This window comes from Labrus mixtus, chromosome 19, assembly GCF_963584025.1.
Source record: "Labrus mixtus chromosome 19, fLabMix1.1, whole genome shotgun sequence".
In the NCBI taxonomy this organism is placed as follows: domain Eukaryota; kingdom Metazoa; phylum Chordata; class Actinopteri; order Labriformes; family Labridae; genus Labrus; species Labrus mixtus.
Window position 1 is genome coordinate 5976712 of NC_083630.1, and position 72089 is coordinate 6048800.

Consider the following 72089-nt stretch of genomic DNA (forward strand, 5'->3'; position numbering starts at 1 on the left):
GTTGGCAGAGCTGGAAAAAGAGTCCGGGAGAAATATGACAACTCGACTAGCTTCACTGGAAAAGCAACAAATCACTTCTCAACCATCACTACCGGTAGCACGGCTCAAACGATTACCGATCTGCAAGACACACTACAAGGGCCACTCAGAGTAACACTCCACACACACACACACACACACACACACACTCACACACACACACTCACTCACTCACTCACTCACACACACACAACGCAGCAGTGCACTTGATCCTCGCGCAGGTCACAGCGAGAACACCGTCCCCACCTTTCCCATTCGCTAAGCACTCACTTCCTTTCATGCCAAAGTCTGTCAAGTTGTTGAGAGGGGAAGAGGCAAGAAAAAGAGGAGATATAGCGTGGAAAAAGCGAGAGAGAGAGAGAGAGAGAGAGAGAGAGAGAGGGGAGTCTTTGTCCTCCTCCACTCAGCTCCAGCACGTTTCCTCCTCGGGTCCGGCCGTCATTAGCATATGAAAGGCGAGGGAAGGCGTGCAAAAGGTCAAAGAAAGAGGATCCTGTCCAATGAGAGACAACAAAAACAGGCCACACCGGCCTTTGTGGCGTTCATGTTCTCCACTACCAGAACCTCGCCACCCCCCCCCCCTCCCTCCCTCGATCGCCCCCGGATCATTTCCATACGCCAGATGCAATAGCAATGATGACGGTTGATCATAAATTACTCACAAAGTCGAATCGGGTCAGATGGAAGTCACGGTGGCAATTTTAAGCTGCGTCATCACCCGGGTGCTCCCCCTGCTACTGCTACACACACACACACACACTTGCAGGCGTTCACACACCTGCCTTGAAACACCACAGCTCCCTCTACTCAGACAATATCCAACCAAATCCTGAGCAAACATCTCAATAAAGAAGAATGTAAGAAGAGTGTAGTTTGATTTGATCCATGAAAGCCGCTCCCTTCCTCCCATGTAAATGCTACCTGAGCCACATCACATCCACTACATAATTGCACACTCCAGTGCTTTAGGGATGCAGTTTAGTGTATACATGGAGGCTTAAGGAGTCTACACACTTACTCTATTATCATACATATCGCCTCACATGACAGCTTCCATCTGCTGGCATCTGAAGAAACTGCCAAAAAAAAAAAAAAAAAAAAAAAAACACCAGCCTGGTGTTTCCGGGGTCCTCACACAGCAAACACACTCCTCCACGGGCTAACAACAGCCACAGACAGAGGGGACTGTAGGGAAGAGAGGGAGGGAGAGAAAGAGAGAGAGAGAGAAGAGGGGTAGAGCATTTCATCTCTCTTTCATCTCTGTCACCCAGTCAAGCGTTCAATGCCCCATTCAGCGCCTGCCCAGCATTATGCAAAATAATGCTAATCCCCTTTCCCGTGCTTTCACACTTGTATAAACCGCCGTTCCTGCCTCTGAAAAGCAATTATATCAGTTTACGTTCCTGTCAAAAAACAGGATTAGCATGCAAGTACTAGTAGCACCAACTAGGCCCAATCTCTATCCACCTTTGGCTAGCAGGGAAGCACAGAAAATTAAATGTTTGTCCACCCTCCCCCTGAAAAAAAAAAAGAAAGTCCTGCTGCTCGGTCGGGGGTAGCTATAAAGATGTGTTGTAATTAGATATTTGGATGGAGTGAAAAGAGGGCCTGCGAGTTTCAAAGGCAGAGCTCCTTGTGCCTGTTATTTAGGCCCGAGTCTTTCTTTGCCAGATTCTCCGTCTTGTACAATAATCAAAAACAAATTCTGCTGTGTCGCTACACACGGCCGTATAGCCGTCACACAGTCCCAGTCTCCCTCTCTCTCTCTCCTCCACAGACAGCAGTGTGTTACACATGTGACGCACGCAAAAAACTGAACTGTTGTCGTCCCCCTCAGACACACTGCCACCACATGCGCACACAACCCTGCCAATGCATGAGTGCACATGCAAACACACACACTGAGCAGACAAGGAAACATGGCAGAGTGTTTTTGAATATGCAAATGCTCGCACAAGCGGAACGTGTGTAAATAGGAGTCATTGTGTGCCGGTTTAATCTGGACAGTCAGGCCTCTCTTTCTACCCCTCTCATGTTTCTGTGGGGTAAAGGTGGGGTGGGGTGGGGGGGGGGGGGGGGGGGGGGGGGAGTGGAGGGATGCACACCCTTCCTGACTGACGACAGATCAGGGGACATTAGTCAGCACAATTAGCCAGGTCGTCATGGCGACTAATGAAATTTGGCAAAGCGGCCGGGCAGAGACTTAAATGAGCTAGCTGGTTATGTGCTAGCACAGGGGGCTGCCGGCCTGGCTGCCTGGCTGCCTGGCTGCTGGCTGGTTGCCTTACACACACCCATTATTCTCTTTTCTACCGTGGTGGTACAAAAGAGTCACTTGTATCTCAGCCGATACCCACCGGCGGTACAAGCTCTCCGCCTGACAATTTGCATATGTTAATATAATTAAGTGCTAATTACACTAAAACTCGCATATTCACAAGCACCCACCCCGGGAGCTACGGAGGGGCTTGATCTCGTTCCAAGTCTTTAACCCTCCTCCGCCTCTCGCTCAGTGTGTGTTATAGAGAGAAAGTGTGTGTTAGCGGTGGTGCCCCAGGGCTGACAAAGGATGCCCCCCCCCACCCCTCCCTCTCCTCTCTCTCTGGGACATAACGCTGAGCTGCTGCGGACTTCTTAGCTTCTCCCCCTACAGGCCTCGCCGAGCCAGAGGACCCTGACACCGCTGCTGCAGACCGTCACCTCTTAACACAGGCACTACAGAGCCAAGAGAATATCACACCTTGATCTAAAACACTCTGCTGTTAGATAGCTCTTTTGCATCAAAAGCTACATCATTCGAACAGTTGCATAATACATGTTGCATAAAACCCGACGAGAAAGTGTGAAAAAAAAAAAAAAGAATCTGAGAACGACAACTTGGCCTATCTAAGCGTAATTCGACAAGTTGTGTTTATTTGTTTCTCGCTGCTTGGAAACCTGAAAAAAAAAAGGGAGAAATTAAATCGTACTTTTGAACATCCAACCGCTCATGCTCTGTGGGAGAGTTGGGATACGTTCAATCTCCTCAGAGCGGGTGACCAGAGTGAGAGTAGCTATTTGAGCCATAGATAAGAGACAAAAAAAAATCTACATGATTCCCCCCAGTGAGTATGTGTGTATGGACGTGAGAGTGTGTGTAGGCCTGCCGTTTTGATAATGGAGGACAGGCGGTTGTGCTTTTCACTTGGTAATGGCCGTGAATCAGGGAGGAAGCCAAGCGGTCGTGCTACAATTAGAGCTCTTTTGTGCCTCTTCCTCTGTCTCTTTCTCCCCTCTTCTTTTTCCCGTGTTTTCACTCGCTGACACTCTCCCTATCGAGGGGATGTTAAAACAGTCTCCTCTGCTCTGCTGCTAAAGCTGAATGGGGGGGTGGAGGTGGGGTGGGGGGGGGGGGGTCACACTGTGCTGCTGCTGCTGGACATGCACGTACACACACACCAGATGGTACAGGAAGGAGGATTAAATAAACACACATGCAGACACACACCTATTGGCAGACAGACGCCGCTGCTGTGTTGCGCGGTGTCCCCTAATGAATGTCTATGGGGAGTCAGAGGGTCCAAGCTCATTTAGCCGACTCTCAATGAGATGCAGCATTATGACTATGGTAATACGCTCCTCCCTTCACCAATAATCATACACAGGTCATTGTGTCAGAGTGATTCATTTCTATCACACACGTACGCCAGATGTTATTACGCAGGAGAGTAAATCTCCACAATGCATGTCGATGGGCTTCCATGCAAAAAAAAAAAAAAGGAGAACGAGAGGAAGAAAAAAATATATTGTTATAGCAGTGTGGCGTGTAGTAAGCTACACTGTTCACCCAAGCATGACGGCAAGTAATGCAGGTTTGAATGTAGCTGAGTGTGTGTGTGTGTGTGTGTGTGTGTGTGTGTGTGTGTGTGTGTGTGTGCTTGTGTGTGTGTGTGTGTGTCTTTGAAAAAAAGGGGGGGAGCTCCCCTTTCGCTAATACCTGCTACTCGGATTACCACAGCGTCTTAAGTATTCAACCGGACTCATATTTTCTCTTTCAGCCTTTTTTAGCCAAATTGGCTGTCTTTACAGTGTAAAGCAGCGATATAGCCCTCCTTACTGAAGGCCTATGGGGGCTCCACGCAGAAGAAGAACATTAAAATGCAGCGATAGCCTTGTTGCAAAGCTCCTCTCTATTTCTCTCTCTCTCTTTCTGCAGCAAAGGCTTCTAAATCATCCAGCCTCCTCTATTAGACGGGAGACTTATTGAGGTAGAAACCATAAAAAATGAAGAAGGGAAATTTAATCCCTGAAATATTGATTTGCACATTAATATCAGATAGGCAGAGGGCAATCTAGCCGGGTGGAAATGACACATTGTCGACCCCTAGGAGAGGCCCGAGCCAATCTTCTAGCTGCATGTGTCTTGGGCCTAGGAGTTATAGGACAGGCTCAGCCCCCTGTCTCCTTCTCTCCCATCCTCTCCTCCTCCCAGCACCCTCTCATCCCTCTCGCCCCCCCCTCCATCCGCAACCTTAATGAAGGCTGCAATGCTGAAAATGCATTAGCTTTTAATAATCAAGAAGCATTTTCAAGCCAACAGCTATTGTCCTCTCAGGGCTGTCTGCCTATCTCTCACACTATATGTTTTTTTTTTTTTTTATCCCTCCCTGACTGCTGCGGCTGAAATGAACGTTACAAGCTGCTTAACTAACATGCAGATACACACACTCACACACACACAACCTTTGATAGTGCTAAGACAAGCCCGCACAGAAAAACAAAAAAAAAACACGAGGGCCTGGGTTTCTGCAAACATCAACCTCGAGAAAAAAATCTCTCATTCAGACGAGAAAAATAAAAACAGAGATTGTGTTATTATGGAGTGAGACAATAGCATCATTAACTGATGAAATTCACTGCAATTAGACAGGATCATCTCCTCTCATAATTTCACTTTTTGGATTTTTAGCATCAAGGCCTATTTGTGTAATGAAACGTATGATTTTATGCAGATGCAATTAAATTGTGTGATTGGAGGAAAAACCTAATTCAGTATTCATCATTTATGAATCTATAAAATTGATTGAACATTAAACTGATAGTTAAAAAAAATGAAATGTATTTATTGGATTTAGTTTTTAAATTCAAATAATGGTAAAGCATATTCAAAAACAATAATAGAAATAAAATAAAATTATGATAATAGTAAAATAGATTGTGAAAACGCGTCTTTCAGGTTCCACAGAAAATCCATAATTTTGTTTCAAAAAAGGTTTACAATCTGTGTCTAAAAACCATTTCACGTTCAAAAATCCGGACTAATTCTCAAGTGTAGTGTATTTGGAAACACCGCTGTAGAAGCCTGTATTTACTGGCGTAAATACCCTCTCAAAATCCATACGCAAAAGGCTTAAATCCGAGTATAAATAGAGACAGTAAAAAAACAAGGTCGCCTACCCTATACACCGTGTCTCTACAAACACACACACTGACTGCTACATACCCGGGTTGGAGACTGACTGGCCCCTTGGCCCTGATGTTTTGTTTTTTTTTCCTCCCGTGCGATCGATGTCCCCCCTGTCACTGTCGCGTCCCAATCCGAGCCAAGTCTATCTACCTAGCTGAAAAAAAAAACTGCCATGAGGGCGCAAAATACCTGAGAAGCCCTGCTCCTGTGTTCTGTCTGCTCCAAATTAATTCACAACATCTTTTATCGACAACTTAAAGAGGATGTTATAAACCGAATTGGTGGAAATAAAGAGGGACAATTTTTTACAAGAAATGATAAACCCACGGACGCAGATTTGGGACCGATAAATGGAATTTAAAGATGGGATTTAAAATGTGTTACCAAACAAGAAAGTATGACTTGTGGATAGGTTATATCTTTGATCTTTGAAATACCGGTGCTATAGACAAACAGGAGACCCAGGAGTTTGCTGGCTCTAGAGGGACTCGCCGTGCTATCAGTAGCCCAGCGATCGCTCTCCCTCCTGGGCGACGCAGCCACCCACGCCTCGGTAAAGTGGGACGACTTTTTTAAGCGCAGCAGGTAAAGACCCGTGGACCACGACGGGGGAAATGCACCTTGCTTTTGTAATGATAGTTGAATAAAGGTGATAACTCGGACTATTTGCCAGATTTTCACTTATGAACAGGAAAGAGGGGATCGTGCCAGGAGTCTGATCGTGTCACTTCGGCCGTGAAAGGTGCAGGAAACCCGGAGTAAAAACTGGCTTGAAGCGCAGCGGTGCATCCAAAATGTATCACTAAATGAAATATGTGATGTTTGGGGACTGTAATAACGAGTGAGGAAGTGGGTGAAAACACCGAGTCGGACCCCTCGACTGGAAACATGCTCAGAGCGGACATGTCCGAGGGATCGGACTCCTAGAAAGGCAACACCATATCCGCACTGCAAAGCCACAAAAGGAGCGAAACGCTCCTCTCGTAATATCTACCGTAGAGTACTACTCTGCTATGTGTCCACCACATTTTCTTGGTAACAGACGCATAACTTTGCAAACGGCAGGTCTGGACGTGATATCCCTCTGTAATAGCACGGACACATGCGTAAGAACGCCTCCGACCCTGTCAGCCGCTCACTTCATCGGAGCCAAAGCGCCGGAGTTGCACTAACATCCCGATATCCGCCTTTATTCTGGACTTAAAACAACCCAGCACCTGTTATCCAAACAGCCCCGATGTCAAAGATCCACCAGCGAGATAGATAATCGATATCCGACCCCTAAATTTAACACACACCCCAAACTACTCAATAAAAGTTAAAGGGAGAGGTGGAAAGGAAAAAAAAAACTTACTTTCTTCCCCCTCCAAAGCCGTCACCTCCGCTTCTCTCTTTGCTCTTGGCTTTTAAAACAGTCACATCCAGCGGCTTGCGTTAGTGGACACTCAAAACGTGGAAAAACAGGGAAAATTACAATAATCCTCCAACTTTATATTGGGAAAAGGGGGTAAAACCACAAATGTCAAGCGCTTTGAGAGCTATCCCTTATTTTGGTTCCGGTGGCGGTGAAACGACGTGTCGACGGGCTGCCTCGCAGTTTCTCTTGTGGACGGGGTCGGGAAACGGAGGAAAGGAAATTAAAATCCGATATGTCTTTATTCTGCTAATTATTATCGTTTTAGCCCTGTTTAAAAAAATGGCTGATTAAGTTGAGTGCGCATGTCTTTGTGTGTCTATTTCCCGATATGCACTCTGGGAATGGGTAGAGAGACAGAGAGAGAGAGAGGGCGAATGAGAGAGAGAGGGAGGGAGGGAGCAAAAGAGAGACGGAGAGGGAGGGAGAGAGAGGAGAGAAGTGTAATTAGTGAGTTGATCAACAGTCTCCACATTGCAAATGACGCGCACACGGAGCCCTGGCGGCCACAGAGGTCTATGCGCGCAGAAAAATCCTTTTGTACGGTTTCTCTCTGAGGGCCAAATCACATGTAGAACAATGGACAAGCGCTTCCTGCACAGCAAACAGGCTACACTCGAAGTACTTGGAAAAATTAATACTTATAAATGATCCTTTTCCATGAAAGAATCATCTTTGTAGATTGTCTTTCCTGTTCTGAGTCGCAGGATTCTCCAACACACGTTTCTTTATTTGTCAGTAAACAAAAGTGTTTATTTTGTCCTGGACATGATGCTCATTTGTATTTTATACCATCTTGATTTGGTTGATAATGAATCTTCAGGTGAAGATGCGCACAGAGACAAAGTCTGCGTATTCAGAGAACTAGAAATACGTGTGTGAGTTTCTTTTAATGTAGGGAACAATTTGAAAAAAAGACGTTAAGGAGTACAACTTGATGAGTAACATATTTGATCACTAATGTGCACAAAAACAAAAAGAAAAAAAAACACCTGAGGGCGAGAATCAAACCACAAAGTAGTCTGGTGTCGTGCATGAAAACAGGCCTGCACAAACTGTAGAGAACATTTTATAGGTAACATCTTTTAAGTAAAAAAAAGAAAAGCCATTCATACACATGTTGGTTGTTTACGCCACTCGTGGATGCACAGTTTTGTCTTTTTATCGTATTTTCTAATAACGTCGTCGTCAGAGTGAAGCCTGTTTGTGATCTCTTGCAAATATGAAACATATAAACACTCAAGCTTAAAAGTCAAAGCCATGATGCATCCCAGTAATCCAGCACATGTTGGAAAGTCATCACTGCCCTTTCGGGACCGCTGAGGCCCCGCGTGGGTTCAATAGAGCCAAACTGCAAAATCCAATACAGGGTCAGACTAAAAATCCCCCTCTCTATTCAAAGCTCTATTCACTTGCGTTTACATTTAGTGTCCTTACAAAGTGCATCGCTCTGTTGGCCCCTATAGCCTTTCAATGCAAACCGTTTTTTGTGTGTTTCCCCCCGGTTGCTTTAATAGTGGCTTTTGGGCAACAGGAAGACTTTACACAGTCTCAATCGGGGAGAAAATCAAGAGATCTTGTTCGCCTTCATGGAAAAAATCGAAGCTGGGGGTGAATTGAACTGCATGAGCCGGGGCTTGGGATGTGATGATAAGGCTGCTGCTGGCAAGTGAACTACTAGGTCTACTTTGCAGCCACATTGACTGGACTGCACCCCGTACCAACTGGATCCTTAAGAAGCCAAGAGATCCGAGCCCGACCCGACCCGAGGCTGTTTATTCTGGGTTTAGAGAGGTCTCCGACAAAAGAGGGGGGGTGGGTGGGTCGAGGTGAGGAACAGAGGCGTCACTTTTCACCCGGATCCAAGGCTCCTGCTGCTGCTGCCGCTACTGCTGCTGCAGCTGCCTGCCTGTCCTCCAGGGGGGCTTTCTAGCCTGTCAAGCCTTTGGAGGCGTCGCTCACAGACGGCTTGGGGAATCGAGTCTACCCGCTGCTGCAGCGGACGCGCAAAAAAAAAGTCCACGACTCAGGGGCCGTGGGTCGAGGTACACAAAGATGTATAGAGTGGACCTATTTTTCATTTTGCGACTTTGTACACCTAAACGGAGGACTTATATAGACGTAAACCACCATGTTTGTCTTTTTTTTTTATTCAAGCATCTCAATTTCTGTGAAAGGATCTACTTTGTCCACTTCTTCCGCGCGCATATGTCATTTTTAGCCTGGTTTCGCTTTACATTTTTATTTGTTTTAAAGGAAAAAAGAAAGAAAGTACAAAGCGGATTCAAAGAGCTGATACAGACTACCGCTTATCTTAACCTCCTGCGTTTTGTAAATCCCCCCGGTCTCCACCCTCCCTCTCTCCCTGCAGACGATGCTCTTTCTCCGGAGGACCGCTCCACAATAGACCGCGTTAACTAATATTTCGCCCCATTTCCATATCAGCAGCATCCTCGATTAATTATAGATTTTTATCTGCAAACTCCGCTCCGGTGATGTTTCTATGTGTGTGTGTGTATGTGTGTGTGCGTGTGTTTGTGTGTGTGCCTGCTTGTGTTGGTCTGTGTGCGTGCGAGAGTGCCAGTATTTTTGCGTTCAAAAGGAAATAAATTCACAATAAATGTATTTGTGACATCAGCGGAAACATTATCCAGAGGGTCCGAAATTAAACTCTTTAAATTCTGGTGTAATTATTAAATGCTAAAGGTGGAGTATTTGTTGTATTTAGAAATGCATCTGACGTGAAAGGAAGCTTTGAGAGCTCATAGTGATCTTGTGCCACTTCAGGAGATCAATAACTTTGAATCGTGCGGATATATCCATAAAGGCTTGACACGCAGTAAGAAGTCACATTGTTGGTTAATCAATACATTCTCTGAGGTAAAAAAAAAAAAAAAAAGCAGGATTGATGTAATTTGTTCCAATATTTAAAAACCTTTTTTTTTTGCTCTCCGTCCTGACGTTTGCTTTCATCAGACACCTGGTCAGTTTTTTGTGGATGTGCAGGCACACTTCCACCTTGTTTGTCCTATGCGTCGGCGCCCTCGTGGGGTTGCATGGCTGACCCCTTTGCCTCCGCAGGACAAACACACACACACACAGGCACACACACGAACACACATAAAAGACGCAAAAAAAAGCCCACAGCTCTGACCCGCAACCTGCCACAGTGACCCACTGGCCAAGTCTCGTCCAGCAAACACGCGCACAAACAAGCTGCACAAAGGCCCATAAAACACACAATAACAAGACAAGTGTAACTGTTCCAACGCATGACAACAGTCAAACAATTAGCCAAACAATCCAGAATAATTAAGATTCAATACAAAATCGTAAAAACCTTTTCCTCATAATGTGTACAATAATTAACTGTACTGTGACCGATGCAAAATCAAAAAGGTGACTCACAGAAATCGTCACAATTTAAAGTCACTTGTATTGAATAAAGGTGCCGAGCTGCAAAAACAACTAATTGCAAATACATCAAAAAGGTAGAATTATTTCTGTGATTCTAGCTAAATAAATCCGTCAACTTCTATGTTTCTTCAGCTTGTTTGAAGAGAAAATATTCCAGATAAGTGGTTAAAACAATGTCCTCTGAAGACAAATAAACAAGGAAAAACGAGTGAAAACAGACAAACAGATGAAAGTTTTCGCCCATAAATGCTCAACATAAACTCTCTCGACGTTTTCATACTTAAGTCTAAAGCCATCCAACACCGATCCATAAATATGCAATCGTTATAAAAAAAACTTCAAATTTACCTCCTCTTACCTCCTTTAAATCCCACAAAAAGCATAAAGTACAATAAGCCATTGAAGGAGAAAAGAAATAAAAATGTAGAATCTCGGTACCTTTGGTATAAAACATTCCGATTTTCTTCGTTTCTGTCTTTCTCTTGCTCAGTAGCGATCCGATAATAGCATATGGAAAGTGTTTTCAAAATGCCCAGATTTGGCACATTGTCATTGAAAAGAGAGGAGCGCAGTGATGCGGTGCTACAACAGGGGAAATGAGTTGCGGATTGGACGCAGCCCGCCTCGGTGCGGACTTATCCCACTTTAATTTAATATTCCGCAATCACACACACTAGTGATGGCATATAATTCAAGGAGAAATTCAGAGGGAAGGAAATGCTTTTGTGTGTGTGTGCGTGTGTTTTTTTTTTTACACCACTTTATTTGATTAAGGAGAGATGCAGCCCAATATTATGTCTTTTTCACCCTTTTTCTTTTCTTCTTTGCCTCGCTCCAATCAGAATTAGTTTGACATGTTTTTTTTTGTTATTATATGAAACAATAGATGGTGATTTGTTTTATTTACATCATTTATTTAAAAATCAACAACTCCGACTTCTTTGCGCGCCTGTGTCACACTGGAATCATCCCTAACATAAAATCGAGACCCATAAACGCTTGTTTGTAAAACACTGAACCCAAAATCAATGTATTGGGACATTTCAATCGATTATATAAACGAAAATCCATACGCAACATGAGACCGGTATCAGCCCACTCTTCCGCTCCCTTTTAAAGAGAGAGAAAGAGAGACAGACAGCGAGAGAGGGAGAGAGAGAGGGGGGGAGACAAAGACTGTCAATGCAGCCCTTTGCCTCAGTCACTTAGATCAGGGGCTTCTCCAACATTTTCATGTCAAGGACCCCCAAATGGACACACCTTATGCCAAGGGTCCCCATTTAATTGGATGTGGTCCCTGAGACTCCAAATGTGCGTGTTTTCTGTTGTTGTTATTGTTGTTATTGATTAAGAGTTGCATTGTGGACCTGATTGATTTAGGTGTGTAGTAATGATGATACAAAATCTATCGATAATAAAACCTCTGCTCTTACATTTGTTCTCTACTCTGAATAATTTTGCATTAATAAAATAACTGAAATATATTTTAAAAAATCTACATTTTGCCCGAGGATGGGGGTGAGATGAGGGTGGGGGGGACAACGGCCTTGCGGACATTTGAGGTTCCTTGAAGCCGACTTCTGGAGAACCACAGACTTAGATGTCAAAGTGCTTCCAGATGCACAATGATAGTGCAAGTCCTGATGACAACAATTAGACAGAAAAATGCCCCCTAATCAAACAGGGCCACACGGGATTACGTTGCATTTCAAGGGTCAAGGGGAACCATTTCAGCACCCCCAGCCCTACACAAGCACCCCCCCCCCCCTCCCCTCCCCCTCCTTGTCTCAACTACAAATATCACATTTCAGCATCAAATAAACGTACCCATGCAACAATCAAGCACTTCAGGCAATATAATCAACTATGCAAATTCCCAGGGAAAGGCCTGGACATGATAGCTATTGCATAAACTCTGCATTAATATGCAATATGATATGAAGGAGGAGGAGGGCTGCTGGGGGGGGGGTCTGTAAAATAAGGAGGTGCCAATCATGTAAAATTTACATGGGACCACAGCTGCTAGGGCTCTCGAGCAAGAGAAGAGGTGGGGTGGAATTAGGGGATAGGAGAGAGAGAGGGGGGGGGGGATTAGGAGACAGGGGTGGAGGTGTAGGGGTGGTGGTGGTGGTGGGGTCTGTGCAGCCGCTGGTGCCACTCTGTTTATTTGATAAGAGCAATCGATGGCCCCTGACTGTAAAGTCTTTACCCACGATGCAGGCGGGGCAGAGCAGAGGGGCTGCCGGGATATTGCTCCCGAGGAAGAACAAGTGTTGTGGCGAGCAGGAAGGAGGAAGAGGAGGAGGAGAAGAGGAGAACACAAGAGAGGAGGAGGAGGAGGAGGAGAAGGGTGACTTGGCAGGCGTCGTCGCCCGCATTTTGGAGGAAATCAACACACACACGCACGCTCTAAAAACACACGCACACACGCACACGCTCCACATGTGCATCTCTCTCTCACACACCAGCACCAACACCACCACTGCTGTTTCCATTCACTCCACCTCGCCCTGCTGCCCTCCTCCCACTTGGCCCTTTGCTCCTCCGATCTTTTTCATTGTTGATCCCTCTTTAATAGACACGCGTCCAGTGAGTGTCCTCCATATATGGACAGAAGAATAAAAAAGAACCCCCCCCCCCACACACACACACACACCACCCTTTAACACGGTCTCCGCTTGATGCCCCCAACACACAACACACACATCCGCCTCCAGCCCCGTTTCTATTCCGAATTCTATTGATTCTCACTCAGGTCCACATACACTTATAGATCAGTAAATGTGTCGTGCATGGGAACAGAGGCACCTGTGTGCTCCATGTTATCTGTTATTCATTTATAAAAGGCTCATTAAAATAATCCAATGGACCCTTGATTTAAAGTTTTACTGTTAAATTGCATATTTAATTTCTAAAACAACAGGAAAAAAATAAATCAAATGTAATATTTAAATTCACTTTCCCATTGTTGTTACAAATGTGAAGAAGTGGGGAATAAATTAATAATAACAATAATAATTATAATAATAATTACAATAATAACAATATATTCATTTAATGTGATATATAATATCACATTAAAGGAATATCATATTTTCAAGTCAAAATGAATGCAATAAAAATGTGATATGAGTCAAACAGAAGGCCTGCTTTTTAATGGCCTCATGAAAGTAAGACTGCTGTATTGCGTGTTGTCACACGGCTTATTAAAGTGCTTTCTTCTTGACAACCCAGGAGCTTGAACATGTCAATTTAGTGGTCTGAGAGGTCCTCTCCAGTCCCCCCGACCCTCCCACTCCTCCTCTCTCTAGGGGACGGTCACCCCTCCACCTTTCCAGCCCATCATCCATCCATCCATACCCCCCACTACATATACACCCCCCTTTTCTCTGACACTCAGTGGGCCATCCCAACACGGCAAATGACCCGGTGAGTACCGAGAAGTCGCTTCAATGGCAACAGATTGACATCTTGACATCAAGGGGAAAAATGTCAGGAGGATTTTATAGCCTGTACTGGTCAAAAAGTCATTTTACTTATGACTTTACAATTATACGTCTGCAGATCTCTACTAACGACAGGCCTAGATTAGTGGCCATGCTGTTGAATAATTATTTTCTCACAGGTCAACATTTTTCCTGATAAAACTTTTAACCTGTCAGCTAATTTTGATCCATATTTCCAAAGAGGGTCCCCCTAATGCCAGGCTATGACATCACCTCCCTAAGTCCTTTAATTACAACAATATAATTTAAAGTAAATGAGTAACAATTGTTGTAATTATTCGTTTTGATTAGTTTACATAAAAATCATGGATAAGTGGGTATTCTTGTCTCAACTCTCTTTTGTATAATAGCCCCCACAAAGCCCAGATTTACCAGCCAACACTGTTGTCAGCTGTGAGCGTGTACAGTCAGTCTCCTGCCTGGACGGCATCATCCATCAAGCCAACCAAGTCAACCGGAGGGGCAATGACCAATGCGTAAATGCGCACGGATTAGCGGATGCGGCTCAGACAAATTGGCAACGCTTGAAGCGAAAGAGAGTATAAAGAAAGGAAGAGAAAGAGAGGGAGAGGGAGAGAGAGAGGCGTCATTTTTTGAGGTGTGCAGTGACCCTGAAAGATGCTTGTTGGCTCCCTCGCAGCGTTAGAAGAGTCCTTATGAGGGCTCCTTTCCTAGTGACCATCATTAGACCGGATGACCTGAGTTCAAGCAGCCGTTTCTGCAAGCATCCACCGCGCCGAAGTGTCATTGAGCAAAACGCAGAGTCCCTGTCTGCTCCAGACGAATGTTTTTACGGCTGAGTCTGACCTCTGACCTTTCTGTGTTTGGGGGGCAAAAGACAGATTATTTACCCCAAGGAAATCAACATGGGTTAAAAATTAAATACATTTTTTGAAGAGAAATCAGCAGAGGCCAAAAATGTATTTCAAACCTTTTGTTAATGTGTAAAAGACGGTTTAATTTTCTGTTCTTGCATACTAAAAAAGTAATTGATTAATCAATAATTTTAATTGTTACGAGCTCGTTATTTTTTTTTAATTATTCACATTAAAATAAAATACAAATTATATGGCAAAGGTAAATTTTAGAGCTTTGCACTTCCTCATTAAACATGTAAACTTAACTCTAGATAGATAGATAGATAGATAGATGGATAACATTGTACTTGAATGCTAAGTCAATATTGTTATTGTAGAATAAACTCCAGAACTTGAACTAATTCACAACTAAACACGAAGGCAAACAGAGGACAACAATGAAATGGTGCAAGCAACCCCTTAGTACACACACACATATACACACAAAGACACACACAAACACAAACTCTGTTATGTTTTCAATTTGGGTTGAAATGTAGACATTTTCCCTTGGTTGCATAACTGCCATCCGTATCGCCCCTCCCTTCAATTAAATGCTATTTCTCCCAAACAAAATGTCAGAATCATTCCACACAGGCTAGTTCAACAGTGATTTGTTCTGAAAGCTATGTGTCTTTCCCTGAGATGGTGTGTGCATTTATGTGTGTGTGAGTGTGTGTGTGTATATATGTGTGTCTGTCTGTCTGTTTGTGTGTCCTGACCTCAATTCTAACTGGGTTCACAAAGGGACGAGAGAAAAAAAAAGGTGCCTAAAAATACATTTAATTCACAATCAGCCCAACTGAGCTGAGAATGACAAATCCTTTTAGAACGCCCCACAGTGAGATGTGAGATTAGGAAACAAACACACACGCACACAGAAACACACTCATACATGCATGCATGAAGTGCAGACTACACACCTGCATGGACACACAATGGAAGAGGTAAAACATAATCATCTGTGGATATTCAAAAAATGATTCAATGGCAAAATGATGTGATATGAGGAAAATGTATTTAAAGGCCTGAAAACACTCGAAACATTTTCATGGTGAAGTTTAACATTTGAATAACTAATTGAAATGAAACTTAAAAATTCTCACGAGTTCTTTTCTGATGAATATTTAGTTGTAGTTCTCTTCCAAAGGTATTCCTTGAATTTCTAGGATTTAACTGAATATTGCAGGTACATTTTTTGTATTGTTTTTATCTTAGAAGTTTCACTGACAAAGTCTAATAAATCAAAACAGCAAAGATTATTATGTGATAATGAATAAAACATACAGTGCAAAAAGGATTGATTTGATCCTTCTTTCTGACCATTTGACAGTTTATTTAAAGCAATAAAGCTGCAGCGACGAGGCGTTCATCTTTTCCATATCGCTCAGGCTCTCTCTGCTCAAGTCCACTGGCTGAGAGAGATTCCAAGATGGCGGCACACCTGTCATGGAGGTGGATTGTCGTGATTATGTATGGAGATCACCTCAAGGCCTCTGTGAGCCACGGAGAGCATGCACACCTCCAGTTGCGAGTTCAATGCCGGTCAAAAGCCTGTCGTTTTAAAACCACTGACTGCCCCCTCCGAAAAGAAAGGGTAAACCTTAGCAGTGTCTCCATTCTCTCTCTCTCTCTCTCGCTTCCTTTCTCTTTCTCTCCATTGCCCTCTCTCTCTGTCTCACTCTCTCTCGCCCCCTCTCTCACATCAGAGGCGCTGAAATGCACCCCAGGGCCAAATCGCACAGAACAACCCCTCTGAGCCAGAGAAAAAAGCTGGAATCCGTTTGCCCTGATATTTCACCAGCACCAGCCAGGAGCGAGTAGAGAGGGGAAAGACAGAGAGAGAGAGAGAGAGAGAGAGAGAGAGAGTGAGACTGGGGCTAGAGAAAAAGGGATAGATGGGAAAACGGCAGACCAGGGCTGTATTTATTGGGGGTGTGAGTGCCGCGCTGTAGGCTGTGGGATGGTCGGGGAGAGTGCAAGGTGTTGCTGTTAGGTGTGGTTGAGGTTTTACAGAAAGGAAGAGCATGCATAGATAGGATGGTGGAGAAGGAGGAGGAGAAAAAAAAAAGAGGGAGAGATGGAAGGATTGGTCATGCGCAAGGTAAGAGAGAGGCTTTGTTTGATTGTATGTGGGAGGGGGGTAGAGGTGGGGATGGGAGGGAGGGGGCTGAAGCTGTCGTCTGTGGGGTTATTATTATTGCAGGCAATCTTTGTGTGTACGTGTGTGTTTGTGTGTGTGTGTGTGTGTGTGTGTGTGTGTGTGTGTGTGTGTGTGTGCCTAAGAAGGAGAAGCAGAGATGGGGAGATATGAGATTCAGCTGCGGGGTCATTATTTTTTTCTGACGCATGTCATGGGGCTAAGAGAAGGCCCGGAGTCACATGACGTGTGACATCACTAATGATGCAGGCCCATTTACATGCCTAACTAGAATTTGTGCAGCAGGTACCGGCTGAAGCAGTGACTTGGGATTTTTTTTTTTTGCCACCTATTGATGTATTGATTTGAGTGTTAGGGTTGTACTCAAAAACAGTATGTGACATCCGACGCACACATAAACACATGCGAACACAGGCAGGCCTTAAGCATTAACATATCTCCCAATATCTCAATAATAATGCCAAGAGTTATAGGCTAGACTAAGAGGCAGGTGATATGGAGAGAGAGGAAAAAAAGGCAGAGAACATAAAAGGATATAGGGTTTAAATGAAAGCCAGATTAGAAAAGAAGAGTAGGAGAGAGGAGCATTTTTTCGCCATTTCACCCAGTTTAATAGGAGGGACAGTTAATGGGCCTTTTTTATCGGGCGCAGGCATCAATCAAGAGGTGTCAGGCGGCCGCTGAATCTAGGCTGTGGTCCTCTTCACAGATGACTGATTAGCAAGCCAAAATCACCAGATCCATCTTCCGGCGGTCACTTTTATTACAGTCATTTTTAAAGTGACAGCAACCTGCCTTGTCTCACAACACTGGCCACCGCATATATATTCTCATCTTCTCTCTCTGCATCCGTCTTCCTCTCTCGTTCTGTCGCTGGGTATTTGGTCGGTCACTCTTCTGTTATTTCTTCAACCCCCCCCCCCACCCCTCCAGATTTCTGCTTCTTCTTTTAACTACTTTTATCTGACTTTCTTTCTGTCTCTCTCTCTCTCTCCACCCCACTGTTGGCGCTCCACGCAGTCTCTCACTCTGCCGGGCAGGTTGAGGGGAAGCAGGGTCAGGGAGGTGTGGAGAAAGACAGGGGGGGAGAGAGAGAAGAAAATAAGACCCCCTCCTCTTCCATTGTCTGAAGGGTGGGTTCTGAATCCCTATATCGTTCGCTCTCCAGAAATGGCGAGAGATTCGTTTCGCACAGTTCCCCCCGCTGTCTTACATTGGAGGAGGAATTCTCCATTCCCGGGCGCAAGATGAATGTAAATGAAACAGTTTCGTCTTGGAGTGTGTTGGTCACAGCTGCATTTACATGGCGGCATTTTGAGAAACAGACAGGGTGACATTAAAGTTGGAAGCCGGGGAGTGTTAAAATGCATTTTTGGGGCCAGGATGTAATAATACATTTCTGGGGAAAAGGGGTGTCTTTGGGGTAGAAATTTTGTTTAGGAGCTTGTCAGTCACATTTCTCATCCCTTTCCTGCCTCAGTTTACTTACAGGCTGCGTTCAAAATAAATCACTGCATCAAATAATCATCGTGCAATCATTCAAAATGGCAGCTGAGTTGTGTTTACCCAATGGTTTGCATACATGTGTGTTTGTGAGTGTGTTTGTATGTGTGTGTGTGTGTGTGTGTGTGTGTGTGTGTGTGAGAGTGAGTGAGTGAGTGAGTGAGGCCAGGCTCTAAAGAGCACTCCTGTGTCTTGGCAGGAGATATGCTAATCGCAACTGACATCAATCTGAAAAACATCAGCCGGAGTAACATGTGTCTAAGATTACATTTACAACCTTCTGAGCAAAGAGGGACAGCGCGCACAAACACACACACATAAACACACACACACAGCAAAGGAAAAGTGGGTCAGGTAAAACAAGCAAACGTATTTCAGAGACAGCCTGCCATTTGCGATGTCCTCAAAAAGCAACTGATTGAACAGCTTGTCGAAACATTAAGGCTCAAATTTGAAAGCTTTGGAGTCGTCTTAAACACAGGAAGGATTATTCTATTAAACAAATGTGTCCTTTGTTTTTTTACTGCCCGCTTAAATACTGAAAGCTTTTTAATACGTAGACACAAAAAAGCAATTACTTAGACGTTTAAAGTTAAGGTTATGGGTTCCTTTCTTTTTTTTTTTTTTTAAAGAAGAGTTGGAAGGAAAACTTCCTTTTTTTTCTAGGCTGTGATATACATTAGAAGACAACCTGGGTCACATTTTACAGTGAAGCACCTGAACATCAGAGAGACTCAGGCGGGTGTAAAATATGTGTCCTGCAAAAAAAACCATTTGGATAGGGCCGTTAGATCTGTGTGTGTGTGTGTGTGTGTGTGTTGAGGGGGCAGAAAGACAGATACATACACGCAGGAAATCATAGTAATGATGCTAGCAGCTGTGGCTTGCTAAGTGAACACATACGACTGTAGATATACTGGATCCGTCATCCTCTCAGCTTGGGATCCCGTGTGTGTGTGTGTGTGTGTGTGTGTTTAAAAGAAAAAGGCTTAAATTTATCCACATTATAAACTTTGAAAACAAAAATAGTATGTACACACTAAAACACTCAGAATTCAGATTCACTTCTCCCCAGAGAAAAGAAAAATGTTGGCACCCAAACTAAGTCAATGATTAGCGTCTTCCTCAATCTTCCTCAACACACACTTTCAGTCTATCTAGAGGGCAGCGGGGCACTCAGGGCTCTGACAGCGTATTCGTCCCGAACGTCCACCGAAAAAAGATCGCTGCAGTATTATACGCTAGAAACGTTTGATGACAAGCAGTAACTAGCGTGAAATTCTCACTAGATTAAATGTCCAAGGAGTTGTATTCCCATCCGGCAAAAATACACACATCCTTGCATGTGCATGTGCGCACACACACACACACACACACACACACACACAAGCTGTAAACCTCGGTTGGGGTATACCCCTCAGCAGGGGAAAGGAACAGGAAACACATATAAATCCTGGGATGCACACACACACACATGGACATAAAGAACACTATTGCACATACATAATCCCATGCACACACACTGACAAGAGTAGACACACATACAGCTATATAAATACATGCACAAGTCGACATAAAGAAACTTACTCACAGGCGTTTAGACCGGAGACACACCGGGGGGCAAATCATAGCAGGAGACTTGTAGCGTGTTTGGCTGATTACCAGTCGAGCAAATAGCAGAGAGAGCATGCTCAAACTGCCACCTCCATCCTCCTACACACTCAAACACACACCTGTTTCTTTGTTGGTTAGTCAATGAGCTGATTATTCCAATTATTCAAAGTTTCTCATTTATTTTCTTTAAATTTTTTAAACATGTTTTCGAGGGCTATTTTCTGTCTTGGACTGAAGAAAAGAAGTGTAGGACGGAGCACAATAATCAGATTGGGATTCAAAGGTGCAAAATTACAGTCGGACAGGTAACAGGAAAGTAGAGCAAGTGAGTGAGTGTGTGTGTGTGTGTGTGTGTGTGTGGGGGGGGGGGGGATAAAGGGGTGTTAATATTTAGGCTAATGATTGAAATGAGATAGAGTACCTGCATTTGAATCTGATTGTAGCCTATGTAACGCAGATTTTTGAAGCTAATACTATCCAATACCCCCTCTGTCTCTGCCGTTGAGCCGTGGGTGACAGGTGAGAATTGAAGTGCAGAAAGAAAGCTGTGACCGAGCGAGGGGTAAGATGAGCCAGAGAGAAAGAAGAGAAATGAGCTGCACCTATATATTTCTTTCACACTGTCGAGCTCTTCTGCATGCGAGACCCGATAAGACCTGAAGACTTTGCGAATGGGGACATGGGACGGTAGAGCTAGCTTAAAATATTTGCAGGCTAGTTTTTGGAAGCCTTGCTAGCTCGTCTAATTGTACCAAAGAAGAGAGAGTGAATATAAGACAGAAATGTTTCAACTTGTTCTTACACTTAACTTGTGCAAACTAAACACTAAGGTAACAGTATTTCCAACAATGTCTCACACCACCTGATGGTAAACATGCTAGCAGATAAGCTAGGTTGCATTCATGCTAGCTCAGCCATCCCATTAATCAAGTGTGTCTCACTTGTCGTGTTGCAACAGTTCACAGATAAGAACATACAGGATATTGTTTTTTTTCTGTATTTTTAGCTTTAAATAACTTTTTTTTGCATCATGTTCACCGTAGATATCTCAAAAGCATAGAAAGAAAGCAAGAAAACGGTCTTACAAAAAAACAAATTGACATTTTTAATAAAGTAATTTGACAGAATTTTTGAATATTTTGTGTTTAAATGTCAATAATGAGTCATTTTCAAATACCTGACTTGGTTAATTTATATAAATGACACACACAGTACAGTTTGATTAGTTTGAAAAATCGAGAGTGAAAAAAAAAGCATCCATTTAATTTAGTTTGAAGAACACTCATAACAATGTATTCATCATGATCATTCAATAAAAGCCTTTTTGAAAATCCACCACACCCGAGGCATTTTCATATTATGCAGTACGTAATGCCTGCTGGTTCTTATGCAAGGCTTCCTGCTGTTCTCATGCTTTGAAAGTCAAGGCGGAGTGCAGGGAGGTCAGGCAGAGGTAAGCCTAAATAAAGTCTCTAACTGGGCCGCTTTACAAGCCTTATAGTTAAAGATATTGATTCAGTCGTAAAAAAAAAAGCAACATTCTGCTTAGCGAAGAGAAAGTTACAGTTTACAGCTTGTATGTTCATATCATCTCCTGGCATGTGTTTCCCTTACCACAGTTATGTGCCATAATTACATTAGACTTATGACCTTTCAGAGGAGCGGGACGGGGCAAAAAAAAAAAAGAAGAAAATTCCTTGAACTTCTTAATTCAATCCGTTTCAAACAAGAGAGGCCGATTTTGGGAGAGGAGGAGGAGGAGGCTGCACACATAACGTATTACAAGGAGAAGTGGTGCCAGCTAAAGCTCGGCCCTGTTTTTTATTTTCACTTCATATTCTTCAATGAAAGGTTCTTTTGTTGTCTACTGGCTGATTGACTTTAATGAGAAACATTCCATTGTACCAAACGCTGGTTTTACGAACTGAACTTTGTGTTCCTCTGACTTGTTTTCAAATTAGATTCAAAATAAAGGGGACACGGCGGCAGAGGCTGTTTTGGATCACAGCAAACATGACATGCACATGCACACAAGCATACCCAAGACATTCATCCAAACACACACCATAATGCATTAATCCCTTATCCTGCGCACTCCAAACGGTGTTATCGGCTGTAAAGAGAATTCAGAAAGCGTGACTATGTCAGAAAAAAGGAGGAACAGAAATATTTAGAGAAGAAAAGGGAGGGTTGAGAGGACATGATACAGGGTTTTGTTCTAACTATGCAACAGTATTCAACTTCTCACAGTATGAAACATGGTTCTGTTATAAGGCCGCAAGTTTGTGTGTGTGTGTGTGTGCGCGCAGGCGTGTGTGTGTGTGTCGTATTGACAAACTCAGCCCTTGATCTGTGAAGAGGAGGTGATGGTTGTCTTAAGAGTTGCTTGTGCTCAAATTGTGTAGATTTAACCACTGGAAACAATCATGTTGTGTGTGTATGTGTGTGTGTGTGTGTGTGTGTGTGTGTGCAGATAGAGCTACTGAAAGCAATTCCTCAGAATAACCGGTGAGTTGGACTACCTGCTGGCATGAGCTAAGCTGTAGATCGATAACAAGTGTTAGTACGTGTGCGTCTGTATATGTGAAAGTGTTTGTCGTGTGTGTGTGTGTGTGTGTGTGTGTGTGTGTGTGTGTGTGTGTGTGTGTGTGTGTGTGTGTGTGTGTGTGTGTGTGTTGTGGGTGGGCGTGGATGTGCATATGTGTGTGCTGAGGCATCATACAGTTACTGGAACACTTACTATATTTGGCTCCCTTCAATGCAACATCAGGTTTTTATGAAAGCAATCCATCTGAATCGCGGCAATAAATTTCCGTCAGCTGACAATTTCTTAAGTGAGACTAACAAGTGTTTCGAAATTCTTTATAAAATTACATCTCGGCTCGAACAGATTAGACGTTAGAAACAACATTTAGGTCAATAATACAGTTTGGAAAACACATTGGATCAATACACGCACAGGCGCGCACACAAACGCTGATTCAGTTGCCATGGTGTCTATGCTTTTTGCATGTTGCTGTCACATCGGTGACGTGTGTGTCATGTGCGGAAGGGCATGGTGACCGAGGCAGCCGGCAGCCTTTCCTCTGGGGTGACACGTCCATTACGCTCCAGCATCAGGGGACAGGCGGCGTCAGAGGCCCTGGTTCAACCTACAACAGCCTCTGACAGCCTCCCTGGCGCTAGTCTGCAAAATGTTGCAAATCTAGTGCAACTAAAAAAGACTTCAGCATATGTTCCAACACAGGATTTCAATAGGTTTGATGGGTGCTACGTTCATGAAACATGCAGAAGGCCTCGGAAACCTTCAAACTATTGGCCTTTTCTTTTGGCTGGTAGCTGCCAAGATCAGCCGCAGGCAAATTAAATGCACAGCCATATGATATTATAGTATAAATTATAGGATATTAGGCTGTGATCAGATAGGACAGCTGAGTGAACGCTGCAAGTGCAGCCAAGCAGCTTGACATCCAGCTCTATCCATGTCTGTTGGCTGGTCTGATCCGATTGGTGCTCAGCCTAATCAATGCATCTGGCGGCGAGGTTACATTTGCAGCGATTGAGAAAGACTTGGACTAAAACAACTTGTGTATAAATGGTTTGAGTTGCTTTCGGATCACCAAATAATTTTCACATTTTTCAAATAAGTAATGTTCAACATTGCAAAGATGTAGTTCTTATATGCATTCTTGATTCAGTAAATTATACATTAACACACAACTCCAATGTTTAAACATAGAAAACTCACAAAGTAGGATTGAAAAATGCTGCTGTGGCATAAAGACACGCTGCAGCACAGACCACAGGTAGAGATAGCTAAAGGGTCCCATCACACTGTAAAACAGTCAGTCAGATTTCCAAGGTCATAGCCAGTGGTGTAGTGCAGGGTATACGCAGGTATGTACCCACTTATTTTTCAGTCTCCACAGGGTATACTTACTTCTAAAGCTCCTCTGATTCACACCAATGATTGATTGACAATAGTCAGTCCTATGCTGCAATTTTTTTCCTAGGATGGGATGACCCTCACTACTCTGTCTCTAATGCACACTAACTAAATACTCAAGAGTAGTCTTACATGTCATATAACAGAGGCTGGTTATACTCTGCTGGATGGGGCACTTAAAATAAAAAAAAAACATTAGGGGGAAAGATTAAGATTATACCGACTTCTTTAGGCACACCTACACCACTGGTCATAGAGAACACCACACTCCATACCATAATCACAGTCTGCAAAAAATAAGTAAAAGAAAAAAGTTGTGGATAATAGAAATGAACAGAAACAGATTTGGGGAGTTTTTTAATAAGAGTATGATACCGCACGATACACTATATTGTCACCTTGGGGATGTTTTGAAAGGATCAGTTTGAAACTGTAAGTTTCTGTTATCCAAGTGAGACTCTGTGTTGGTTTTATCTTTCAAACTTCTGTCACTAACTACCTTGTGGAAAAAAGTTAATTACGACAGGATACAATTTTTAATGACGCCTAAACCATCCATCACTATATTTGGAGGAAATGTACACATTCTGCCACAGAACAACTGAAACCCAAAACAGAAGGGAGTCTGCATGTTTGGAAAAAACATTTAGCATAAAGTGATGAAGCGTGTAGTAACGTGCAGAGAATGAAAACATGCATACTTTAAAGTTGGGCAGACATACAGTGTGTTGTGTGTTTACAATTTCACATCCCATTCCACAAAACATTCACAACATAATTCCACTGGTATGTATTTATTCAAAGAAAAAGAACCCAACATTTTAACTTCAGCAAGATGTTGCCACATTATTACAGCTACATAAAATAAACTGCCCAAAAAAACAGAAGAGAAAGAGATTAAAACATCTCTAACTTTCTCCCCCATGTTAGGTTGTTAGTATTCTGGTTGATATGTCTGGCCTGACACTAAACATAATCACTGCCTGAAAACAAGGGGCGAAAGAGTGTTGAAGCCCTTTTTGATGTAGGCTGCAGCTTGGAGTCAGTAATGAGGATGTTGATTTTGTTGTGATTATAGAATTGCTGGTCTGTTTGTTGATATTTCTCAGCTGTGGCCTTCCCTCCCGCTGAGCAACATGGACACCAACTGCCAACTTGTGAATTAAAATTACGTACCATCCAATTAGTCACACAGCTCGTGTTCAGAACAGAAAATGTTCAGCACAATAACATATCAAATTCGGACTTCCTAGGCGAAGACCTTGCAGCTGCTTGTGAGATACAGATTTAATAAAGGAACAGTGAAAGATGCAGTCGTACCGCCATCTATAGTTAGAATCTTTTACAGAAGGTGCAAGGAATAAGCTGGGGGGGAAAAAAGTAAATTTAACCTTTCATTCTCCATACCCAAACCTACCCTTAGTGGACTCTGCTGTGACCTTATAGCAACTTTAGAGGATCATACACATACACATAAGTCCATTTACTGTCTACAAACTCAAAAGAAGCAAAAACACCAGCAGCAATCTCTCGCACACGCCGTGGATTTCAAGAAGCACTCAAAAAGCAGCAGAAACAACTCATACACCCTCAAAACCCTCTTAGTAAAAATGCTAAAAATCTGAGCACTCCCATTATACATAATTTAGGGGAATCTATATTCATAGAAGTGCGGGGCGTGTTGTGCTCAATGAGGTAAAACGCCCCTGTGTGGCTAATGGAATGGCCTGAGTTGCGTGATTGAGTGAAATGTGCTGGAAAGATTGGAAGGAATTTTAGTGCAGATAAATAAAGAGGAGATTCTGCTTTTTACTGGGAGTCAGCGTTAATGCAGCATCTCCCCAGGTGATCAACACATTCAAATGGAGAGATGGGAAAAGATGGAGGGAGAGAGTGATGGAGCAGACAAAGAGGGGAAGAGAGGGAGAGACAGATTGACACAGAGAGATAAGAGAGAGAGAGAGAGAGAGAGGACACTTTAAGAAATAGCCTGCCTCGATACTACTCCACATGCACAAGGGCCATAGCATAGCGTCTCATATATCATCATAATGTTACCATTGGAAGGTTCAAAGGAAGAAGAAAAAAAAAAAAAAAGGGTAGTGAAAAAAATTGGTCTTCGCAAATTCAAAGTCAAAATAACCAAGGGACATTATGAAGCTTCTACAGTAGATGACTTGAGAAGGCCAGGCCTGTCACGAGCATTTTTTTCTCCTTTTTTCTTCTTCTTACCTTCCATAATTTTACGTCAAATGCGAGCGGGCAGCTCCTTTCTTTTCACCTCCCACTCTCCACATCCATTACCTTTGGAGAGATGCAAAGTGAACATTTCAATTGGATTGCAATGGCCAGTTAGCGCTGCTTTGATCCCCACTCTGCTCTTTGAGGGCTCCATTGTTCCTGATTTGCTGGCTTGATTTGCCTGCCTGTGGATAATGGCCGAGGAGCCGCAGTCTGGCCTTCTCCCATCAACCTATTTCTCCTTATCATGCCTCTGAAGCTCCAAACATATATGAATTACTGTTATATACTCTTATTGTATGGAGTCCCTCATCTTCAGCCCTTATACAAAGCCGTCTGGGATGCACTGTATGTAGAGATACTACCTTTTAAACTACAGCCTGCAGTACTGACTCAGGCATTCAATCCTAGTTTGAACCTACACAAAACATATGGGTGTAAATTCCCAAGATACCCTGCACTGGTGCTGGTAATACTAAGAAGTGGCAGTTACAATTTTGTTGGGCCAAAGAGTCCTTTCTCCTCATCAATCAAACACCGACACCGCAAATTGGTGAAGAGGTGACTTTAAGCGTGCAGCAGGTTCTTCTTTATCTTTAAAATGTGTTCAGTTTGCTTTTCGCATCACCTTCAAAGAGTAAAGCTGAGTAAGACGTTATCCAAATGGTTTCCCCGTTCTTTCATAAAAGGCCTTTTTTTTTTTAATTCCAGTAGTCCTAATTTTAAAGATAATCACAAAGCAAAACTTGTGCTTATGACCACAGCTACAAGGCCTTCAAATATAAAATACTATTTGGAGATGTGGAGGCTTCTCACAGGTGTTTAATAAAGAGTGTACACTTTGTTAGTTCATTTATAGACAAGTCTAACAAGCCAAACCTTGTCAATCGATGCTATAATCTCTTTTGGTATTGATTCAGAATATTTAGGTTGTATACACTTGGGTACAATTCTGTTTTTTATTAATTTTAATACACCCATATATACAGGGTAAAAAGATCAATCATCCCCATGACTGAAAGTTTTTCTATATAATGTTAATATAGTCTGTTAAACAAACTCACTCTTATTTGTTTGAAGAAAAAAAAAACAGCTGTACAAAAAGTTCTTATCTCCTGTAGTGTAGATAACTGAATAATAAATTCAGCATCCCTTCCGCAGAGAAATCGATTTCATTTGTACGCAGGTAATATCTCCGTGCATTTATCCCGGAGCTTATAATTGACCAGCCTGGCTCTCATTTACACATTTGATTGCCTGTCTGAGACTTTAAAAACAGCGATTGATGAGGCCTTGCCTCTCTCTGATTCTCTGGCATCCCACCTTAAGATAACTCTACCACGCCGCGTGTAAAGACAGAGCGCAGACAGAATTTACTCCAGTGTCTGGTCTCCTCCCAGATACAAATGAACAATTTGTTTTCCATTTCTTTCCAAACCTTCATCTAAGCCTTTCTGCTTTGAAGTGGGGAGAGGAAAGGGAGGAGAAGGGTAGGACAGAGGGCTGGTAAAGGGAGGGGGAGGAGGGGGGGGGGGGGCTACAGATTGTACGATACTGTGTTTGTCTTCAAAGAGTTCCGACTTGCTTACAAATGCACCGGCGAGTACAACACCTTCAAGGTGAAATTGATAAATCTGGTGGTGAGCTCTTTCATGGCAATAATAAGCAGAATTTGAAGAAAGGGTGCACAGATTTTTTTCTTAGATGCAAATGTTGTCAAACACCACCAGGCGAAAGCTAAATTGAACTGTGCCAAGTAGATAAGAATATTTTTGAAAAAGGCACAGAGGTATATAATTACATTCATGAACAATATCAAGAGGGTCTGGCACAGCTTAATCAGGGCTGATATAGTGTTTTTGTGTGTGCTCAAAACACCCACTGTTTGCCCTTTGATCAGCACCTAAGTTGGCCATCCTCAATGAATTTCACTTTTCTGAAGTAGCCACAATGTTTCCCCCCTCTGCATATCAAACGCATGCTCTTATTGTAGTCATTCAGACAGGAGCTTTCCAGAGGCAGAGACTGAGCACAAACAAACAAGGCATGATGATGGAAAAAAAAAAAACAGAGAAAGACAAAGAGAAAAGGGAGAAAACTCATCAGTTGTCCATCTGGTGGATGACATCCTTTGTACCCTCCCTGTCATTTCTTTCTCATCTGCTAGAATGGACAGAATCTCCCCTCTCTTTCTCTGGGATGGCTGCTTCACAGAAGTCCCTGGAGACACCTTTTTCCCTCTGTCTCCTCTCTTTCTCTCTTCCTCTCAGTGGCTGCTATTTTCTTGAAACTTTATGAATTAGTTACAACCCTTTCTTCCTTCATCACCTTCTCTCTTACTCTCTCATCTCGGGCTGGACGCGAATTCAACACCTGCCTCTAGACAAACTGTCCGTCTCTCTGTCCATCTGTCTGTCTACTAACCAACCCCCCCCCCCTCTGTCTTTCTTTTTTCTTTTTTTTTCCTCGTCTGGCCCAAAGGCTCCCTGGAAAAAAATACAAGATGAAATTGAAAAAAAATTATATAGATATATTTTTCACGAAAAAAAGTTTGGGCTCTCGCATTCGTAAATGAAATGCAGCTGTGGATCGAATGGCCTCACAACTCCCCCGTCGTCCGCTCCCACCCTCCTGCTCCCCTCCCAAGATTGGGCAGACACAGGGGGTTTGGTGTGCATATGTGTGTGTGTCTGTCTGGCTGTGTGTCTATTTGTGTGTCCAACTCCTTTGTGACCGCTTTCCTGAACCCGAACCCTCCCCTTGCACGGAGGGAAATGGCGGACTGTGGCAACGACAGGGCAGTTTTACAGTGCACCGGGCTGAATGTTAAACTTATATTTAATGTATGACATTTCACACAAATCATCCGGCCACAGACATGACCCTGGGGTATTCCGCAGATTGCTTTTTCAGTGCCTCAGCAACTGTGGAATTATTCGTCCCAGAGAGAGAGAGAGAGAGAGAGAGAGAGAGAGAGAGAGAGAGAGAAGGGGGGGGGGGAGGGGGGGGGGCTTTGAGTTTGGCAAAATGATCGCCCTCTTGCTGCTCTGGCCATCCCAGACTGGAAGCTCTCTCTCTCTCTCTTTTCTCTGTGATATCATGATCGCAGGCCTGTGCCAAATTGAAAACATCTTGGCAGTCTGGAGGCTGTATGAAATAACCATATATTATGTGTAGTATAACACCCGATTGGATAGCAAAACAATTATGCTGTTTTGCAGTTTCAAAAGATTTTTTTTTTTTTTTTTTTGCCCCCCAAAACCCTCTGCTTGCTTCGTTTTATGTAAAAAAAAATCTTCAGAGGGGAGTGTGAAAATTATCTCAGATTTGTAAATTGGAGATGGATTTCAACCTCCTCCCAGAATCTGCCTTGATATGAATAAGTCTACAACACTTTACAGGGACATGTTCAAACCCTAGCATGTCCATCTGTACGGATTAAGAAAAAAGCTGTAAATATCTCATATTCTATTCCCCTCTGTGAGGCGTTTTTTTTAACACGATATGGAAATAGTGGCAACCACAATAAGAGTTCATGAATACACAGGGAGGAGGGCCTGAGCACCCCCCCTAAAAAACACTGCAGCGCTGAAAATAAACACAGGGCTGCTCTTTTACCGCTATGGCGAGCTTTTCAAATTGCAAGAAAACCATGCAGAGAAAAATTCAACATTTTCTTTCTTGTCAGCTCAGCGTTGCAAAACAGTGTATTTATACCGATGGCTCGTGCGCTCGGGTCATCCATTTTATCTGAGGGGACATTTTTCAACATTTAGGTGTAGATGTGAGAGGCGCGCTGTCCACTACATCAGCGTCACTCTCTCTTTTTCAAGGTTAGATGGTCGGGTAGGGAGTCTAAGAGCATTAGGGGGCAGCTACCTGACGCACTCACAAAAACACACCTAAACACACAAGGCTCATCATGCACATATGTATATACTAAACGAATATGGCTTGTTTTTTTTTAACCTAAAGCAGTGTGTAAACAAGCTAAGATAAGAGGATTTGAATCTCTGCATCTTGCCTAATTATGAAGAATAATTTGCTACAGCTCACACTGTCAGCAGTGTAAACATTAGGAGAGATATAAGAAGAAGACTACTAGCCACTGCACAGTCCCTCTTAACCACACACACACTTAAGGAGATGGTCAGTAGACAAGGCCCCCCAAAAAAATGTTCAGAAACAACTCCACTCAACTATATCGTTGTGCCTTCAAGCTAAGATTCAGCAAACATGAGACACAAGCGTGTGTTAGTCCAGCGTTCATGATAAACAGCTGAGATAAGAGGATTTGAATCTGTGTATTGTGTCTAATTATGAAGAATCATTTGATACAGCTAACAACGTCAGCATTGTAAACATTACAGAGAGATAAAAAAGACTATCATACACTGTGTTAGTCACACACACTCACACACACACACACACACACACACACACACACACACACACACACACACACACACACACACACAGAAATACACAAACAATCTAAGTCACATCCACAGTCAACAGCATAATTATCAGTTTCCCCTCAGGGTGTGAGGAAACCTGTTCCTAATTGGAAGCCAGTTGGGACTTTACATGGATTAAAATACACGAGGCTTCTGCTAAAACAAACAGAAAAACACACCCGCCCAATGAGCTTCCCCCCCACAAATTTTTTATTTACGTTAAATCTGGCATGATCCCCGTTGTCTCGCTACACACGGGTCAAGCGCAACAACACAAGTCTCCAAAGCACAATTACGCCGCTACTTTCTCCCTGTTTTGTATTCTGTTTTTCTTTATTTTTGTTCCATTTCCCTGACTTAAGCTGTTGTCTAATGGACAGCATCGTGACAGAAAGGAGTTTGGTATCAGATTGAAGCCGGTTGCCCTTTTTGCCAATTTGCGAGCAGCCTCCTCTGTACTTGTAAGATGGCCAATTAGCTGACTGTCTGACAGAGGCTCTCTGACTGTGGCTATTAAAACACACACTCTTAGGCGCACACAAGCACGCACACACATGTGCATCGCAAGTACGCAGACACACATGCATACACGCGTGCACACACACACACGCACACACACTGCAGTGCTGCCTCCGACTGTCCATCTCTATCTGCTGTTTTCACAAGAAGCGTGCCTAGACCTCACCCCTCACCTTCTCCTCACAATTAGGAAGACACACACACTTGCGCACACACGCACCTTCATTTTCCTCGCTGAAAGACGCTGTGCTCCCTGACCTCTTTCAAACCCCTCCCACCCCCACCTGTTCTCCTTCCCTCCCTACCCTCGTCTTCCTCTCCATGTTAAACCTCCTCTTCTTTAATCCACACTCCTCTTTTCTCTTCTTTCTTTACAACCTCTTCCTCTTTTCAAACTATCTGCTCTCGTCCTCCTCTCCATCTGACTCCATCTCTTTTGTTCGTCTCCTCTCCTTCTTCTTTAAACTCTTTTTTTACCAGACTTATTTAGATAACAAAACACTTTGGCTATAATTAACTTTCTTTTGAAATCCGGTTCACGCAATTGTAGGTGTGTTGGGCCTTCGATTTTGTCACTTTAAACAAATACTTAAACAGTTACTGATATTAGAAAAGATCAATTTTCTAATAATCAAAAAAAAAATTTTTGGGGGGGGGGTTCTTTTTGCTTTATTTTGTTTATCAAATCAATGTCTCATTAATTTGATTTGTGCCCAAAACTGCCGTCCACATACAATGACAGTGCAGGGATGCATGGTAAAATAAAATGAGCATGAGCATAAAAGCACAATGCTTTTAAATGTATACTATATGCATGGACACACAGCACATATGCATATATTAGCACACACATGTTGCTGATATGGACTAGCTTTATAACCACACATGCTGTTTTATTGTGGTAGCATTTGGCCCCCTATAAATAAAACTTTAAAAAGAGGCATACATTGCTTAGAAGTATTATCTTTATGTTATATGGGATCTTTTAGTCCTCTCTAGTGAAGGTGGATATTTTAAAAAATCCTAAAAAAAAAAAAAAAAAGAGCAATGACTAAATAAAATGAAGGCTTTCCAAAAAACCTGATAAACCACATATGGAGTATGGACACAGCAATACAAACACACATGCACCCTGGGGACCTCCCCCCTTGAATCCCAACCTTTATGCATCCCCCCCAACCCAAGCCGCCCCCCCCTCCCCACCCCTTCTCTCCTTGTCTTTGTTGTCCATCAGAGTGGTTTGTTTTAAGCCTCGGCTCCCGTCACCTCTCCCCCTGCATGGTCAAGTTCAAGGGTCCGCTAGATACACACAGTGTGGTGGTTGCGGGGGGCAGTGTGTGAGGTCAACAGTTCTCTGGGTCTATAAATGCACACAGCACGGACACCTGCAGGTGCACATGCTTGTGCACAAGCCGCACACAAGGAAACACTCCACCCATAGTCAACACATGTATGTATAAATGAATGTAAGACGAAACATACACAAACAATTCGAGGGCAGAAAAAATAAATGTATGCATGCGCTTTAATCTGCAAAAATCAAAAGAAGGTACATGAATAAAGAAAATGTAGTGACACCTACACACTCATCCCGGTGCACCTGCTTCCTCAAGGTCTGTCGGCTGCAGTCAAAATGGTGGACACAATAACACCAGGCTTAGCTTTGATTCCTAATATGGAGGAAACAATTCTATTTTTCCGTGGGGCCACTGATACTTGGAAATAGAATTCAACCCTTCAACCCCCCCTCTCTCTCCCTCATACAACCACACACAAACACACAAACTCACAAACACACACACACACACACACACACACACACACACACACACACACACACACACACACACACACACACACACACCACTCCCTCTTTCTATTTCTCTTTCTTGATGTATCTGGACATTACTGAGTGTGTCAGCTTCTGCAGAAATGTGGGGAGAGAGAGAGTGGGGAAGAGAGCCGCTGTGACATGTACATCCGAAAAAAACCTGACTCCTTCCCCAGAAAAAAAGAAAGAGAAATATTGTCATGTCGAATCAATGACAACAAAATGAAAGAGTAAATTGATTAATTTGATAGTTCTCTCTCAGACTACATGTTTTAGATTGGTAAAATGTTTCAAATGACATGAAAAGTTTGATGTAATTGAATCAAAAGTCTTATCATATTTTTTTTTGCAGATTTTACAGAATAATACTTGCAAAAAGAAACTTGAGTCCCGCTCTGCTAAGATTTATTTGCATTGTTAATGCAATCTGCATGTCTATCTGCAATTATTTCTAATTAATTTCCATCTAATTCTTCAGAGACTATTTCAGCCCCAGAATTAACACAAAAGAACTTCCTGCCTCAGTTCTCACACCAAAGATAATTATAAAGTTAAGAGGGTTTGCTAATTTAAAAATGCTATCTGCATGACATCAAATATACATCTTTGATCTCGCTCTGTCCCTGATGGTTAAATGCCTTTAATTATATTCAGAAAAATTAACTTTCTCTGCATAATTAACAGTGACTCTTCTTTTTGTTTGTATGAAGAGTGTGTCGTTTTTTTTGCTTAATTAATTCCAGTGACAAACAAACTCCTATCTCCCAGTATATACATACTATTACACAAACGTGCAGAAAGAAAAATCCATCAATTGCATATCAAAACAGTGCACTCAATTGTGCCGTCCCAATGCAATTGCTTTTATGCGATACGTGCAAAGAGTGCAATAGCTTTGCCAGTTGCACTTGGAGCAATTTCCTTAAATCTCTGCATACCGTGAACCATAATCCTTCTACATAGTGAAAATTGCACAAAGCACACATATGACCCACATGTGTTCTTGACGATCAGGGGGGACCTTCTCCATATCTCATTATATTCCCCTATAGCATATCAGCATCTCCCTTAGGTGAATGTGTACACATACACAGAGAAAGAGAAAGAGTCAGATGATTCATATTATCTTTATCACCCGGCTACAGGAGCCGGCTCGCCTCCCCTCTTTTCCTCTTCCCCATTATGTAAAACTATGGATTACGTTTGGTATGCGCATGAATCCTGCATTCAGAGGTGTGTGTTTGTAATATATGTGTGTGTGTGTTAGGGACTTTATAGCGTGTGTTTGGGAGGACAAGGGGGGGGGGGGGGGGTGTGTGTGTGTGTGTGTATATACATCCGTGCATGCATGTATGCATCCATGCAGAGACCCCCTCAATCTCTCTCTCTCTCTCTCCCCCATCTCTTTCCATCCATCATGCATCCATAGGTCTATCAGCTCCGGGAATGAGGTGTGGAGAGAGAGAGAGAGAGGAAGGGGCGAAGGGTATAACGGGAGGGGAAGAGAAATAAATTTAGCCCCCCTACTTTAAAAATGCACATACATTTCCATACATTGAGAAGGCAGTGAGGTGCACACACCCTTGCTGCTGTATCCCCAATATGTCCCCCCACCCCTACCCTGTCACAGACCCACACATTCATGCAAACACACACACACAAACACACACACACACCCCAAAACACCAAATACAGCAAAGATGAATGTGTGTGTCCTGTTCAGTGGGTGCCGGTGAAAATCTACCCCTTGCCATATTTATCTTCATAAGAGCAGAAGGTGCATGTGTGTTTGTCTGTATACATACTGGCTGTGTGCCTGGAGTGTTTGTTTCTGTGTGTCTGTGTGTACACAAGTTCATTTATCCAAACTGAAGAAAAAAATACCCGAGAAGCTCTCGTCTCAAATATATGAAAAAAAAAAATCAAAGTTAACAACATGGATCGTCTTGTGTCTTCGTTATAACGCAGGAATGTAGCGCCAAAATCAGACATACAATCAATCCAAAGTCTCAGGAGTTTGCGAGTATCTTTACGCTAAATCCACAAATCCCTAACCCCCCTTTTTTTTTCCATTTCCATACCAACATGTATTTGTTGATGCATAGATTCCAAATAGTTTATAGTCTATTTGCCATCTGTCATGTTGCAAGGCTTTCAGACACCGAAACAACAACCACGACCTTTTCCTAAAAAGCAGCCAAAACACCCACCACCCCCTTGTAGATAATGACGGCCTGTCGCCAAAGAGGAGAGAGAAAACACGGGTGTGGTATTATTAAGCAGACTAGTTTGTTCGGCAGAAGTGTTTTTTGGCTTTTAAAAAGTTCCATTTTGCACTCCCCAGGCGCTGCATATGGGGTACCCCAGGGAGGCGTGTATTTGTGTGTGAGTGTGTGAGTGTGTGCGTGTACTAAAATATTCCGACTGAGCTGTCTAGCGGCTCACAGAGCGGAGAGATGTGTCCTGTCTCCTGCATTCAAATGTGAGTGGGTTTTGGAGGAAGCAAAAGTAAACAGATATGCTTGCTTGAACACACACATGAGGAGGCGTGTGTGCGCGCACCTCCTGTCTCTACATGTGTGCATGTACGCACAAACGTCCACAAATACTGCATGAATATGTGCATGCACATGTGAACACGAGACACACGGGTTAAAGCGTATCACCCCATCTGTTGTCCATCTGTATTTTCACCTATCTGTCCATCGAGCTCATCAGGAGAGCCTCAGACACACTGAAAACTGATATCGTCACCAAATCATAAACATTTCAAAAAGAATGTTTTAAATGATGCTGGTGCCTCACTGACTTGCCCTTTCTCTAGGTGTGAAGCTACAGTTTTATAAGACAATATAAACCTGTGCAGGTCTACATTCTCGATTCACTCCTTAAGCTCTTTAATGCTTTTCCATATCACACCTGCAGTATATGGGCTGTAATATAAGATAGCTCAAGACAATGAGCTGTCCAGTTGCCAGGGGGATGTTAGCTGACAGCGTGTTACGAGGGAGCAGGCAGCAGGGATAGTGAGAGAGGTCGAGCGAAGGGTAGGATGGGGCCCTTCAAACAAAATATGACCCTTTAAAAGCCCTCGCCGATTGTGCGATTCCCGAATCCTCCTCGCTACCATATTTCCTCCCGCTCCCCTCCAACCCCGCTCCCCACTGCTGTCCCCTCCTTCACTTCCTTCCCTTCTTTCCTCACTCAATCCGTTCACACACACAGATGCGTTGTCTGTCATGAGCATGATGATAAATTAGCACGGGTGCTGCTGGTGAAATAGGAGCTGGTGTCTGAGTGCAGAGGGTGATCCAGTGGACAATGCCAGGGATGAACCACTGATAGTTCAGCTGTGGCTCGATCTGGAAAAGCGCTTTGGATGGAACCGTGTCGGAGACGTATTTGCTATCAGTACAGTAACAGTGTCGTCGGATGTCACTTTACGTTGAAGGTTGGAGGGGGCACAAAAAAGTTATGAAAATGTAGTTTTAATCACAGGCTTAGTTCCCCTTTTGAATCTATCTACCTTAAATTATAGCCAACATTTTTAATAAGGAATTCAAAATAAACAATTGATATCTAACAAAAATATTTAAAAGAAATCTTTGCAGTAACTTTTAAGGTGAAGGAAGGATTCTTTTTTTGTGTGGAAAAATGTAAAACTTATATGTATAATTTTTAACACTTAGGGATTACTTCTTCATGTTTTGCCCTTACCAGCATGTCTGATCACAATCTTTGAACAGTCTTTGGTTGTAACAGAATGGCCTTGTCTTGTCACCTGAAGCACCACAAACATCGCTCTCATGTATGTGTGTACGTGTGTTTTTTGGGGAGGGGGACAGAAGGGGGGCCGTGTGCATGTGTATCATTTTCTTTTTCTTTTTTGGAGTGTGATTCTTTTACCTGCAGGCTTTGGTTTCTGTGTGTGTGTGTGTGTGTGTGTGTGGACATGTGTTTCTCATGAAGGCCCATGCCGGGCAAATTAATTCTCAGAAGTTGCGTGGCGGGGGCTCTCCTTCCCTTTGAAATGGGGCATACTGCTCCCTGTAATCAATAAGTCAAGCCATCTCGGCCGCATGTTGCAACCCCCCCGGCACACAGATGAAGAAGCCCAATTTACTCATCATAAATTCTGATTCCCACAATAAATATGAGAGGAGGTCCCACGGTATTAGAATATCTGGAATCTCAGGGGTGTTTGAAATGCCGACTGGCCCTTGCCTCGGCCTGGAGTTGCTTTGTTGGTTAGAATATGTGTTTTGTGTTGAATAATAATGACGTGGGGTCAGATGTATTTATTTTTGATCTGAGGAGAAAATTCAAAAAGCATTTTTATTGAGAAAAAAAAAAAATCACCTTTTTCATACCAGTACACCAGTACTGTAAGAAATGAAATGTTCCAGGTGAACATACACTTCATGCATCCTGGAGATTTTTTGTCTACCTTTTGACAAAATTCCTCTGTTCTGTGAATCATGGCGTTTTCTAATGAACCTCGACAGGCACCTCCAGACAAGTGGTGACGTGTGCAGGCGAAGGCCCGGGACGTCAGGGACACGCTAATCTAACGGACATGTGCTGTCTCTACTCTTTAAAGCCTTTGTGCTCAGTCGGTCCAGGCACATGACAGTGACCCGAGGAAGCCAAAGTGTGGTAAAGTGTGACACACCTACAGAGGCTGGGGTGGGGACCGCTGAATAGTTATTTTAGAAAGGGAGGAGGAAAAGATGGAGGAGGAAAGAGTCTGTTCATACGGCTGAAATATTCATTTTTTTTGTTGGCGATCACTGCCTGTTTACAAGCACAAATGTTGGAGAGTGTTGTATACTTGTATGCATGGTTGCATGCACATCTGTACAATTGTGCACGTGCATGTCTGCATTAGCGTGCGCAAACATGATTTAATGCAACATGGCATCCCCAACACCAGTGGCGCTCTATCTATCTTCTTTTTGGCAAGGACTTCCTGCTCTCCCGAGCGGTTCCATCGATACATGACATTTATGAGACTCCCATGAGCAGCGGCACATGTTGCCCGGACAACTGAGACAGCTTCAGCACCATGACAACAAAACGCCAAATACTGTCACCGCCCAAATCTGAGTGGCCTGCTGCCAACAACGGCGGTTCAAATAATTCAGGAGGGACGCGAAAATTGAAACAAAAGCTCGGTTCACTTGATAAGAGGAGAAAACACATGACAGGAGGTGATAAGAAGAGAGGACAGAAGTACGACCGGAGTAGAAGACTGCAGCAAACAGGAAGAGAAAGTACTTTTCCATGCTAGTCAATACAGCTGTCTTCATTTGTAAGGCATGTGTTAAGAGCACTAATTCCTGACCTGTTGGTTACATGTGAGAAGAGCGAGCCGTGCCGGGGAGCTAATCCATACGTCTGCTGCTAAGTGGTTCATCAGCAAGTGCCGGAGATCGAATGTCACCAATTAAGATGCCTAAATGCCGGGCTAATTGTGCTCAAAGTGTAGTGCTCCGTCTCTCCCATGATCACACATGATTAGAGACTGCACACGCTCCCACACACAGACACGAGATGAAAGCAGCTGTGAGTAGAGGAGAAACATAAGATTTGATTGGCAAAACAATTTAGCGGCATAGGCACATCGTTAGTAATTAAGATCAAACACATTTCAAGCTTTATTGGCCAATAACACTGATGGAAGTTTTTAATGCTGGAGTATTTAAAGATAACAGAACACTATCTGAACAGCTGGATTAAAGTAAGTCCAAAGAAGAATAAATGAAAGCCCAATTAAAGCTACATGCAGTGGAATTAAATGTTAATCACCTACATAGGGGTTGTAACCCTGCACCGACATTTAATATAATCACAATTTTCAGCATATGTTTTCATATTAAAGCTTCTTCTGCTTATTTGTTAAAGATCCGGTTAGTGTATTGTTTCCTCTGCAGCAAATAAAACACATATAAGTGTGCGTTTTTTTGAAGAGCAGAGATATCATGAGGAATGAGACGAGATAGCATCTGCTTCGGGCCTCTCCCTGCCTCGGCCCACAGGTCTGAAGAGCAGAGCGAATTGTGTCTGAAAGGAGATGATACCCATCGGAATGTTAATGGTGCTGAATATTTCAGAGGTGGGATCATCACATGGCAGAAGGAGGACGGGTGGGTTTCCCGAAAGCATTTAGCGGTCGAAGTTCCTCTCTGTTATTGTAAACCCGGAGTCAAAGATGATTTCAATGCACAGCTAACAAGGCCCAGTTGCTGTCGGGGAGGTTTGAGACGGTTGTCTCTCTACTTCTCTCTCTCTCGCTCTCTCTCTCTCTCTCTCCTAATACACTGAGGAGTTAAAGCTCATTGCAATCCAAAACGGCTTTGACTGATATGTCAGATAATTTTCTGTGCAACTTTCTGGTTTCACTTGAATTCATTCCGATTTAAAGTGATGGTGCAAGCAAACAAAACTGAAACAAAACATGATTTTCCCCGTCTCTCCCCGGTTTCATGTGGATGTGCATACATTTCAGGATGTGCAGCTTTTTCGTAAAAAGAAGCTTTCAAAGCTTGAAAGTCGTCCAAAAGCAATAAACACAGGTAACTCATATTCCTTGTGGCTCTTTTACAGTATTTGTCATGATGAAATATAAACTAACATTACACATATGGTAAATCCAGTTACCCCAGCTCTATGACATAAGTGGTTCTTAAGACCGCTTTTTTTTTTTTTTCAAAGCAAGAAAGAAAAATCATGGGAGCCATAAAAAACGAGGGGATTGCCCCAACAGTCCTTATAAACATCTGGCATCCACTACAGTACCTTAAATTCAGCCAAAATGACTGGTTGTGTTAGCCTTGAGAGAGCAAAAGACAGAGAAGGATTTTTTTTCTAACAAAGTGAAATTGAAGAAAAGGGATAAAAAAAAAAGGGAAGAAGGAGCAGGAGGAAGAGCCGGGGTCTAAAATTAAGAGAATTATTGCGTGCTCCCAGATGTGAGCAAGGAGGATGACCTGGGAAAGTCAGAGTTGTCCCCCATCAATCACTTCCATATGCTTCCAGAGAAATGGATCCTGCAGGACACTTCATATTCCTCTTTCTGATTAGTTCATTTGAGAGATGAAGAAGGGGAAAATGGATGGCGGAGCCCTCTGAAAATGGACGGCCCCGGTGTAACCCAAGAACAGAGAGGGTTCAATGTCAAAATTAAGGCCTGCTATTTAAGACTTCAGGGATCTTTTTTTTTTTTTTTTTTTGTCGGCCCTATTCCTCACTCACCTTTTTTACCCCCCCCCCCCCTTCCCCGCTCCATCTTTTCCTTTCAGAGGTTGGTGTCAGGGAGCGAAGGCAATGTGTTCTTAACTCTGATCAAAGGAGGGAGAGAGGAAAGCTTTTCTAATGACTGGCATTCACTCTCCTTTCTTAATCCATCTCTCCTCTTACCCATCTCTCCCCTCTCCCTTTTCACTCGCCTTTCTCTCTCAGGGCATTGGTAATTATCGGCGAGGTCTTAGTGACTGCAAATGAAATTACCATTTAAGAGAGAGGGAGAAAGAGACATCCCCTTTGCCATAGGAGAGGGCTTAAGTGAGGCGGGTAGGGTTTCAGCTATTGATTTTTAAACTGCTACATCAGAGAGTGTAATGCTTTCATAATTTCAAATAAACTGTCTGGTTACGAAGTACTAATGAGAGAAGGAGTGAGAGCAGGCCCAAACGAAGTACGAGAAGTATGGGGGTTGAATTTTAAGTGTTGACGTGCGTACGGGAAAATTAAGCTAATGCACTGGCCAGACAAAATGATCAATTTGTCGATAACCGTGCAGAAACGGCTAGTTTTGAAGAACTGTTTGAAGTGAAATTCTTTCTGATATTAAACGATCAAACGCATCTATGAGTGCTTTTGTTGTACTCCTACATTAAATAGTATCCTGTGTGTCATTTGAAACTTTTTTAAATCAACAACAGGTTATAAATATAAATAGAAAATCTAGAATTGGTCGTCTTTTTGCACAAACACCACTGTCATTCAGCCAGAAAGATATATTCCTTTCCTGCCTCTTCTTTTTTTCTCTAACTACGAGAGTGCTAGGTACTCACTCATTCCCGCAGACTGAAGAAATTTTGAATGTGTGATAAGTAAAATAAATTTAGCCGAAGGTAACTGAAAGTAAAGACTGATAGAATAGGGAAAGATAATAAAGATGAGAGATTGAGAAAAGGAAAATGGATTTTTGGATGACACTGTATAAACCCAAATCTTTCTCTCCATTTGTTTTCTCCTCTCTCTCTCTCTCTCTCTCTCTCTCTCTCTCCCTCACCACAGACCGCAGGCCGTTGGAGGCAGCTTAGAAATCTCTTACATCTGGAAGAGCCATAATTCATGGGATTTGGCCTAACAGCCATGACAGGCATTGGGGCGGCCAGCAACAACTGTCTCCTGTGTTAGCAACACTGTATGTGTGTGTGTTAGCTGTGTGTGAGCGAGAAAGACAAAGAGTGAGACACAAAGATAGACAGTGTGTGTGTCTGTAAGTGTGTGTGTGTGTGTGTGTGTGTGTATGCTTGTAACTTTTTATCTATGCAGAGCTTGTGAAGATCAGGCTCACCTGAACAAAGTTTGCTTAACTTTTTATTTTATGGAGTTTTTGACGTTCACCAGACTTTGAACACTTCCTTATTAAACATTCAATCTGAGTTCATGTACTTAAGAAGGCCTGCTATATTAATGCTACTTATTAGCATACCTCTTACCACTACATTCAGGAGGCAAATATTATGCTTTACACTCTAAAACATACGGTATATTTCACAGTTAAAGTAAATTTTAAATGTTGTATTTGAATTTTTAAAATAGAAATATATATATTTTTTAAAACTGCATAAAACAAAGCCTGCTAATGTTCATGAACGACTTAGAAAAAATGAATAAAAAATATTTTGGATTCATAAATAAATGTAATTTCAAATTCTGCAGATTGTGTGCTTTAATGTTCGTGTGTGTTTTGATTTAAACTCAATTGTGAATGTCTTTGTGTCTTGTAGTTGGGGACTATTTTCACATTGTGTTGTCGCTGTTATGAGTGTTCCCGATGCTTCACCACATTTTAAACAGACTGTCATTAAATTCACAAAACAAAACAACGCACACACACTCACACTCACAGGACAATTGAAGAGACATGTTGTGTTTGTTTAAGAGGTATCGTGTATTTCGGATTACCTACATACAATTATATATATATATATATATGTATATACCTCTGTTAACAAATGTTTGCAAGCTTGGGTGTATGAGTATGCACACATACATTTATACAAGAGACACAAACAGACTTGCGGCGGAGGAAGCAGTGGCGTCCATGTGTTTCATGGCGTGCCAGAGGCTCCCTGTGTCGGCCCTAAATATTACACACAGACAGTAGCTATCACTTCCAAGCCTGAAATCCCACATTCCACATTCCTGATTCCAGCGGCTCGCCTGCTAAGCTGGGCACCACATGAAGAGCCATTGTTAGAGAGAGAGGGGTCATGTATCTCTCTCCGTCTGTCCGTCTGTCTGTCTGTCTGTCTCTCAGCCCTCCTTCTCCCCGCCCAAATATCTCTCACTGTCATATTCCCTCTGTTTGTGGCTCTCTTGCTCCGTCTATCTTTCCCTTTCTCCCTCTGCCGGTTTATCTTTATCTCTCTTACTTATTCCTCCTCTCCTCCGACGCGCTTTGTCGCCCACTCTCCCACTCACTTCTTTTTTTTCAGTCTTGCATTTGTTTGTTTTCTATACCTCGCTCAACCTCCTGTCTCCTACAGATGCATTTTTTTCGTGGCTTTCCTACTCTCTATAAGACTCTCTCTCTCTCTCTCTCCCTCCCTCCCTCTCTCTCTCCCTCTCAATGTGCTGTCTCCCTCTCTCCCTGTGTATCTGCAGATATTCATGTAGAGATTTTCTCACATGTTAGATATAGATTTACGACCCCAGCCAGATCCCTGTGGCCACTAAATTTGATACCATCCACTAAGCCACATTGTTTTTTGTGTGTTTGGGCTTGTCTGTTGTGTGTGTGTGTGTGTGTGTGTGTGTGTGTGTGTGTGTGTGTGTGTGTGTGTGTTCATGCATTACAAGGTGGAGGCGGGTGACTTTTAAAGGGTTAGCTTGGGTACGGTGGGCGCAGAGGAGGAATTTACAGTTTATTGAAGCACAGAAGCCAGGTGTGTATGTTTGTGCATATGTGTGCATGTACGTGTGTGTGTGTGTGTGTTCATGTGTGTGCGTGCGTGTGAAATAGAGAGAGAGTGCCTGTGGGTGCCAGGTGACCAGGCTAACCTCTTGGCTGGTTTTTTTGGATTTAGCCTTTGGATAGCGGTGAAAAATAAAAATGGAATGCTTTTTCAATTACAGATCAGAAGGCGAGTGAACAAAGGCAGGAGTAAAAGAAAAGATGATATTGGGATCTAACTTATCAAGGGTTGTCTGACGAATGCACAGCTCAAATCTTCGACTTTTGGGACATTTTGTACTTGAACATTCGGAGAACTCAGCTGAGTCCCATAATCCTGTCCAATAGTTCAAATAATTCATGTAATGCTTCAAATTATTGTACTTAAAGACATAAAGTATCGGTGTCATTAAAAAAAAAAAAAAAAAAAGGACGTAAAGAAAGCTATGCTTCAAATCCCATTATTGAGCTGTGTTACATTAACTGGAGAGCAGCAACATGTGTACAACAGGTAAGCACAAAAATAGAACATGGGTAGAATAAAAGATTAAGAAGCAGACAAACACCTGTGGAAGACAGTCACTGTTGTTGTGTTCCTTTTTGTGTGCATATTATTAACTCTGACAGTAGTCAGTTTAAAGGTACTCATCCTCTGCCATGCATATTTTATCAGCTGTAGGTGGTATTTGTTGTGTTTTCATGTCTTGTTTGTTTGAATCCATTCCACAAGTTGTTACGGGGTGGGGCATTTGGAAATGGCATCGTCGAGCACCGAGGTTTGTAATATTGTTGTTTGTCTGAGAGATGTGAGATGCCATTCGTCTTTTGATGTTTGGCTAGGAGGAAATATCTTTAAAAAAAAAAAAAAAAAAGAAGAAGCTCTGCTAGATAAAGCTGTGTTTTTTTGCACATGTTTGAGCGTGCATGTATTCTCTCAAACTGTTAGAGTGTCACTCACACAGAGTGTGTGCAAAATGTTTGCTGTTGTGCATGTGTTTGCATGCAGGTATTGCCTGTGTGTGTTTGTGTGTGTGTGTGTGTGTGTGTGTGTGTGTGTGTGTGTGTGTGTGTGTGTGTGTGTGTGTGTGTGTGTGTGTCCGCATCCACATCTAAAAGTCATATCCTGCTTCAGATCAAATGGTGTATGAAGGAGGGGAATGACAGGGAGAGAAAGTGATAGGTCTTTAATGTTACCTATCCACTCTCAAACCCAAATATAAGAGCAGGAACACACGGAATAGAGGAGTGTGTTTTAGGGGGGAAAAGGAGTGACATGAAACACTTGTGTAGAAAAGCTCTGAACATGAAGTTGGCTTTGTAGCGGAGAGGGAAACTGTCTCGGCAAACAGGAAGAAAGAGGGCAAATTGGATGGAAGGGAAGAGAGGAGGCAGTGGCACAGAATGAAACAGCAACTTGTACTTTAATGTTTGTTTGTGCATGTAATGGTACAGTCATATCGGAGCTTTTGACTGAAGAGGAACTCTTTTCTTCCACTCATCTTTTGCTCATTTGCTAAACTTTCACTGTTGTGTGGTCACAATTCATGAGCTCACTGAAATCCCTGCATTATTGTAAGTGGGAAATGCATTTTTACCATACATTTTTTCATTTGATTGTAATTTTATATAATATCACATTGTCTTAACAACCAAGGTATATTAGACTGTGTTCCTGTTTTTGCCGTCTCACTTCGCCCTCTCCTCTTGTTCTAGTAGCCTCTGCTGAAATGGATGAAAATATTTACTGTGTTCTCTCCTGTCAAATATCCTTTTCTTCTCTTTTTCTCCCTCTATCTTTTCTCTTCCATCAGAAAAAGTGCATGCTATGGCACAAGTATGTGGAAAAAAATAAAAGTATTTCTATCCTCCCTACTTTGGCTACAGTCCTTTTCCTCTGTGTGGTTGTTTAACACAGACATGCACCCACAAAGTGACTCATACAGACTCACACACACACACACACACACACACACACACACACACACACACACGCACACACACACACACACACACACACACACACACACACACACACACACACACGTTCAAATCCTCCACATTCCTCTCCTCGTTGTGGGCCTTGCCCCCGTGTCTCACTCACTCTTCTCACCAGGAAATTAACCTTGACATTTCCACGACATAATTCCCTGTAATAAAAATGTGTGTATAAATATATATAAACAAACGTGTGAAATATTCATAGAGGGAGCCATATGTGAGGAAGGCCCGCATATCAAAGACGAAGACACCGCTGGGGAGGATTTTCTTTTTCTTTCTTCCTATCTGCCATCTTAACACAGCCATCATCCAAGGATCAAGTTCCTGCGTTGAACATTACGTTGCGTGGGCCCGTTGTTACATTCAATAGCAGCCTTCAGCCAGGATAAATGAACAGTCTGCCTCAGATGTACTGCCTATTCAAAGACAGAATAAGAATTAGAAGCACTATAATGGCCGGAGCGCAGGAATGTTGAATGTTCAGTGAGACGTATTGATGACTTACACACTAATAAAAAGACATTCTGACACGTTTCAAGGACAGCAGGAGCAATGATACAGCATGCAGGGAGCGTGCATCACGTAATTTGGATGGTGAGGACAACTTAAATTATGTATTTATCGCAGCTATAGCGCCAGTAGTCTGGGTTATATTTATACTGACACCATATGGAGCTCCTTAATGTGGAAGAGCAGCAGTTAGACAAGTACAGAAAAAGACCCGTGGAGTCACACTTGAACATGGTCTTTTGTGTTGAGCTGAATACTGACATTTTAAGCAAACACAAATTCACATAGAGAAGACTCTATCCACTGTCCTATCTTTACAACAAAGGAATAAAAGCCTGAAAATAAGTCTTTAAAGAAAATCTCCAAAAACTAAAATATTGTGATTCAAGGTTTTATAAACTTGGCTGCTACTGGGTTTCAATTTGTGGTGTTTCAGGTCTTGGTATTTGAGACTAATATTTTGCAATTTATTCGACAAACAGCAGGAACAAGACGCAAACCAGCTTTGAATGACTTTCACCATTATTGGTGAATGGGAGTTTTGACTCAGATTGTCTACTTTTGGGGGCAGAGTTTAACAAGTGTTCACAGCCACACGTTCCATTATACAACAGCAACTTGCTGATGCTACAAAGCTATCATTTAGCATTGCAGTCATAAAGACTGTGTCCTAAATCACACACTACTCACTATACCTGCATGGTGCACTATATAGTGAATATGCCATTATGTAGTGGTGTCTGAATTCTCAGTGAGTGCGATCATACCCCATATGATGTTTCTGAGATCTTCTAAATTTAACACTTTTTTTTGTCGAAATTTTTCTCATTTTGTTGCTATATGAGACTCAACTTTGATAAATCATTTTACTATGTGTGGCCACATTTGAGGGTGAGGCTTTAAATGTCTATAACCCTGAATGCATTTCAACACAGAGAAGTAGATTTCTTTCTCAAACTCATACAACAATGGTAGATATTTTGCAGGGGATTTTATTATAGTGGAACAATGTCAGCATGTGACCATGTGTGCATTACTCCATACATATTTGTGATCTTTGCACATGTGCTTGCACGCCTGCATGCTCCCATCATAATGAAATGATGGTGATGCGGATCCAAAATGGCTGGTTTTTAGTATTTGGACACTGGGGTGATGTGAAAATGAGGCAGGAGGGACACGGCGAAATGAGCGAGGGGGAGCGCCAGAGAGGGGTTGAAGGAAGTGTGCGGGTAGGTAGCGGTTGTATAATACCATCATGGAACACCATCACTCCCTGTCTGACCGGCCTCATTTTAGGGCAATGGAACTCCAGAGGAAAAGGCGCCAATGGCACATTATTCTGCCTTGGAAAATCACCCTCATGTTTTTATTCATGCCTGCACCACAAACAACAACAGAATTTGATTTCCAGTGTAAATATTCTGCAGCGATACAGAGATGGAATGAATTATTTGTGAAAATGTGTTGATCAGAGAAGAAAATGATAGATAGATAGATAGATAGATAGATAGATAGATAAATAGATAGATAGATAGATAGATAGATAGATAGATAGACAGACAGACAGACAGACAGACAGACAGAGAGACAGAGGGACGGACGGACGGATGGATGGATGGATGGATGGATGGATGTAGCTCCCCATGACACACTGTAATGGCATCTTCCTCTTCCTGCTCTAATCACTACCTGTTCCTGCTGGGCCCGTGTCATTTCCTGCTGAGCACGACGACGGTAACTAGGATGCAGCACATGTACCTCCCACAGATTACAACTGCTGATGTCTCCACGGTGACAGAGACCCTCGCCGTGACAACCAGATCCTAGGTGAGGTTAGGTTACGAACATGATGGTGAGGTAGATGGAGTGGCGGGTGGAGATCAGCGGCAGAGTGGACCCACATGGAGAGAGAGGAAAAATAACGACAAGGGTTATTCTGTGTGGACGGAAGGAAAGAGCGTCTGTACAATGACTTAGACAGAAAAAAATCAGAGATATAGAACAATTAGCATGCAGTGTTTTACGGATTCACAACCTGGAACTCATTCAAAGAAAACAATGTGCTTCGAAATATCGAATTATTATTTTTGTTTAATTATATGAGTAAATGTTCTGTGTCTCACAGGTCTCAAATTATCAATTTGGGCCGATGCATTTGTCTTTTCTTACTATTTCCTCTTAATATGTTATTTTTTTTATGATTTATTTTATAGGGAAATATACAATATACATACACAAGCTGAAAACAGCAATCCAATGCAAAGTATCATAGTGTTTATAACGCTCACGGCTCAAGCTCAAAGTGCTTTTGCAGTCAAAGCCCCTAAACTGTGGAACAGCCTCCCCCCTTCCATCAGGTCTGCCCCCTCTGTTGACTCTTTTAAGTCCTGTCTCAAAAACGTATTTTTATATGTTAGCGTTTGAGTCCTCTGGTTCTGAACATTTTGTTTCTCTCAGGTTTCCTTTGTTGCTTTCTTTATTGTCGTGTCTTTGTTCTTGTGGATGTTGTGAACTCCTGTATATATATTTTTTTTAATGCATTGTTCAGCACTTTGGTCAGCTGCTGCTGTTTTTAAATGTGTTTTATAAATAAATGTGACTGGACTTGACTTGACTATAACGGACGCTCATTTGCAACACTCTACCCTCGAAGGGCTTTTGTGTAAATAAAAGATTAAAACAGTTTAAAAAAAATGAAAAAGAAAGAGTAAACTGGGAACAGCAAGATTATACTAAGACACGTTTAGCATTCGTTCCTATTCTAGTCAAAGGCGCGATGCTCCAATATCAATCAGAAGAAACACAAAGGTGCAGCATAGTGCATCAAAGAGGCATTTGTTTCCCTTTTTTAGGCGTAGTCTTTTTTTTCTGTCCACACAAGGCCAAGTAACTACCACTGAGAACACATTTGTGTTTAAATGCTTACAGTTCTGCACGCCTTACAGCATGTAGCAGAAACATAATGGGATCTCACAATAAAGCCCACATTTGTAATGGTAACACTTGTCACAGAAGTATAGATCTCCAAACACGCTTGCATCTTTTAAAGGTAAAGAAACTGCATCGTTTTGGATTGCTGGTGTTCAGCTTCCACGCTATTCACCAGCTCTAACCACCCATCCTAGTCTTTCCTATACAATCTTAGCAGATCAATTAAAAGTGCTCACGGAGGGCCAAAGTCCCTTGTTACTGATTTGTATTGAGGTGCCACTTGAAGGCAATCAATGTTCAGATCTTGCCAGGTTCTGAAAGGTAACCTTGAAATTGATGCACCGCGGGCCAGAACTGATAAAAACATTGCCCTAGCTGATGAACGGAATAACTATGTAAGTACTTATATTCTTTATGGTTTACATTGCTATTGCTTCAGAAAGGTACAGAGGCAACATCAATAGAGGGCATACAATTATTGTGAAGAATATTGGACTGTAATGTTTTTCAGCGCAGGCCATAAAACTAAGTGTGTTGGCTGTTTACAGGAAAGCATTTCTCACAGTCCTGAAAGGATGATTGCTATTTTTTTTTTCCCCCATCAGAATACGTATGTGCAGGGATTTGTTGCAATCAGGTAGACTTTATTAGCTGGACAAAAAGGATCTCTTTTTGTACAAATAGAATTCGACAAATGGAGGATCTGCTTTTTCAGAATGCCACTGAAAATAAAGTGTATTTAAGAATCAAAAGAAACCAGCCCTAGCAACAACGGCCCAAAAAGGTTTGTTGTTTTTTTTTATTTCCTCAACGTGAGGTCTATGTGTATATTCAATATTTGTCTTTTTTTTTTCCTGCAATATGTCAAAATAAATCCCACAACAACGCTGACTATCTTATCTATATCCCACCCTTGAAAACCTAAAATATACCTCCCGCTCTACACACCTCTGCTATATGATACTGTGAAATAAAATATTGACTTCATAAACACAACAGCAATAAAAATAAACCAGCCTGTGTTATGCCTCGCTGCGAGCATCTGTGCCTTAAAAAAAGTAAGGTTGAGTGTGCAAGAAATGTGAAATTCACAGAGCAAAAAAATAAAGAAAGAATTCCCAGCATGTTGCAGAATACCAATATCCTTAAGCAGGCGGGGTTTTTGATGTATAGACTCCTGCCAGTGAATTGTACAGATGAGACACTTAAGGCAAGACAATAGTGTTATAGATTGTGGCAAGAGTTAAATCAATAGACCTTCTGAGGAGTAACAAGACACCCGGTAGCAAGTGCTACTGCTACACACACATAGGAGGGGCTGGGAAACAAATGAGGACTGGCAGACAGGGGCTAAGACCTCAGTGTCACTGACTAGCCATTACATGTTAGTGTGTATGTAGGTGAGTGTCTGAGTGTGTGCATCCCAGGCCGACTCAGAACATGTGTTATGGATGTGCGAGAGCGTATGTGTGAATGTGTTTGTAAGGCATAAGCAAGAGCAGATACCTGTGTTTTTGGTTGTACTTTTATCTCTGCTTCTTGGCCCTGTAATCTCCCACCGGGCATCAAAGCAGAGCCCCATCACGAGCTCTACCACACCCCTATATATCCCCCAGATCCCCGAGAGTGTGTGTGTGTGTGAGGGAGAAAACAGAAATAGAAAGGAGTGCAAGACTACAGGAATACTTGAGAGACTGGGAAGAGAAAGGAGATAGGATGGGAGAATTAAAAACAGGAAAGGAGAAACAGAAACTGTGTGTGTGTGTGTGTGTGTGTGTGTGTGTGTGTGTGTGTGTGTGTGTGTGTGTGTGTGTGTGTGTGTGTGAGTCTCTCCCACAGACAACAGACGGGGGGCTTTACATGCAGCTTTGGACCGTCACCCTGCGATGGCTGTCATCCAAGCCCAGCCTGCAAGCAAACCTCTCTAGGGCAGCTTCTGCTAACCCCCTCTGGGTCTTACTCCCTCTTACTCCACCTCCTCAGTCTCTTCCACCTCTGATCCAGGATCAGCGCTACCCTGGGCCCTGATAGGTGTCAAGGTCCATTAACCTGGAGCAGGTCTTATCATATTCATCAGGAAGATCAGAGATCAGATTTATCTCTGTTTTTATCAGATTTGAGGCTTCAGAAGGGCTGCCAGAGATGTCATGGCTGTATGGTAATGTGATGGAGGCGCCCCAGAGTGGCAGGCAAAACTCTATAGCAACTATAGCTCTACACATGGGCACACAAACACACACACACACACACACACACACACACACACACACACACACACACAAACATAGTCAATTTTTTTTTTTTTTTTTAAAGAATCTGTCAGCAGTAGCTTGGACCTTTTTGATGGGGTTGTCAGGTTTGATTAGTTTATGAAACAGGAGTATCTCACCCACTGACCTTCCTATGCTTTCCATCACGAGCTAAATCTAATCAAATGTAAAAAACAGTTGTAGTCTATGAGCCAACTTTTTGAGGCATGATGAGCTTTTGGGGCTAAAATGTAGAAGAATTTCAGGCAAAAAAGAAAAAAGATCAAATGAACGCTAGTTTGTGGAGAGAGAAACTTATTCATGAATACAAATCTCATGGCATCATCTGAAGTGGTAAACTCAGGTTGAAGTACTCTTCTGTTATTGATTTTAAGAATTAGGTATGCAAAAATCACAAAGACAATTTACTTGTAAGAATTAACCAAATTGTAGACTTGTTGTTTTTCTTAATTTAATTTGGGGGCTTTTTGTGCCTTCACTGGAGAGATAGGACAGCAGATAGAGTTTGAAATCAGGGACAGAGAGAGTGAATGAGGAATGACATGCGGGAAATGAGCCACAGGTTGGACTCGAACCAAGGCCGCCCATCTCAAGGACTATACGGCATCTGTACATGGGCCGCATGCCTTATCCACTCAGCCAGAGGCGCCAGAAATTGTAGACACATTTTAAGGATATTAAGTACAATAAATTAAGCCAAATTAGTCAAATGAGAGTATAGGGTTTAAAAAGAGAAAACATTATCATGTAACATTTAGATGTATGGAGCCACAACTCATACACAATGTAAACTTCTCTCTGATGATTCTGACACCAGCAACAATATCAAGATGAACCGTTTTATAGCTTACTTCTTATCTTCCTCTTTTGAATAGATATTTTCCTTTTCTTTGACATTTGCCATTTCACATCCCTACTGAATTCCACCAAATGTCAAATGTTTTGATTGCACACGTTCCAAGGCTACAGCCACTTATTTTAATTCAGTGTGCAGCACCTCCCACATGACCTCTAACCCCAACCCTGACCCCCAACCAGCTGCTATCCCAGCCGTGCTCTCGGGTTCACTAATGAATTATTGCTGACTCATCATGGTCAGCGGTGAGTAATCAACCTGACACTTTGGGGCTGGAGACACATGGCCGCGGTGCTCAAATAGTCATTTAGGGTCCCGCGCTGTCCACTACACCCACAAGGATTTAAGTGCTGGCCGGCTCAGACTTGGAGAGAAAAAAAAAGACCAGTTTAGAAGTATAGATGTTAATCCATATTCTCTAAGTGGAAAAGGACATTTTAGGATGAAAATATCAGTTCATCTGTGTGAACATGTGGAAATAGCAGCCTTTTTGTTCCAGAAACTGTACACTGAAGTCATGTTTTTAAAACAAATAAAGATATGATACAGTTAAAAAGGATTGTGGATTTATAAAAATGTATTTGGAGACAATCCCTTTTTTCCTCTATATATGTAATCAAAGGGAAATAAACCAGACACACAGTAACCCAAGCACACATACACACAAATATACACACACATCTCCTGCAATCCAGCCCTCATCAACATCCTTCTTGGAAAATCACTGCGGCTCTGAAAAGTCATTTCAGCCACAGTAGCAGCAGGCCCTTAAAGATTCATATTCCTATTTACTGTCTGCCTCTCCTCTCACGCACACACAAATACATGCACAAAGCTGCAAACACATGCACACACACAAACACACACACACACCAAACCAACCAGCCCAGCAGGGTTAGGTTCATGAATAAGGGAGGGAATTAGTGCAGACCTGGAGAAGTCAGATAGACAGATAGAGAAAGGTGGCGTAAGAGAAGAGAGGGAGCTATTAAATTGTATGAAAAGCATCTGAAGGAAGGGGGGAAGGAAGGAAGGAAATAAGGAAGGAAGGAAGGAAGGAAGGGATGAGAAAATCTTAAGGAGGAATCACTGGAGATCAAAAGACAAAAGGGAAATTTAAGACAAGAGAGGAAGGAGGGGGAGAGGGAGATAGAACTAAGAGGGGAATATATGATGAAGAAGAGGAAGATAAGAACATAAATAAAGAAAAGATAAGATGAGGAAAGGTTCGCAGTGGCTTTACTCTTGATTTAAATTGCTTGTGTTAATGCTATATTGCATAAAGAGATAGCACAAAATACCCATTTGTGCATTTTTTTTAAAGAGGAAGTGGATATCTACACAACATAGCAGGAATAATCTATAAAACCTCCATATAATCCCTCTATACACACAGCTACACATACACACAGATACACACACACACACACACAGACAGAGAGTTATCGAATCAAATAACAAATTCATAACCAAAGTAATAATATGTTTTAAAGCAAGCAGCCCATAAGTGAATAATAGCCCCTGATATGAAGCTGCAGTCTGCATTACTGAAGTCGGAAATATCATTGCACCATAAAATGACATTATGTGTGCTGGGAGAGCAGAGGCAGAGACAAGAACTGAAGGACGCTGGATGTTAAATGTCTTTAAATAAAAGAAACAAGAGAAATAATGACAAATGATGAAAAACAGCAACAAAAGATACGGTAAACATCTCTCAATCAACGGAAGGCTACAATCATCACAGTATGCTACACTGGCCAGATCCTGCACAGAGATTTTATAATGTGTGCATGCTGCACATGCACATGTATTTGTGTTTATCAGTGTTTATATATGTGTGTGTGTGTGTGTGTGTGTGTGTCATATGGGAGGATGAGCCAAGAGGCCGTTACCCTGCACCCAGATAATAACCTGGTTTTATAATGTTGCATATCTATATTCAGGCCAATTCCCCTTGGGGGGAGCCAGAATAATAACGCTGGCCATTTTACTCCTCCTAGCGGGCGGCCATTTTCTGCCCTGATTCTCAGCATGGACCTCTCCTCATTCCCAAGGTAGCGCGTAATGGATGCCGCAATGAGATGGAGTGACATTGTGGCGTCTAAAATGTGAAAAGCCTATTTGCCGACCTGCCCTCCCTCAACGGGGTGGCTGGTGGAGATACGGGAGATGTTTACGCCTAATCCTCTTCGCAATTCCATATGTTGTCATTTCTGATGATTGTCTGTAAATTGGCAAATTTAGAAAATAGGTGCAAAACGCCAGAGAGAAAGTGATATCTTTTTAGGTCCTAAACAAATGTAATCCCATAAGTGTTGAGACAGAATATGGCTAAACCGAGTGATATTTGAATAAGTTGATGGTGGGGGGTTTACATATATCATCAGAAAAGTGCTTTATTATCTCAAGACTGAATAACAGTGCTGGCCAGTGAGTAGAATACTTGCACACATTCACATGTGTCATCAGAAGGGGAAAAAGAGAGCTGGATAGTTCCAGACAGAATAGGGAAGTAGAATCTCACGTAGTACAAGATTGCATCATCCGCATAGAGTGCAAACACAGTTTGTGAGTCGGGGAGTGAAGGAGGTCTGGAACCAGTCGGGACTGAATCAACTCCATACTTTCCTGGTGAAATACCGTCCCCCTGACCAGTCAATTTCAATAAAACCTCAGACAAAGAAAGGTTAGCGTATATAGATTTCCCATCGCAGTCACGCACACAGACCAGCACTGTCTCTCACTCTTATGAACTCTAAATGCTACTCACTCATATTTCTCCATCCTATCCCTTACCTCTTCAATAATTCACACACAGCAGCTTTCTCTGGCCTTTCAAACCTTTGAAATGTAACCTACATCCCACAAACACACCATTCTTGTTATCCCACTGATGACATGTGTTTATTCCAGCCCTTTGCTTGTTGAGCAATGGAGGAAAAAGGAAAAGGAAAGGCTCCACACTTCAAAGATCATTGATCGTTATTGACAAGTTGATAGGAGATAAAAACCAAAGAGCATAACCAATATATCCACTTAAACATGTCTCGATGAGCCACCTTGGTTCTGAAGATTTTCAGCAACATACATTTATTATTCTATCTTTAGCTTGAAGAACAGCTGTGAACTTTTCACACTGAAATGTGTCAGGACCCAAAATATAAAACTGATGAATGACATCTTCAATACAATCATATTAGCTTGTTCAACCTTAGATTCAAAGTGTCATTATTTACTCATTTACTAATATTCCATCTTAAAACAAGATCAAATAAATATGATGTGAATTTCTTACAATCATTGAAATAGTTAAAAATGTTTTTAACAGCCAAAAAACATTGAACCGATTTCTAATGATGTCTCTGCTGCTAGCCTTAGTTCCTTATTATAAAAATCTGAATTAAAGTCTATATTAATTTGCTTAAATTAAATTATATCTCAGCCTCCAAAGCACTTAGAAAAAAGCCATGAACTTTTTTACACAGCCTCAGACACTTACAAAATGTTGAACATTTGTGAAACCCCCAAATGTGCCTGATTTCTTATGATGTATCTTCTGTTAGCCTAAACTCTACTATTTAAAAATCAACAAACCTTTTGTTTTAACCTCAAAAGCAATTGAATAACCTCGGTGGACTATTTCTATTGATGAACATGGCGGATATTTGTGACAAACAAAAGGTTTGAATTGATGTAACTAAATTTTGCTTTCATAAAATTAAACTTTACTTCCTTATTTGCTTTTCTAGCCGTTATCGTTGAAATATATCAGGGAAACAGACAATAACAAATAAAAAAAATACCACAAAAATAGCCAGATTCTCCTGGGAAAAAGTTCCAAAACTTACTGGTAACAATGCCGAATGTAGTCTCTGGCAGTTTTGTTGAGTGTAATAAATCAGTCTACCAGGGCTTGTGAAATGGAGGACAGTCGGAGAGTGTAGTATATGCAGTCAGAGAGAACAGCTCTGTCCAAGACAATCATATGATGTATCATTCATACTGTCAGTATGGTGTCTCTCCTCCTCCTCCCTCCTCCTTCTCTCTCCCTCTTAGTCTCTACGTCTCTGTCTGTCTCTCCTGCTCTGGACTCATATAGTCTCCCGTGGAGGCTATGATGAAGCCCGGCTCTCTCCATCACACACAGCTCCCCGGCTGCTCGGGGATTACACATTTCAATGATACATTCGCACACGGGGCCATTCAAATAGACTCTCGTGCTATATATTCCCTGCCACAATTGCACCCAAAAAAAAAAAAAAAGCTGTGATTCTTTCAAAAACGCTGCTGTTTTTGTGAAAATTAACACAAATTCTCCTGAAATATATATATTTTTTGATGCTTCCAAAACTTCTCCAGAGACTTCAAGGACATAACAACACCATGTTCTTTTCATCTGCAGAGCTAGTTTAGTAGAATGTCTTTTAATTTGCGGTCTCGTTTTATTCCTCTCGGACTGTGCAAGGTGGTTTTAAAGAGTGGGTGCTGCCTGTGAATCATTTGACCTCTGCGATTTGCTAATGAATGCTGTGAGCAATCACTGTTTCCCAGAAAATGGACAAAAATGATCTCTCATCTGTGCACCTAATCACTTACTGCCATTACACGTGTGTGTGTGTGTGTGTGTGTGTGTGTGTGTGTGTGTGTGTGTGTCAGTGTGTCAGTGTGTGACTGCCTGTCTGATTACTACCCCTGAATGAAATAGTTGTTTGGAATGATCCCATGGAGGGGGAGGGGGGGGGGGGGGAGATGGGGGTTCTTCAAGGTGAAGTTGCAGAGATGAGGTAGGAAACAGGAGTCTTTTTTATTTTGTTAGAAGAGCTGAAGAGGGAAATAGACAGAATGGGAAGGGAATCAAAAGGAAGAGAGAAAGTTAAAGACTTTTTGAAATGTAGGCAAGAAGGTGGGTAACGAGTGAAATTATTAGCAACTCTCCCCTCCTGCTGCCCTAGACCGAGCTGAGTTTATCATTTCAAAAGTTCTTCCCTTAGAGCACTTGATTTAACAATAAGTGTAAGCATGTTAGGGAATCAGAGACTCTACCTGCTCTTTAGATCAGACCTAACACCCACACTTCCACCTCAAAGACCCAGTCAAGACCCAAAGGCCCCAGCCTTGCAAGAGCAAACACCCAGTTTACACTCTGCTGCCTGTTTTATCCACATCCTGTCATCTGTGTTTCTTTTATTGTTCTGTTCCCACATTCTTTCTACTTTTAATAACGTGTGCAGAGAGGTAGTGTCAAATGTACTTCAATGGGAAGTAATCTGTGCACGTGTGTGTGTCTGTGCAATTTCCACCTGTAAAAATGCTACAAGACAGACAGAGGAGACAGAAGAGAGACAGAGGAAAAACAAAGGTCATGCTCAGCATTGTGTGATGAACTGAGTCCCTTGAAATTTCATTTCTAAGGGCTAAATCTGATCAGTGCATTAGACTTGGTCACAGAGATGGAAAACTACGGTGGCCTACAAGGGTAAAGGTGCTGCAGCATTAGGAGAAAATGGCTGCAAATTAAGAAGTGATGCAGATTTCAAAACAAATAAAGAATCAACATAAACATGGGAATGCTGTGTGACTGGTCTTGCTGCTTTTTTGTGTGGTTTTCATCTTGGTTTGTGTATTTTTGACGGTATGTAATTGATGGCCATTTATTCATTTGTTTTGGCCTTCAGCAGCACACTTTGTGCAGCAGCTGTGGCCTTTACCATGAAGGGAGTTCAACATACTTTTCCGTTACCTGGCTTCAGTAACCTTGACATAAGTCTTTCATGATAATGAACAAGTTTGGGTTCAACTGACTGTCCTATTTAACAAACTGTTTGCAAACTGTATTAAAAAAATACGGAAAGTGCAAAATACAGGAAGAACTGGCCTGAAAAAGAAAAATCCCTAAATTTGACAGCACAGATTAAAACTTTGTCTTTCCCATCGTTAGCGTACCTAAGATCCGACTATAACTCCTGCTTCTTCTTTTGAATGCGCTCTGAGTTTTCTATGGGTGTGTATGGAGTAATACAAAAATACAATTCAAAGAGATAGTTTAACACTTTATAATCACAGCTACAAGACTCCGGTGCTTCTTCAGTCTCTGTTGGAGGATGATATCAGTAAAGAACAATTCATAACTTTCTTTAATATATTTCATACTTAATATGAAAATGGGAAAGACAAAGTGTTTGTCAGTCTCTCTCTCTCTCTCTCTCCCCTCCAACAGTAAAGAGATATGATTGGTCACTGGGCCAAAATCTTCACAGGATGACCTCTTATCCCCAACATAACTTACTCAAAAGCACAAGTTACCATGGTGATCTTTCCTGGTAGTAGGTGAACCATCTTTGTAGTACTGATAATCCAGAGTTAACCCTCCAACTCCTGCTTTGTAGTAAACCCCCCTGCTTTCTGTTGTTGCATTTGTTTTTGATTGATCTGATTTTCAATGTTTCTGGAATCGCAGCTTTTTTCTTCCTCATGAAAATAAGTTTGCTTGTAACAGTGTGTTTGCCCTTGTTGGCCACCATAAGAAAAGAGGATGACGACAATAAAGAAAAAAGGAAGAGGAGAAGAAAGTGGCACTGAAGGAGAAGGTGTAGGAGAGGAATTCAAATGAGAGAACTCCATATGCTTGTTCGCCGCTTATCTCCAGCTCTAATGGCCGAGAACAAAGAGGAACCCAACAATAATCGGTTTCTCCATCAAACGCTGCCGTCACTTGTGTGGAAAATGAAAAGATGAAATGACTGAGAGCAACCCCCCCCCCCCACACTTACCCATTCTGTTTCTCTTTTATTCTTTCCGTTTCTGTTGCTCACCTGCGCCTTTTGCTCTTTAATGTCATGATGCCGCCCTGATGTTCGATCAGGAACTATTTGATTGCACTCTTTTTCTGAACATGAGAGGGAAGAAGCCGAGAAGAAACCTGTCAATTAATTGAGCTTCCATGTTTTTATTATCAGTATATGGTCAGTTTTTCACATACACATTCACAGCACAACAACATTGACGTACATGAAGTACAATTACACAAAGACATACGAGTCAGAAGTAGAAATAGACAAAAAAAAGGATAAAAGAGAAAGAGAAGCTATTGAAGGTGTGATTCTATAAACTGTCAATACTGTTAGTGTTATCGGCGTGACAATGAAGAGCATTGGCAGAGCAGTCGTTTCTTTCTTTTACTTCTAACATCAGCACTATATAATCCCCGTTTGTGGATCACCACACACCTGAAAGTGTGTGTGTGTGTGTGTGTGTGTGTGTGTGTGTGTGTGTGTGTGTGTGTCTGTGTGTGTGATGATTGCAGGTCTTTCTTCCAGTGTGTCATTGTACTTGTGGGTCTGTGTTTATGGAATAGTGTTTTCATTGTGAGTTCATGATGATTGCTTGAGTCCATACAGTACGTGTGCATGTGAGTGTGTATGTGTGTGCGTGTGTGTGAGTGTGTGTGCATGTGTGTGTGTCAAGATAGGGTCACCTTGCATCCATCTCTTAGCGTTTAGAGACCCCCTACAAGGATAAAAATCATCCTCTGAACTTAATCCAGGCTTATATCCTCTTCTTCCTTCTAACTCACAAACCACATGCACACACATACACACACAGATTGAACCCAACACACACACACACACACACACACACACACACACACACACACACACACACACACACACACACACACACACACACACACACACACACACACACACACACACACACACACACAAATAAGCCCAGGACACCTGAGCAGAGGGACCAACAGAAACCAGTTAAGAGTAAAACCATCAAAAACAGCTGAGCTTGCGGCTTCAAACATATATAGAAAGTAATCTTGTGTGTTCTCAGCCTAAAACAGTGATATAAACCTTCAGCACTGTGAGTGTACAACTTTATCACAGGAACATTCATAATTGGCTGGTTTGGTGGAAAGAGGTTGGTTTCCGGTTAACACATCTTGCAGCTATTCCCAAAGCAGAGCTTGTGGTGGATCATGACTAAACCTCTGTAAGTGTTTATTATTACTTGTGTTTTTCTTTCTTTCAAAACTTCTGGTCATGGCTCTGCACTGTGGCTAATCCTAAAATGAATGCAACTCAAACTATCCCATACAACGCAAGAAGTGTCACAACTTGAAGGCCAAGGAAAGACAAACCTGATATAACTGAAGAACTCATTAAAGAAGATCACACCGAGGTTTGTCAGGCCAAGAAGAAACAGGTAACACTGATAACGCCTAATACACGGAATACACATCCAACATGGATATAATAAGGTATAAAGGCTGTACAAACATTTCAACAAGAAAATGCATTTGTATTGAAAGCATTAGAAGGCAGCTAAAAAAGATACGCGTATACTTGGTTTACCTGAAAAAGCTGTTATGGAGAAATGGGTGGAGGATATTTTGAATACTGTATATATGTGGTTTTTTTATCGTTTTTATAGCAACGACAACAAAGATCTATTCTAATACTCCACCGACGCTGAACATCAGGGAGCATAAGACTCTCTGTGACACACCTGCAGACATGAGATTGAAGAAGCGGTAGCCGGAGATTAGTAGGAGAAAGCTTATTTCAGAGTTGTGGTTATTCCTGGTCCAAGATAGAAATGACCACACGGCATATTTTGTTGATAGGTTTATGTTGAGGGTACTGAACAAATTGATTTGCACGCTTTCAATCCACAGATGAACTTTCAACTGCCCTGATGAAACTGCTCAGTCACTAGACTGCTGCTTTGGGCAGCTCCCAGGGTAAATGGTTAAATGGTAGAAGGGCTTGAGCGGGTTTGTTTTTAAGTCTTCTGACTTCTCAAAGCACTTCTTACACCACATGTCACGTTCACCCATTCATACATATTCACACACCAATTTGGGGAGCAATTTGTGGTTCAGTCAGTGTCTACAAAAGACACTTCAAAGATCAAAAATTTGAAATTCAGGAGGTGGAGATCGAACCCTTGACCTTATGTTGAGAGACCACCGACCCTACTTCTGAGCAACAATCGTCCAGGCTGTTTTTTTTTTTTTTACTGGTGTTCAACTAACTACAATGCAATCAAAATATTACAAAGTATTATAAATTACTCTAACGGATGAAGTAGATGAACTGAATGAAAATGAAAGTTTTGAGACTGTGTGAAGCCAAAAGTACATTTTTCCTTTTCATACATCCACAGCATGGACGTGTCTCCTTACTTTAATCATGTAGGTTTTCTTTGTTGTTGCTTAAACCTTAGTACGCTGACCCCTTGATGTTTATTATGTAAAATGAACATCCAGAAACATCAGCCACCATGCTGTCTGAATGATCTGCCAAAGACCTGCGATATACCATCAGTGTTTGAAGAGCCGGAATGAGAAAGCACCAGCATGCTTTCGGGATGAAAAAGGCACACAGGCTCGGCAGTCCTTCCTTTAACAGACGTTTTGCTGTTTTAAGGAGGATGAACCCGTTAATACAAATATTTCATCTACTGTTTGTGAGTGTTCTAAATGAAACAGTGCAAGAAAAAGACAGGCAAAGTGTTCGACCCTGATTGAATCTGAAAAAATAATCTGCTAGCTGTAAGAAACAAAACAGTAATCAGACAATGAGCTGGGTGCCAGACACACCATTGATTTCAAACTAGCTCTCTAAGCAGCCTCAGAGGCGCAGAGCATATCCACCTTATGATATTGACCCTGCCTTTAACAAATATGCTTATATTCATATTGCCTTTCTGACTGAGACAATGTGCAGCCTCTCTTCAGATGGATATTGGATCATACACACATGCTTACCTCCAAATTCAATATTCATTCTCCCTTGCACTTGTGCTTTATCTTCGGAGCTAATATTTATGTGATGTTTGGCACGCAGCAAAACAAAAAAAAAAAACACTAAATCGCCTTGCGTCAAAAATCAATGATAAAATGGGGGCGCATGCTCTGTTTTCTAGGTCACATTTGAATATTTCTTTTAGAGGTATTGATTTGTTTAGTGTGACCTACCCGGGCCCATTCTTTGTAATTAAAAGAGAGAGAGTGGGACTGTGGCGTGAGGGCTATCTCAGTCGTGTGGCAATCCCAACTGGTGTGTGTGGACACATTTTGTGTCTGCAAGTGTGTATATTGGTGTGTTTCTTTTGGGGCTAATAAATGAGAGGCAGTTATGATGAAGAGGGGGTGGAGCCAGACCTTAAGGAAGATTTATACTGTGTTGGGTGTGTGTGTGTGTGTGTGTGTGTGTGTGTGTGTGTGTGTGTGTGTGTGTGTGTGTGTGTGTGTGTGTGTGTATGTGTGTGTGTAAGTGAGAGTGTGTTGTAGGGGGTTCAGATTAATTTTGCTATATTACATTCAGTCAATATACCAGACTTGGTCTCCCTATACCTAGAAGCTTTTATATCACACAGACCAAAGCAGACAAAGGAGGCAACAGGACAGTCTGCATGGTTTGACGTTTATGAATGTGAGTGAGTGGAAAGAAAAAGCAGATCAAATGTATAATCTTAGCATCCTAATCCAAAAAGATATGATGTCTGCTTATGTTTGCATTCAAAAGCAGGAACACATATACATGTTTACAAGATCCCGAAGCAAACTTTTCTCTGGTCTTCATCAACTATTGGCCTAAACTTTTTGTATACTGCTTGTTTCCCTGGGTGCATGTGACTAGAGGTTGCCAACATAGGTTTTAAAAAATGTTATAGGATACAATATGATGCCATACCATACCATACACTTTATTGTCACCTTCTGGAAATTTGCCTTGGACTCAAAGGGCTGCCAAACATTCAGCTGCTTCCACTGCTCCAATCAATAAATAAGCTTTAAAAAACTAGAGAAAAACACATCCACATGAAAACAGAAAGGCACAAACCAATGCAAAACAACACAACATGTATTACACACGATCTGTAAAACCACAGCATGAGAGATAAAAAAGCAAAGTTAAGAAAAACTACAAACATATAGGTACATCATGACTCTATTGCACAAGCAAGCTAACCAATCACAAAAGACAATCTACTGAACCTGAATGTTTACCTTCCAGACAAAGATTTGGAGTGGTGGATTTGAGTCAGAGAGAAATTTATAAGCTATCTCCACAAACATGGTAAAAATGTTCAAAGGTTGGTTAGATGTCAAAAGAAAATTGCTCTTCTTCCATATCAAAACATTATATAAGTATTATCAGCATGCTGCAAACAGTCTTCTCTCTTTTAACATTATCATTCAGTCCAGGAAGAGACTCATGTTTGAGAATCTATAAAGTCATTTCCTTATTTACAAGCCCAAAAGTCACTGATTTAACAAATGAATGGACGTAGAAGAAATGAGAGGAGACAGTAAGTGTCATAGGCCCAAAATGAATGAATAACATATACAGTTTAAGAATCACACTCACAAGCAAAACATTAAAAATAACATGAAAAAAAAAGGAATACGTCGATGGATAGTTACTCCTGAAAGAAACTAAAATGTTCTCATTAAAATCTCTCAAAGAGAAGTAGGATCTGTTAATCCCCTTCTGGGGGGTTTCACAAGTATTTCAGTGAGGATGGATTGTGTTTGAATTAATTAAAATGTAAAGCCATGGGGTTCTTTTGGTCATTAGTGTGTAGCTACTTTTCTTCTTCTGCTCTTGATATATGGGTAAGAAAGCATGTTTTCTCCAATGAAAGCCAAAGACTTTTGATTATGTAGATGATGTTTTGTGTTATAAGTGATGAAATTGAAACGGTATTGTGGGATTTATTGCCCCGATTAGTGACATTAGTCTTGAAGTCTTGAAGGGAGGTCATGTGTCAAAGAGATGACAATCAAAGGGTAATCTTCCATGACTTTCCTAAACACAGTGTGGTAACATATTTAAATGGTAGGATCATATCTATAAATGATATTCTAAGTGAGTCCTTGTTGAAGAAATCAGGGTTATTTTTTTAAAACAGGCAATCTTTACATATACATCTGAGAGTAATACTTCAATCCCTCTTCTAGGATTGAATATCATCTGATATATCTCAACTTTTGTTTATCCAGTTCTTTGATTGGCCTCATGTAAGTACTTTGGTCTTTAACCAATCAGAAAAATGACCACCTTGCTGTACATTGTGTTCTGCTTTGTTGATTGATGTTTGACAATCACCCTCTTAAATGTGTAGTTCTTTCTGCTATCCTCACAGTGCCATGAACTCCTGTGCTTTGACACACTAAGTGACTAGGAACTGTTTCATGTCAAATAAAATCTGTCGGAAACAAGAGCGTGTTAATATTTTGTCTGACTCTTTGACATTTACATATGGGTCATATACGAGTAGTTATTGAATGGTCCAGTTGCACTTTGAGTCTGTGCAGCTCTTTGAGTTTTGAGTGCCAGCCAATTGATTAAACTGTAAAATAAAACATGTTTTTAGTGTGTTTGTGTGACAGTGCTTTGTGTGTGTCCTGTGTCCCTCTGTCCTTTCGCCCCGGTGTCACCTTCCTCCCCTGTCTCCAGGCCGTCCCAGCCTGTTTGAAGTGGCTATTAGCTCGAAATCAAAGCCTGCCATCAAGCCCATCTCAGCCCTGTGCCCTTTTAGAATATTCACCAACGGCCTTTTGTGAGCCCCCTGGAATAAAAATAATCAAAATCAGAATGGACCTTCATGTGCAATAATACTCTGTCTACTCTTACGGCCTCCACAGTCAATGCCATTTATAATTCATGCACCCATACTGATGGGTCCGGGGTGCGTCCAAGAGGTCCGCTCCTCACTGTTCCACCACTGTTCATCAATAGCCGCCGGCCAGGTAGGGGACTTTATTATTGAACAGTGGCCATGCTAGTTTGACGCAAACACTGTTCTATAATTATTAGAACTTCAAAAACTTTACACTCTCTCCATCTTCCTGTCTCAGTTTGAAACGGCCTCCCTCTTTCTCTCTTCTCTCTGTTGTTAATTTAAACACTGGCCGTTTCATCCCTCCCTGTAGGTGTCTGTTTTACAATAAAAGGTCATCCTCATTTGTCCGCAGACACAAAAGGGACCACCGTCGGGGCTGAGGTCAGACAATCAGACAGACGGATAAATAGACAGACGGACACAGGGATGGCTGGCACTACAGGCTGGCGCTCAGGATAGAAGAGGAAAAGAGAGATAAGAAGGTAAGATAGATGGAGAGACAGCGAGGGGGAAGAGAGAGAGAGAGATGGGAAAGATGGAGGGAGTGGTAGTCGCTGGCGATGGGGCCGGTGGGCGAGAGCGAGGACAGATAACTAATCACGCCATCACCTCCAGTCTTCTTCCTCCTCACTAGTCCTTCTTCACCTCCTCTCTGCTCCTCTGCAGGGATGATTGACGAGGGCACGCTGGACTGAGGTTGTCCCAGTCCCCAGATTAGAAAGCCCTCAAACAAATGAAGCCTGGAAATGCTGCCCTAGGGAGCCGGGAGCCACGGGTAAGACAGACAGGACACACACTCTTGGCTTAAAGAGACATGAAGATAAGGGGAAGGGAAAGAACCAGAGAGGAAGAGGCAGGGAGAGATGGGAAATGACATGTTTCTTGGAGTTTTAAGGAGATACAGTATGAGGAGAGACAGCAGCTGGAGTAAAAAAGAACGGCGGATAAGTTTAAGGGAAGTTTAAGATTCTAACAAAGAGTGCGAGCGGGGAAAAACACAGAGGCAGAGACAATTATGTGGGTAAGGTGAGGGAGAAGGCGTGAAGTCACTTTAATTAGGTTACCTGCAGAGAGGGGCGAAATGAGAAGCTGAGCATGACAAACAGAGGAAAAGAAAGTGATGGAGGAGAGGAAAGGAGAGACGGATAAATAAAGAAAAAAAGGACCCCCACGACCATGCCTTAACGCACCTGTTCTAGTCTTTTTCAAGATTAGCAACCACACATTGTTCCCCTTATGCTCCTCTGCAGATCTGATATGGTACATTTATCAAGAACTGAGCATCACCCTGTCCTCCTCAAGAACCCCAACTACACACACACACACACACACACACACACACACACACACACACACACACACACACACACACACACACACACACACACACACACACACACACACACACCCACACACACACACACAAACACAGCCCCCCGCCTCTCTTCCTCTTGAAAAACGATCATCCTCAACCCTGGCCCTATTGTTTAAGATTCAAGCATTAGTAAAAAAAAAAAAGGGGGAAAAACACATGATATACGAGCAGATATTAAGAAAAAGTTTGATTTTATAGATGTCACATGACCCTAGCATGAGTGACCTCCATTTTCCCAAATGGCGCAGGTCCAGGGTTTTAATGGAGTCTCCGCGAGCCATATATCAGCACGGCTTGTCTCGTAAAGCTCTCCTCGGGCCGACCTCGCAAACCACCTCCACCTTTATCGTGACACTTAGGGAGGTTTTCACGAGCAGAAAATAGATGTATTAACAGGGAATGATTTTAATATAGTCAGTGGGTGAAGCGAGCGAGAACGAGGACAGTGTTTGGAGGATTCTGCTGGGGTTTTTTTTCTCTCCAGTGTGTGCTGTACATATTTTGATGTTACTTCTTTCCCTCTTTCTCCATCTCTCCTGCTCTGTCTCAATCTCTGCTTCCTCCCTTCCCTCTGTCTCTTCTTCCCTCCCACCTCTTCCTCCAATGTCTGTAGAGTGTCACAGTGTTACAGCGAGTCAACATGACACTTTTTAAAGTTTTTGCTAGGAGGCTGACAGAGCACAGAGGAGATTAACCTAGCTGCCTGCCATAGCACCTGTCCCTCTACTCTCCCCCTTTTACCCCCCCCCCCCCCCCCCCCGTAAAAATAACACATAGGACCACATGAGGCAGCTGTGTAGGCCACTAAGTGTTAAATATAGGTCAGTGAAAGGTTTTGTCAGACAGATATTGTGGAATATTATATGATACGTTTGAGAAAATGCATGGAGAACAGGAGAGAGCAGAAAACCTAGGATTAAATATTCAAAATAAAAAATAAAGTTTAAAATGGATTCAGCTTCTGGTTCTGTCTCTTATCACAAATTCTCCCCCTATCCGGTCCCAGCAGATGGCTTTCCACCAATGTGTCTGGTTCTTCTTGAGGTTTCTGCCTATTAAAAAGAAGTTTCCCTTGCCACTGTTACATTGTGCTGTAAATAATACAACAAAGATACAATCTAATTTATTTACGTCCTACTTATATTTAACTGAACATGTATTGCTTAACTGTGAATCTGTGAAGTTTTCCTGTAATGCAAGAGCTATTAAATTGTGTTATTTAAATCAGGTACTAACACACATTCCTTGTGTATTTGTTTTTATGTGCAGTGTGCAATCTGAACAGCCTCTAAAAATGTTTGGAATTAAAAGCTGGGATGCTGAAAAGCGTTAAAAGAGAAAGCATTCATGTGTAGGTGTAAACTAGAAGTACTGACTGGAGGTATTTTATGCATCTGCACTATTCAGTATCAAAGTGCAACCTCCTCCCTGCGGTGTGTTTTTGTAGCTTTGAACACTTCCTTAAAAAAAAAAAAGAAACATGATTTGTAATCTCATTTTTTTCCATTGCATCACAGCATAACTGAGCCGAGCGCAGGGAAACTATACATTTGATAAGAGAACATGAGAATGAATACAAATGAATACAACATTTGCAGAGACAGAACGCTGCAGAGCAGGAGCCGGCTGCTGCAGTGTGTTGTATCTGAAGTAAATAGTGAATGACTAGTGAGGCGGTGTTTAAAACACACAGTGCCCCCAGTCAGAGCCCGCTCTTCATCAGTCAGAAAGGCAGAAATGAGAAATGCATCTGAGCGACGCTTTAAAAGGCAAAGTTCAGTAATTGGGAATGACAGACACACACAAAGCATCCATCACTCCTGACCTTTCAGTTTCTCCCTCTCTTTCTCTCTTTCCCTTCTCCTGTCTCACCATTCAGGACAAGGACGAGAACAGCAAAGGAAGGAGAAAGAGCGTCCTTTTAGAAGACTGCATTTAATCGCTCTTTGAAAACCGCATTGTGATGCCATTAACCCGGAATCAGCTTGAAGCCAACATGAAATAAAAGGAATGAACATGTTGTGTCTCTGATATGTACACAGACATTAAAATAAATGCCTTCAAATGCTCAAATGGTTTACACAGCTTCTTTGAAATGGGTTTAGTTCATGTGGATGTGTGCGTAGGCTAGTGTTTTTTTAAGAACTGAAATTTATGAAAATAATAAAGGGGTGCACACACAAAGTAGACATAGCTCATGTCCCAGTGCTGTGCTTGGCTTTTAAGGATAATAGGTTCAGGGAAAGTTAACTTGTTCGAATCATGGGATTGCATTTGTCACAAATGTTCTTTTATGGCCACACTCTTTATTACCCTCTCTCTTCTGGCTGTCTTACTTTATTTCTTTTCATTCCTGTCTTCAGTGTTAAAATGACAAGGCCGTACACATGAAACATGCTTCTCCCTCTGTCCGTCTTAGACATGCACACATATGCACACACACACAGGGACACACACACTTCACATCTGGACTAGTGTTTAATTTTACGTCAAAGTCCGGACAGGAAGCACCTGTCTAGATGAAATCCTGCAAGAGAGGGAAAGACAGAGAGAGTAAAGGGGAATGAGAAAGAGGGAGGGGGTGGAAATAGACGAAGCAAAGAAAAACATTAATCCATCTGTTGTGGAAATGCATGTCACAGTCGTCACATTAAAGGCAATGTCAACAAACAGAGCGAAAACCAAATTGGTTTGGAAAAGGCAAGTCATGTGAAATTAACACAAATTTCATCCCCTCTAAATGTTATCGTGGCAGTCTGTGTTGGGAGCTGAATGCGGGTCATTCTTTTTCTCTGAGGCTCGGGGGGCTGCTCGCAAGCAGCTCTGCAATTACAGAGCAGTAAAACTTCCAGATGTGGGATTATTCTTCCCTTCACGTTAGCAGATTAAAAGATCACTGTCTGGACAGGATCACACACCTGTTACGAAGGCGACCTTTGTAGCATTCTTCAAATTACATTCAAACCATCAACTTTTTGCAGGAGATGTTCTTCGTCTACAAGGGTACAATTGCCATTTTTACTTCCTGAATGATAGGAAAAATATTCATGCCGAGATATGTATGCTGGCTCAAGTGCTTTTGAAGAAATATATTGATAAATTCTTCTGTAAATTACACGATTTTTTGTCATTTCCAACACTGAAAAGTATGTCAATTCATGGTAAGAAGCGTTGCCAAATACAGCATATCTGCATTTAACTGAAAAAAAACATAGTAAACTAAAACTCAAATCTGTGAATTGAGAATGTTCACAGAAAAAGTCCACAGAATATCAGCGGGGTTTAAGCATGAAGAGGTTCTTAAAATGGAGTCTTCAGATGTTTAGGCAACAGCATATTTGATCCAGCTTTAGATCTTGGTAAAGGTTACATGAAACAAGTTGACTTTTTTTGCCAAAGAAAGATGCCACTCTGCATTCTTTGCACAAGTTAAAGCTACAAGAAGAGAGAGAGGGGAAAAAGTTGACATTTTTCAGTGATCTGAACTAAGAGCTCTTGAAGTGCATACCATCCAAAAGGTGACATTTACAAAGTAAATACACACGTGACTTCATTATAAGCCTCTTTTCATTGTGTAGTCACCTATTGGAGAGCTTGGAAACATTATTGTTATGGATGAAACTTCAGGTCAATGATGCTGCTTAAAATTGGGTTTTCTAAACTCCTTGCTTTGATTAAAACATTTAGTTTTGTCAAATACAGTTATTATCTTGTATAAATTGTGAGAGCTAAAGAGAGCTCTAATTTCATTCTTATCACACAAAGGAGATACAAACAACCCTAAGAATTTTTTTTTTGGGGGGGAAGACATTTCCTGTGTACTTTTATAAAGCCCTTCTTTTTTCGAGCTGTTGATCTGGTACCTCTTGCATTCCAGTTAAACTGTGACCTACGACCTTTTCCTTTCATTCTCATTTGGCAATGATTAGATAAAGCAACAGGCACGTACTGACTGAAGTTTTCAATTATTTCTTAAGAATTCTCAGAGAAATCATCCATCCAGCCGCAGATTAATGAGAAACAACTGTCTTGATTTGATTTTATTCTTAATGAATCATTGGGATGTTTTTTAATGCACTGAATGTGCCAGCATTAAAAAAATCTTCTTTTAAAAGACTTGTTCTTAACCTTTTAAAAAGTGATCCTTCTTGCAGCATACTTGAAAAGTTGTTGCTGCACGGCTTGTCTAAGTGGCTGAATGTATTCAATATTTTTGGTCGGGCATGTGTTAAAGAACAGTAATAAACTGCAATTTTCAAGGTCAGAAATTTAGTAAATGTTTTATTTCTACCTCACACGAGTGCTTAAACTTTAAGAAAAACTTCAGTGGGTTTGTCTAATTTAAAGCCTCTTTAACATGGGACACCCCAGGGTTCAATACTAGGCCAAGATGTATTTATTCACCAACAAATCTCAGCACGGCCTTTGGCCCCCAGTACCTTTCTGACCTCCTCCACCCCTACACTCGGACACTGGTTTACGCTTCATTCCCCACACCAACCTGCGGACTTTCAGGGTCAGAGCCTTCAGTGTGGCAACCCCCACCCTCTGTAACTCTGTCTTGGCAGTTATCCACAATGCTACATCCATGGACTTATAAAAAAAAACTTTTGAAAACCCACCTGTTCAAATCATTTAACAAACTTAGTTAATTGTGTTCTTTTGTTTGTGTATCTTATCTGAGAAAGTGTCCTCGGGACCCTTAAAAGGCGCTAAATTAGACTGATAACGAATGTAGATGTATAATAATAATAATAATATATTGTTTTTTTATCGTGCTTTTCTAGGAACCCAAAGACGCTTTGACAAAATATAAAACCATAAAAACAGATGTATCAGTCGGTATGCAGATTATACATTCCTTTATATGAATCTGGCAAACAGGAATATCATCCATCAGTTATGTTGGTCACTGCCACCATTAAATCTATAGCCATGAAAACTGTGGTGGCATTTTCACTTGAATTGTATTACTAATTGGCAGACACGTTTTAAATTATCTGTTGAACTATCTTCTGGAGAACTATTACAAACCTAATTCAAATACATTAGGTATGCTTGATGACCACTATTGGACATCATAGAGTCTACTCATTATGCCTTTTTAAGTCTAAGTTTGACTTTTTAAGGTTTACTTTGACAGTTTTATATTTACCTAAACTAAAAAAAGTCAATACATACATACTTTGAATGTAGTGTACATGTGGAAGTCCTCTGTAAATTACGTTTCATCATGAACATTTCCTTCGGTCTTGGGGGTTGTCGAGCTTTATTTTCCATATTGGCATTGAAATAATATTTGATCTTTGGTCAAATTAGTGAAATTACTCCCTTCCTGTTTCAGATTGAGCTCAGTGACGAAGAGAATTACTGACATTTGAAATTACTAACATGCATTTCAGGAAAGTTCAGCCTTGCAAATGTTCTCAGCACGTCTTGTACATCGTACCTGAGACACAAGCTGATGTTTATGTCAGAACACATATGTTAATTGTTGTGGTCAGTACTCAGGTCGGTCCTGCAGGTTATATCCCATCACAAGTGAAGACGCCAGCTGTGGGGCCACATATAACCCTGTTCCACTTCACTGTGCAGCCATAGACTCCAAAAGTTTAGGTGTGCCAAAGTGAGTTAAGCTCAACATAGACACTCCAGGTGAAATCAGACAGCTGCTACCTTGGGTTAAAGTCCTCAAAAGTTGTAAAGGTTGATGCTGCATGTGTTCTGTTATGGACAAAGTCTTTGGCTCTCAACGTATGGTCATCTGTCTGCAATCTTTTGTGTTCCATTGATTTTTTTAGGACGTCGTCATTACATCTTTTTTTACTCCAAAGCAGATAGCAGGCCACAAAAAGATGTTTTTTTTAAATTTGCAGTGATATTGAAAAGTATGTTTTTCTAATGTGCTTGATGTGACAATGTTTGTTGGCAGTATATCCTCCTGTAACTACAGTATGTGAATAAAAAGAAGCATCATCAGTTACACACTTTCAAAACGTATGATAAGATCAATTCATTCGATTTTTGTTCCATTAAGAGTTATGCACTATATATAGTTTCTCAATCTCCACAGTGATCTGTGGAAATACAAAAAAACTGGAATTCAGATAGAGTATTATTCCACTTTGATGATGGGGTAAAAGGTTAAAGCTCCGTACAAAAATCAACACTTGTCAGCTTGTGTTCTTGACTGCATCCCAGGTGTTACTTTGAGATGAAATGTTATAATTGACTTCTTGATGCCTGTCATCCAATAACCTCCCTCGCCTATCTCGACATCAGATAGTGACTTCCTACATCTCGTGGGTTGACTTTCAGCAGCCCCCCCAGAGAACATGCCTGCACTTGTAGCATGGAT

At 41.9% G+C, this 72089-nt stretch overlaps 1 protein-coding gene and 1 long non-coding RNA gene across 3 annotated transcripts in view; one reads left to right on the forward strand and one right to left on the reverse strand.

Annotated features, from left to right (window-relative positions):
* zfhx4 (zinc finger homeobox 4) overlaps window positions 1-8502 on the reverse strand; it is an 81368-nt gene extending 72866 nt beyond the window's left edge. For both annotated transcript variants that reach the window (XM_061064579.1, XM_061064578.1), the window contains exon 1: window positions 6840-8502. The gene's annotated coding sequence lies outside the window, so the exon portion shown is untranslated. The remainder of the gene's footprint in view (window positions 1-6839) is intronic.
* A 7329-nt stretch (window positions 8503-15831) lies between these two features.
* On the forward strand, window positions 15832-44018 carry LOC132994408 (uncharacterized). Its single transcript, XR_009676695.1, has 2 exons — window positions 15832-16783; window positions 41253-44018. It is a non-coding gene; the product is annotated as an uncharacterized LOC132994408 (long non-coding RNA).
* The last annotated feature ends 28071 nt before the right edge of the window (window positions 44019-72089 follow it).